Raw genomic sequence first — 72089 nt, 5'->3', positions numbered from 1 at the left:
CACTACTGGCCCTTTCAGCATCAATTTGCAGAGCACGGACTGAAGTCTCACCCGAAGCAGTATGGGGGGATGTTGGAACCAATTTTCCGCACCCAGAGATGGTAGTGATGTCGTTTTGTGCCCTAACTCTTACTTCGTGCAGATCGATAAGCCTTTTAGGGTTTATCAATATACTTTCTTAATCAGCCTCTACACCTTCGCGAAGGTCTACAACTGTCGTTCATGGATCCTAACCATGCGAATCAACCACTTATGCACTTCTGTAATTATTCTTACTTTCGTATTTACCTAGATTATCTCAAGTATCGGATAACTTCAATATGTGTTAATGTGTCCTACACGTAAACAGATATTATCATTTTCATATAGATAACAATGTAAAACATATAAATTCGCTCATCAATACAGCATTAAATCATGAAACCATTATTCAGCATAACATAACAACATTTATTCATAACAGAAGTAAATAGATCAAAAACACAGATAATTCCAGAGTAATCTTATTTTATTAGTACTTCAGATCTTCTTACTAACGTTAACTACCATGTGCACTCAGCTACAGGGGTTCGCGCACTCAGTTGCAGACTTCTACCCTAAGCCTCTGCACACATTGTTGTAGAGTCTTCCTTCTATTCTAAGACTCTTTGCTCTTAGATCTTACTAACCCCTCAATGAGTTCTCTTTAAAAACTACCTTAGACTCTCATTTTTATACAATCCCATGGTCCGCGAACCATGGGTGGATCTTCTAAAGCCGACACAACTTACATAAAAGAAGGGCGGAAACCCTTTATGACGCTTTACATATACGTGCATAGTGACCTCAAATTGCGGAGACTTTACACTTTACATACAAAAACTTGGGCTTTCTACCCCAAAACTTGGGCTTTTAACCCCAAAATCGACCCTATGGGACCCTGTCCCAACAAGAAGACTACCATTACTTTCAAATTCCATGGTGAACTTTATGGAACTAGATTGATTGTTAAGATGGAGGAAAATTAGGTGGACGCATGTTTTTATGTATTCAATCATAGTTGCAAAGTGACAATTTACAAGCAAGATAATTAATAAATTATTGTGGTAATTAAAACAACCATAAGGTAATGTTAGATATTCATAGTAAAGTAACACAATGCCATCTAATGCAGTGTTATTGTGGTAGTTAAAACAACTATAAAGTAATGTTAGATATTCATAATAAAGTAACACAATGTCGTGGTGTGCCAATCCATTCAAACAAACATTTACGAATAAAATTATAACTGTAAATAGTTAGTTAGTTGTTTGTAATAGAGAGCTGGTAGTTAAGTTTCTTCGTCTAGACATTACGAGATTATAACATTAGTTTACTTTCACCAAAAAGGCATAATATATATTCCTCATCTTTGTGTCACCTTATACATACCCAACTCACTTACTCATAATATTAATTATGAAACATGCCAACTTACTCTAGTTGATGGCATTTAAGAGGTTCATGGTTCCCGTTGATGAGTTACATAGTCACATGGGCTGTTATATTTTATTTTGCACTATTTTATATTGTACACACACATATACTTCTAAGCTTCTTCCTTATAGAAAAATCTTTGTAATTATTTCTTCTCGTAGAAGTTTTCTTCCTCTAGAAACCTTTTTTACTGTATTATATTAGAGACATGGTCAAACGTGATCACTTTCCCACAACTGTGTACTGTATATATAGTGATACAAATGATTATATAGAATGTGTATAGTTATAGTGATCTTTTTTTGTGCATTTTATCATTTGTTACAATTGTGCATTATGTTCATATTAATTGGTGTCATAGCCTAGTGATATTGGCATTTAGATATAGTCTCCTTAAGGGTTTCCATCCTTTACCTTTGTTGTATTTATTGTGATTATGGTTATTACAATCAAGGCCACCTCTATAGTGTCCTTAAGGGTTTCTGTTGCTTTCCATGATCCATTACATCTCCTCTCCCCATAAAATTTTTGTAGTTAGTCACTTGGATAAATTGATACACTCACTCACTTGTATGGATCACTTTAGTGTTGCCATTCTTAATCAATGTCTCACTATTGCCTCCACTAACTAGGTAGTGTCTTGATATTATTAGTGTATTATAGTAATTTATACTAAGTCCTTTATTCTTATAGTATCCCCCAAAAAATCTTTGCAATAATTAGTGCACTTTCAGCGTCCTTTAGGCTATAGCACAAGGGTCAAGGGGGTGGAACCCCCAAGTCAAAAAATCCTAAACAACATCTCCATCATTTTTTTCTTTTCTGAAAAAAATAAAAAATAAATAAATAATATTTTGTGATGTGACAAAAGGAAGATAGATCGTAGGTGTATTATAGATATTTCAATATTTAATCTAAAATGCTTAAGATTCATGTGAGATGTTAATCTAATGCATGAGTTATACAATACCAATTTCTTTGAAAAGATTCTCGCCTATTAAGCTCCAAACTAGACTAAGATGATATAATAAATTATGAGATAATTCCAATAATTCTCTTAAAAAGCAACCTCAAGCGAACTCAATACCAAACCCAATATAGATGATAACTTTACATCTAAAATAGAATTATCAATATCCTTAAGTTCAATGGAAGGTTCAATGGATAGAAGCTTAACTCTTGGTTACAAAGTTTATAGGAATATTTCAAGCCTCGAGCTAACATTATGCACAAGATCATAACTACTTAGGTCTTCATTGAAGAAAGCACTCTACGTTGGCAGAAAAATCATCAGAGTTTGTTGGCTATTGAGAAGGAATATCACCCAATGGGATTTATTTCAAATCAACCATGAATATGTTGGCATGATGAATTCAACCTTGGTAACTTTTAGGGACTCAATTAATGTAAAGATACATATAGTTATTCAACAACATTTAGGTTACTTTGGGAGTTTCAAATCCATAAAATTACTTAATATTGTTTATTTTTTACTTACTTCCTAGTATTAGGAAACAAATAACAAATAGCCATATTTGTTTGAAGAAAATATTGGGTGTAAGTTTGTGAATGTGAATTTCAACAATACTAATACTTATTCATCAAACCCTTCCACCTCCAGGACTCCAACCAACCTTAATGGATATTTGAAGGGTTCATACCAACCTTCTCCATAAGACGGGAAATGGAAAAAGAAGTACTACAATTATCATAAGAAACCTAGTGGCATTCCAACAACAATGTGAAACTCTTTAAGCCAAGAAAGATTCTGATTATGCTCTCCTTACAAAGAAATAACATGAACCAAGGTATGAAAATATTTTGATTGACAACCCAATTGCTCCAAATCTATAATTTATCTTAATGAATAAAGATTATTCGTATAATCCAAGGGAAACACTCTTCACTCAAAATTCTTGGCAAAAGATTGCATAGTTTCTCTTTATTATTAATTATGGAATCATAAAATCCTATTATTGTAGAAGCTCATTTTATATCTATGACTTCCTACTACAACCCACACTCCTCCTTATCACTTTGGTTGGGTCAACAATGTTGGAAATAAAACCTTGGGAACAAGGTAATGTGCCATGGATTTTTCCATCAAAACCTTTAAGGGTATAGTTTTATTAGGATGTCACTCCATTTTATTTTTCTAAGTTAATTCTTATTCATCCATAATAATCACAATGGGATATTACAAATAAATATAGAAGTGTGTATTATCATATTGGATAGCTAGTAATTATTTAATGTTAGGTTTATAATGACTCTTGTGATGATATTATATATATAACTAAATACATGAGTGTGTACTGGCATATTGAATAGTTATTAGTTATTGAATCTTGGGTTTACAATGACTTTTGTTATAGATATATATATATATATATATATATATATATATATATATATATATATATATATATGAAGGGGTATAACTTAAGCTTCATAATGTTTCAAATATGCTTCATACTGGAATCATTCCTTCGGAAAATTGTCTTGGGTGATTCCCTATTGTTGATGTTTCCTACTTAGTATTTTTGGAATAGATCATGGAGGGTCCTTAAAGTTCTCAGTTTGAGTTTGAAAGTTTGAAAGGATTTTGTGTAATGTGATTATAATGATTTTGATCTTTTCTATTCATCTCTTAATGTAATGTCTTAATATCAAAATTAGTTTTTTTTTTTTTTTTTTTTTTTTACTTTCCTTGTTCACCAGTGACAATGGATCTAACTTGTGGTATAAGGTTCATAACCCGTATAGATTATAATTACTTCCTTAGCACTAAAATTATATAATTTATCTTGATCCTATAACCATTTTTCTCCTAACACCGTATCCATCCCTCTAAGTGGTAGGTAGTAAAATCCTATTTGCAATTCCAAATTTTGTATTCATATACAAACTTTATAGCATCTTCCTATGCCTTTGACTCATTGTCCATATGAAATTATAACTGTGAGATTTTTTGTAGGAGTATACATGAATGTTTATTATTTTGGTTATATTGGCATCTACAAAAGGGTAGCTACTTTGAAGTCTACTAGTATTATGGCATTTCTATTTTTTATGATTCCTTTGAGTTTCAAGGTCTCAAGTTCTATAAGATGCATGTAAGGGTACCATGTCGATTACTATTACGGAGTTTCGATTATAGGTTTAGTTAGGGTTTCAACTATCAGTTTTTCTTTGTTTCTCTTTGTTTCCTTGCTCTAAGATAATCCTTCTTGTAGTGATGCAGGGGCATCGGAACCCTCAATGAAAAAAATTAGAGAAAGAGGACACGTAGACAACCACATGGACAGCCAGGCCAACCTTGAACAAGATTTGGTTAATGAACTAATTTTAGTTTTAAAAAATTAGTTAAAACTGAATGTATGTGTAATAAGAATTGAAGGATTCATGAGTAAAACAAGAAGAAGAAAGAGAGGAAAAAGAAAAATTGTGTGTGTGAGAGAGGGCAAAATGTAGTTGCTAGAGAAATCTTGATTAAGGCCGAGATGCCTTAAAACTGTAAACTGAGTTTGTAAACAATGAAAATTCTTTTTTGTGAATTTGTGTCTTTGTGTGTTTTTTGGTTTTCTTTTCAGTTGAAAATGAAAATATTAATGCCACAAAATAGGCATGTCAGTGTGCATGATTTTAGGTTTGATTTAACTACAGTCGCTATTGGTTGAAATTCTGTCGTAGTTATATGGCTGCGAGTCATGGATCTCTCGCATGACTACTATTAAGAGCCAAGCTCTCTGGAATATAGATCATACTTTTTCCTGGATGATGAGCCAAGCTCTTTGGAATACAGATCATACTTTTGCCTGGACGATGAGCCAAGCTCTCTGGAATACAGAGCATACTTTTGCCTGGATGATTTGGAAGGCAAACGGGGAAGCGGATTAAGAGTTAAATTACTTGCAGTCACAGAGGAAGAGGACGTGAGGAGAGTCGCCTCCAAACCGTGTTAAAGCTTTGATACGTTCAGAGTGCAAGTGATCTGAATGCCCAGGAAGAGACAGGGCAAAGAATGAGTGAATACACAGTAAAGGTTGCAGGATTGAAGACCCCGATGGACCATTTGTTCCATAGTGGCACGGTAGCAGCCCTGGCCTACGAAGTTTCCCATATATTGGCAATGAATATGGGCTTCCTCAAGCCCGAACCGAAGAAGGGCTGCAATTTTAAATCAGCGTCCGAAGAATTTTCTGTAATACTTGGTGGATACACAAACTGTAAAGACAGAGATCGAGTCCTCGTGGTAGTCAAGAGAGTGGGCGGATGAAGAACGATGACAATGTCATCATGCATTGTCGCCTAGTCTGTTTCGGGTTTGTCCTGGTGTGGGCCTTCCTTATTTCAAGTAAAGCAAGTGAGATCAGAGTAGCATTGCAGATAGGCTTTGTGGGCCCATAACCCACAGGCCTGAATAACAATTTTATTGGTGAAATGGGATTTTGGTTCACCCCGAAATCTCGTCACCATCATGTAGGAATCAAGAATGAGTGTTTTTATGGGAGGATTTGTTAACCCTCCAAACATGTGGTAGTAGGTCAATCAACTTTTGGTATGGTAAAGGAGGGAAAGATGTTGGGTTTGGAACCTCATCATCATTACCCATATTAGGTGGAAGATGGAAAGTTGGATTCAAAGGAAAATGTCTTCCTAAAGCCTCCCAAAACCCCAATTCCATTATCCCTCCAAAATGCCTAGAGGACCACCACCAAAGAATGAAAGACCATGCTTTCATTTGCAAGTTCATCGGGTGATGGCTTATGGAAAATAAATTATAACAATGGATACTGCAAAAATGGCAACCTAAGGCAGAAGTCAACCTGGTATTTGGTCCCAAAGGTTTATTTATTGTGATATTTTCAAATATAGAAGACAAAGAATGAGTCTTTGAAGGTGGTACCTACTTCTACAAAAACGTTGGATTATATATTCATCACTGGGAAGAATATTTCAACTCAAACAAAGAGGAATTTTTGTCTGCCCTGGTATGGGTCTAGTTTTATTCTTTCCCTATATATTTTTGCCTCCCACAAATTCTAGAGGGTATTGGTAATATTTTGGGTCGTTTTGTCAACATTTCAGAAGTAAGTTGGAGAGATCAGAATATATATTATGCCGTCCTTTATGTGTACATGAATATTTCCCAACCTTCTCCCAAGTCCATAGATCTTGATTATCAAGGCGAAATTCGGTCAGAACCACTAGACTATGAACGCATCCCCTTTCGTTGTCACCTTTTCCATGAGCATGATCATCTCTTTCATGACTGCCCCAGTAGGAATAATTATATGTAAAATGATGGTCCTTCAGGGACTGGGGTTTTTTCCAACATATCTTCACAAAGATAGCATAACAGAGGTAAAACCACACTACCTCCGCCTAACTTGGATATGACCAATGATTTTCAACCTCTTGTGTCTATGGAGGAAGACTTGATTATAGATGTGGCCAATGATGATCCCATGATGGAGACCTTACCAAATCAGAACCTGAGGAAGTAGAACAAGAAAAGGAAATTGAAAGATGATTATTTAGAAGGGAACCCATTTGATTTTATTTTTGAATTACCAGGCATTAAGGAGGTGGTGCAACTCTCCAAGTAACCCTTTGAATTTTTTTACCAAAGAGGAAATAATGTTGGTAGGAATTCTGACGGACTGGGACATAAGATATCCAATGGATTTAAACCAGAAACAAATGGAGGAGTATGCTAAGGCATACTTATATTGGATAATGCTTCAAAGGCATTCCTCTCAAGGTGGACAGGGCCCTCATTCATTGCAAGAGTTTAAACAAGAAATTTCAGGACATTTTGATAAAAGATCTTGCTAAAGACCCTAAAAGGAAGGGACGACGGTCCAAGTGTGATCTTATTTAGGAGACTGGAGAGAATATGGTTAATTTACAGCAAGCGTCTTCAATCAGGGAATTTTTCCCACCATCCCAAAAATATCAATGATGAATATCCTTACATGGAACATGTGTGGCCTCAATGGAAAGGGTAAACAAAGATACTAATGAGATTGAATTGGGAAAGAGATGCATGTGATGATTATTTTGCAAGAGACAAAACTTGATTGGAAAAAATTGGTTGTAATAAGTGTTTTTTGTTGGAAGAACTGTCATTTTATGGTAATTGATATTCAAGGTTCTTTTGGGGATTTGGTTGTTTTATGGAACCCATCTAAATTTGTTTTCAGTAGTTAGATACGTTCATCATGAGTGTTTTCAAGGCATTTTAGATATGTGGGTACAAAGGATTCCATAATTTTTACGGTGGTATATGGGCCACCGTTTGCAGGAAATAAATCCCAATTTTTTAGACAAATCTAGGTTGTTGGCTTATTGGGGCTTGACCCAAGTTCAGAGTTAATTTAGCCAAACAAATCTTGGTACTACTGGACCTATCTGCGGAGCATAGACTGAGGTCTCACCCGAAGTAGTATGGGAGGGTGCTAGAACCAGGTTTCCGCACCCTGGACATGTCTGATGAGTTCAAGTGGTCCGTAGTTTGACCCTGTGCACAAGTCGCTACGCGCACTTTCCCGTACCTCATAGCCTGATATACTACCTTCGTGTAGCCCTACTGAGGGGATGAACATCACGCCATGCATTATTACCCAAGACCTTACTAGTATTCCAGTGTTAGTTGATTAACTTTTCCTACTTGAGTGCTTTAAGTATAATTAACAATATAAACCATTCATACAGGTGTGCGAAGTAAATAAATAGTATATGTGCAAATTATATCAAACATGCATTGACCCAAGAACAGATACACAGAATTATAACAAAGCTTCTCTTTATTAATTCCTTCCTCGGTTACAAACTCGACTCCGCCCTACGCACTCAACTGCAGGGGTCCGCGCACTCAGTTATGAACTACTAGGCCTCTACGCACTCAACTACAGAGCCTTCTCCTACTCTACGACACAAAGACACACTTTACACTTGTGACTCAATCACTTAGATTTGTTACTCTTCTCTATGATTATCTTCCTTTACACTTAGAGCCTCGCTCTATTTATACAATCCCATGGTCCACGGACCATGGATAGGTCTATCCAGCCAACATTACATTAAAAAACTAGGGCGGACAACCCTATGACTCTATTATACTTTCGCGCCCCACACCACAACAAAATTCGGTCAAAACTTGGGCTTTGAGCCCCAAAAGATGCCTTGGGGGGACTCCATGCCCAAAAGGCCCCCCAAACAAACATCATGACTTGCCCTCAAGTCACTCTGTCGATGCGGCGATCTTTGCGCAGAGTCCCTCCAACTGTTCTCGAACCACGCGAAGGTCAACATCGCACTGAATTGCTACTTGTTGGATCTGTTGCATACGCTATTCCGAGACCTCTATGTCCGAAGTTCTTCTCTACATCAATGTGTGCATCCCCTATATGTGTACGAGCTTGCCTTCAATGTTTGCCGTGATGGTGAAGACCTCGTCGATCCAAGGTTGGACGCACGCTTTGAGGATTGCTTCCTTATGTCATGCCACGTCCACCTGCTCCTTCAGTGCTTTAGCCTGCTGCATCCGTTCAAGCCTCTACGTGAAGACAACTGTCTGTGAAGTTCCTCGGATACTGTCATACTGCTGTTGGAGTTCTTGCGCCTCTGTCTCTAAGCGCTGGATGTTGGGGTCCTCCTGCAAAGTTGTGAGGACCTCAAGTGATTCTTCCAACATACTAATGTAGTCTCACACTGCACCTCCGATTTCCTCTATTCCCATTGTGATAGTGCTAGCAAGTTGTTCTCTGACTTCCGGGGGAGTGGATGGTTGTGCCTTTAACCGCAGTTCAGCGATCTGAAGATTCATCTCCAGCTGAACCTTTGTCATTTCCTCCCTGGCCTCGCAAACCCCTACTGCTAACCTGTGGATCCACGCCTCTGCTAGCATATCCTCTGGGATGGCCAGCTCTAGGATGCTTCAGCAAGCGTCGTCTATCACCTGCACCAGCTGTTGATTTTGCGACACCAATTTGTCGCGCTGCAAGCTTAGTTGTTCCATATTTATCTTCTTCTCACTGAGGACTTGGAGCACGCGGGTCTCCCTAGTTCACAACTCTACAGTTATCCCATCATGCAACACATATAATGTCTCGCATGGGACGGCAGCGTGATTAACACCGAGACCTTTCAGCATGCTACCCAAAGGCCTATCGGCCTCATTTTATGTCACCAGTGCCCCTTCCGGCAGCACTATTGTGTTCGTCATCCGCGCGTGCAACATCTTCTCTGCTGCCATGGATCCGACTGCGCGGTTGGTCAAAAGGGTACCAACCTGAGGGGGGCGCACCTATAATTCCTACAACTATGCCAATCTAGTTCTCCTGCATGAAATCTTGGAGAGCCTCATTAGTGACATCGCGCACCATCTCACCGATTTCATGTAGATCACCCTCAGTTAGGGTTATTGGGTCAATGGACAACTTCGAGGCCTTGACCTTCTTCTGCAACCCTAACCACTCTACTGGATGTTGGCACTTCATCTGTGTGGACACGGTTCGTGGGTCCACACCTCCTTCTTCTATTTTTGCTTCCTCTGCTTCCCGCCCCTGCGAAGCCGTTGTTTGGCCCTTGCCCGCCTTCGTAGCTACTGCCTATGTTGTTGCTGCTGTTGTGGCCTTTTCCTGCTTGGTTACTTTCTGTGTTGCGTCCCGCGCTACCCGCACTTCTGCTGCTATTGTTTCCTTCCTGCATTTTTCAGCCTACTATGCGATGCGCAGCTTGGCATCGTCTTTCTTCTTTTGAGCTGCTGACTTCTCGATTTCTGCAATGTCTGGGGTGCACCATTCCAAGGCCATGCCTCTAAGACATTAAAAATGGTGTCGTCGGTGGCTACAAATGGGAGCTTTGTCCACTACTTCGTCGGGTCCTTGCGCGCCCTGATATATACAATATGCATTTCTGCCTAAAATTCTGAAAAACTCTGCAGACTGTTGTAAACCGCGGGTGACAACCGCGGCTTACGGTTGATCCACATTCGAATGTTCATCTCCATGAGCACCTAGAAGATCTTTCTGTTGTGTATCCTTGTAGCATCCTTCGTGGCCCAGAGCGAAGCATACTTTGCGGCCTCTTGTAAATCTTTATCAATTATGGGGAATTTACTATCCTCCGGTAATTCCCCAGCTACAAGCATTATGGACAGCAACAGCCATGCATAATGGAACGTTTTGCCCTGTTCATGGGCTTCACGAAAATTCTCTAAGAATTATGTGCAGAGGAATTTGAACCAGTTAAAATGGACCCCCTCCATGCACTTCTTGGCCAGTGCAACCACTTTCTCAGGTACCTCGTCTGCACGGCACTTGCGCATAACTTTACCAGCGAGGATTTGGGTTGCTACGTGTACTACTTTATCCTTGATGTTGGAGATGGCGTAGCCCCTCTTCTTCTTTTCCAGCTTGTACTTCTTCTTCATGGCCTCCGTGATGGCCAAATCACTGCCCTTTCCTTCCAATATGTCCACAGGGTCTTCTCCTTTTAATGGAAGCCGGGAGACGCGATGAATCAAGTCTATCGTAATGGTGATGGGTTCCTCCAGCCATAAGCACCCATCGTACACTAGGAAGACCAATTTCCTGATGACAAAAATGGTTATTGGGGCGCGGTGGAAATGCAGCATCCAATGTAGGTTTAGCAGCCCGGCCTTCTCCACTCCACACAACCACTTCCGTGGCTCTAACGTTGTCACAACCCCTGCGGTGTTTTGCTTCATGAGGTTTTCAGTCTTAAGGTGAGGGAACTTCTCGTGGTCAGCGAGGTCCCAATCTTTGAATTTCATGGTCGGCACACGGCCCAGGTGCGTGCCTTCAAACCTAATTCCATCTGGTAGGAGCGAGGTTTGGAGCGAGCTCTTGGTCTCGTCTAGGTCTTTGGGCACTTTGGCCTTCCCTTTTCGCAGGGGGACATAGTCGGGAAATTTTTTCGTAGAGTGCATAGGCTGAGTATCCACGTCCATGGATTCATCTTCTTCTTCTACGATGATAAGCTCCTGCAAATATTCTTCTTCTTCATCTGTTTCTATAGTGACAACTTTCCCCTTCTCCTCCATCGACAGTTTGTTGCGCAGCGAGTTCCGCGGGGACACGCGTACGGGAGCCATTCCTTGTTTGTCCTTCTTGGGTCTTGGCATGCGTGATGATTTTGGTATTTCTGCCACAATCCTAGTGCCTTCTAGAACATCCCCCACAGTTAGGGCTTGCGCGGCCTCCTCGGCGGTCACTTCTGCTATCTCCATACCATCCTTAGTTGTTGTCATTGTATATGTGCTACACTCTATCACTCGTGAACTCAAGGGCTCAATCAATGCTATGCTCACAATGCTTAGGGCTCTTCTCAATCGCTCAATTCGCAAATGACCAAGTGTTGTTTGTTGGGCAGCCCTTTGTATTTTATAGCACTTTTTGAATTTGAATTTGACCGTTCCCCTCAATTCTGGTTCATTAATTATTTCTTGGCGGTAGATTTTCCCAAATCTTGCCCATAAATCATGTCTTAAATACCTGTCGCCTACTCCATTTGGCCTCAAGTCGAGCATCCCATCATGAATAGTGACTTCAATGGTCACTTTCTAGCCAACCCACGTGGCAGCACAGCCCCCCGTGCGCAATCGCAGACCTTGTGACTCTTTTCTTCTGCACACATCTCCAATATCGCACAACTCCCGGGCAGAATAGTTTATAGTCCCGCACCCCCTTCCAACTGCTGGAGTGCTAAGACTGTCCTTCCCTTGGCTAGTCAGGTGGCTGCACCACCCGTGTGGAGTTCCATCCTGTCCTCCGTCATGGTTCCTGGAGAATCCCTGCCTTTTATTGTTATGGTCGGCATCGCGCACTTCACCATTTGCAATGCGCTACCTTGATCACTATGCTTAGCAATATGAGGTCCAAGCCAAGGCATCAGACTAATCAATTCACGGCAATAGTTCTCAAACTTTTCAGAATTATCATACGCACCTTGCCTTACCATCTTAGTTTTTCAGTGAGAAAATCTTCCTTTATCTCATCCTCCATCATCTTAACTTCCGCGTCCACCAAAGCTCTTTTCCTTCGTAACCGTACCCTCTCTTCTTCAAGTTCTTGGAGGCTAAGGTTTCCCTGTTTTATTTCGACTTCAAAGGTTCTACGAACCGTCATCCCTACCAGTGTTGGCTTAGGCTTTTCAAGTACTAGAGAGCTTACAGCATTCATCTCATATTCGAGCCTTAGCGGTGCCTGCGCGGTCAGGTTCTTGCACGTGGTCCTATACGCCCATAGAACTGTTGATACGTGCAGGTCCCAGTCAGTCTATTTCACAATGTGGACCCTGTTCAGTACTTCGCATACTTTGTCAAAGGCTTCCACGTGAATAATCTTCTGCGCACTTGGTCTTATCATGCCTCCTGGTCCCAAACGGAGGGGTTGTTCGCACCATTTTCTTGCCTGCTCCTACTTGTCGATCGTGTTTCCTATCATGAGGAAGGTGTGCGTTCTTGCAGGTTGCACACCATACACCTATACCCATCTAGAAAAGTGGGCGTGTGGGCTATTTCATCCATCATACTTGGCTTTCCTCCACATATGAGGCTTTCCAAACCACATGCACATCATTCTTCTGCAGTCGCGCCAGTCCTCAAAACTTCTTTGGTGCATACCCCACCATCTTACGGGCGTAGCATGCAGTACCCATTTCAGAGCTACGAAACAATAATGTTCCAGTACTTCTCTTTAAAATTTGTTCAAGAAATCATCCACCTCACTCAAACCATCATACATGGGCAGATCTCTTACCTCTGTTTCCATGCAGCGTAGCAACCTTGTCATCATGTTACAGTTGAGCGTGGTTACCTCGTGTAACCGGTTCTGCCATCATTCTATTTCCTCATCCGAATCTGAGGTGCAGGATATTTCACGCTCCCATGAGAGTCTGCCATCCGCTGTTGGATTCACCCAGTCCTGCTCCCGCACGGTTATCTTGTAGATACAGTCTAGATCATTGTCGCTATCATAGTCGCGCACTGGCTCTGTGTAGCGCAATCATGCCGCAGGGTCTAAAGGTACCACTACGCGTAGTGACTTTTTCTCAAAAATCATCTTGTGTTTCTTTAGATTTATTACTCCATTCATCTCAGTGGCCCATTCTATTCCCAGTAGCGCGGGATAGGGATTGTTGTCATCAAAAATCTCTATCACTTCAAAATCTGCAAGCGCGCTTGCACCTTCGATATCTACCATTATTCCCTGCAATCTTCCCATAGGTAGGATATTTTGTTGATTCACCATTCGCAATTGAATAGGAGACCATTACAATGCAAGCCTGCCCATGAGCTCCCATGTCTACTTTGGCAGGACATTCGCATCCGATCCTAGATCCAAAATTACTTGATCCATTTCATATTCCCCAATCTGTGCGATCAATCTCATCTCTCTTCATGTTTGCATTTTGTTCTTCCCGAGCTTCCGGACTATGCGCGGTCCCAGCACATCTAGTGATGAGTTCTTGTCATTCCTTCACAACTTTTCTGTCGTGCAGCAGCTTCATGCATGTCTCCAAAAATGTTGTGAGCATTGATGCATCCATTTCTTGTTCTAGTTTGTCTTTACTTCCTAAAGTGGAGGCCTCTACTAAGCTCTTCTTAGCTTCCATGAATGTCTCCTTATCTCGTTCTAAATCAAATTCTGGTTCCTTTGTTGGAGCGTTGTGAACCCAGGCACTCTCCTCAGGCTTCTTACCTTTGTCATCTCCTATCATAATACCACTTCGAAGCATGATATTTACATTCGGGTCTTCTTCGCGCGGCTCAAACCTCATCATTTGCAGGTTCTGAGTCGGGGGAGGTTGGAGTGCTCCTTTATCGCACAACCTCGCTATCAGTGTGGGATAGTCCTCTGTCTCATGATCAAAATGGGTACAATATAAGCATGATGGTCTCGTGGGATTTGTACAATCATGGGCATAATGCCCCAGTCCTCCGCAATTGTAGCATATCAGTTGTCCGTGACCTCTTCCTAGTCTCATTCCACCTTGACCTCATCTGTGCCCCTGAAATCTAGTGCACGCCATCCCTGCATTTTGGTTAAGAGCTCATGTTTCGGTCTGAACTCTATAGGTAGGAGTTCGGTCCATCATCAGTTCATAACTTCTATAGGTGCGCTCATCGTGGCCTACTGACCTGCAGAAATTACAGAACAACTACTGGGAACTCTGTTTATACTTCTGTAATAGATGGCAGTTATCTGTAGCATGCTTCCCTCCTATCTGACAAATTGCGCACCATAATGCAAGCACTGCACTCGGTCCTACTTGTGACTCTGGTCTCAATGGGATTGGTCCTCCTCCCACTAGGTAGTTCGCGAAGACTGGACAATAGTACTTGTCATGTCCCTGGCCCTTGCACTTTACACACCATACCTCCTCATGCGCTTCTAGGTGAGATGTCATGTCTTGTTTCAAACTCTACATCTCAAGACTCAAGTTTTCCAACTACGCGTGGATCTGTTGAACTCCTAGGTTAGTAACTTGTATCGGGGTCTCATGCAATCTCATTGCGATCTCCAAGGCCTTGGCCTGAGTGGATAGCTTTTGCTATGATAACGCATTCCTTAGATGCGGTGTTAGCGATGCTACAAACCATGCGTGGTGTTTCCCATCTGTCAAGGTCATGTTGGCTTCACGAATCATACCCTTTAGTCTCTGATCCAGCTCCCAGGGGATATCACCTAGAAGCATCGTGATTTCCTTAAATCCGATGATCAACTATGTCTCTGCTAAATTTCTTTTTTAGCGCAGCTTGGATATCTATGATCCCTGCGTTTGGATTGTCATTGGAATGCTTAATGTACCAAGTTAGTGCGCAATCCTGCAGAGCACTGACAGCATTACTTTCTTTATATCTTCATCCATGACTCCCTGCGCTTCCCATACAGCCCTTACAACAAACCAAAACTAGTCCATGTCTTCATTCCCTACTCCTTTGAACACCGAAAACTTTATCGGACTTGCCATATTGAACTGTGGTGGTGGAAGAGGTGGTGTGGACGAAGATGGGGGTGAAGATGGTGAAACTGGTGGTGGTGTAGGTGGGAGTGGTATGCACGGAATTCGCTACTTTATCAAATTGATCACACTTCTTGGTAAAACCTTCACGAGCTCTTCCTCACTTTCTCATGGAGGTGAAATCAAGGGGCTAGTTTCTAGTTATGTGCTACCTTCGTTTCTGTAGATCCTCCCACTTCACCTAGCCCCAAACATCAATTCATTCACATAACCCACTTTTCACATAGTATCATTTTAATCCAAGTGTTCAAAGATTTAATGTACTTAACTCGCAGTCCTTTGAGGAAGCATTGTTCCGCCTTACTATAGCTAACTGAAGTATCTACCGCAAACTCGGTGATAAACCCTCCTATAATTCGATCGAGCCAGTGATCCACAGCATGCACTATCTTATCTTACGATGCTTCCAGTCTGTGCACCAACTCTGGAGTCCACATAGTAGTTTTGTCGAGCCTACACCTTCCTTGACTGTCTACTATCTTTGCAATCCACTCATACAACTCAGAGGGGAAGGAAGCAAAGAAAATTGTGTGGACTTCCGTATATAAGTAGCAATCTAACCACTCTTCCTTCGACAATCGCAAATTCTTATTTTCCTGCACCACAAACTCTTGAGTTTTTCTATGCAACCACTCTTTAATTCCTTTCTTTGTCAGATTCCAGTGATACGACATTAGACATCTCTATGCAGATCCCGGTCCCGACAATGGAACCATTTGTTGGCTTATTGGGGCCTAACCCAGGTTCAGATTTAATTTAGCCAAAGAAATCCCGGTACTACTAGCCCTTTCGGCAACAATCCATGGAGCGCGGACTGAGGTCTCACCCAAAGTAGTATGGGAGGGTGCTAGAACCAGGTTTCTGCACCCTAGAGATGTCTAATGAGTTCAAGTGGTCCGCAGTTTGACCCTATGTGCAAGTCGCTATGTGCACTTTCCCGTACCTCACAGCTTGATATATTGCCTTCGTGCAGCCCTACCAAGGAGCTGAACGTTGCGCTATGCATTATTACCCAAGACCTTACTAGTATTCTAATGTTAGTTGATTAACTTTTCCTACTTTAGTGCTTTAAGTATACTTAACAATATAAACCATTCATACAGGTGCACGTAGTAAATAAACAATATATGTGCAAATTATATCAAACATGCATTGACCCAAGAACAGGTACACAGAATTATAACAAAGCTTCTCTTTATTAATTCCTTCTTCGATTACAGAATCAACTTCGCCCTGCGTACTCAGCTGCATGGGTCTGTGCACTTAGCTATGGACTACTAGGCCTCTCTGCACTCAGCTGCAGAGCCTTATCCTACTCTACGACCCAAAGACACACTTTACACTTGTGACTCAATCACTTAGATTTATTACTCTTCTCTATCATTATCTTCTTTTACACTTAGAGCCTTGCTCTATTTATACAATCCCATGGTCTGCGGACCTTGGGTAGGTCTATCCAGCTAACATTACATTACAAAACTAGGGCGAACAACCCTATGACTCTATTATACTTTCACACCTCGCGCCCGCAATTCGCGGAGATTTACAACAAAATTCGGTCAAAACTTGGGCTTTGAGCCCCAAAACATGCCTTGGGGAGATTCCATGCCCAACACAGGCTCATCGAGAAGTCTTGGCAGACCCCTTATGGATTATGGCTAGATATTTTAACATAACTTGTTCTTTGCCAGAGAAAAAAGGAGGCATAAGGTGCCAGGACTCACTTTATTGGGTATTTGATTATATTATTGAAAAGATCCAAATAGTTGACATATGTACTATCAAAAATTTATTTACATGGAATAACAAGAGAGGTATTCATCACCATATTGCTAGTCGCTTGGATCATTTTTTTGTCTCGGAACAACTGCTACATAAGGATATCTTTGCAGAGGTAGTCATTTTACCCTGTTTGGGTTCAAACCATTGGTCAGTCTATTTGGAAATTAATCTCAAAGAGGCCCATAATGATAAAACTTACCCTATTTGGGTTTGGACCCCATCCCCCTGCCAACTTCAACTTAACAAGCTTGTTCCAACTCACTAGAGACCGTTGTTTTGCATGATTAGTTCCCTTCCAAATAAGCTCTCTCCATACTGACCTCAATTTACATGACACTATTTTTGGAATCGACATAGCCACCATTTGGTAAATTAGGATTTCTTGCAAGATAGACTTAGTTAAGACCAACCTACTGGCCAAATTGAGGGCACGAAAGTACCAACTATTCATCTAGTCAGAGAAATTTATAAGGACATCATTCCAACGAGCAATACCTACATTATCATCAATTATAATGTAATTTCTAGTTTTTTTATGGTCAAAGAACCACTTTACCATCTTTCAACACAGGGAAATGGTTGGTCTTGCAACTATGGAGTGGAGACAATATTTTTTGTGTTTTCATAGGTGGCACTATCCATTTCATCTTTGTGAGGACCCTCTTCCTCATAATTTCCCTCCAAATCAACAATCTTGATGGGACCCTTACTCTTGGGATGTTCAAATTGTTGGATAATTGTGTAGGTGACTGACTAATCTGGAAAATTCATGTCCCTTGTGGATGGGGACATATCTAAGAGGAAACTTGTGTTGGAGTTCTTGTTATCATTGAGCACTAAGCTTTCATCTAGTCACCCACAACAAGCCTTTCTTTCTTGGTAGAATACTTCAACATGGTACTTCTTGAGTTCTTGCAAGCATAGTGAGCAAGAACTAATTATGAAAAAACTAACCATTAATGTGAAATTGGGGACAAAATGCACTTAAAAGTTGAACAATTAAGACTTATCAATGGAAATGGAAGGTAAAATAAACTTACTGGACTTGAGAGAAAGATTTCCAATGATTATCTATGCATGAGAATTGACTTTTATTGACTTTTATTGACTTTGATTGCTTAAGTGTTAATGTGACATACTTCAAGAATAGAAGTATTTTAAAATAACTCTTGTTGGGGCTTTATTTCCAAAATTGGAGCAAGAGTAAAATATATAGAATTAATGACCTACTAGCTACTACAAATTGTATGCAAGTTAAGGTAGAGTGCATCTTGAGCTAGATCCTAAATGACTATACTTAATATTGATGGAAAAATTTAAATATTATGATAGTGTGATTTGAATGTGAACCATCTAATGTTGAGTATAAGTGAAAATTGATGAATGGGAAAGTATGCAAACACATGTCAAGGGCGGAAAACTATAGGGTGTATCTACAAGTGTGAAGAAGCTTAAGAAGCTTATATTGGCTACAATTTGGTTCTACTCAAGGGTTCATTGATACAATGACTTGGGTTTCTTATATATTTGTTTGTGTTGATACTCAAGCTAAGAATTCATGAGAGCTTCGTTCTCCCTTTTTTGATCACTTCTGAAGTTGACCAAGTACATTTTCTGAGAAGCTAGTTAGTTATTACAGTGGTGAATTCAACCCTCCTTGACAATGTCTTCAATAATTAAATTCAGCCCTCCTGTTCATATTGTTCGTGGTGGACAAAAGTGACATCTCGACCATTGAATATGAAGTCACCAACAAATACTAAATTTTGCTGGAGAGGTCTAGTTAATCCCTTGGAAGACTATATAAAGAGGAAGACTTCAACCTCCTAGAAGATGGTCACAAAGCTTAGAGAGTGAACCTTAGAAATAGAGCTACATAGTGCCAGCCTCAAATCATAAGTGTGAACCATATTATTCATGAGCTACAAGACATGAGAGAAAGAGATAGATATAAGTGTGAACCATACTATAAATGCGAATTATTACTAAATAATAGATAAACGTTATGCAAAATGGAAATTAGAGAATAAACACTTCAATAAAACCATGAATCGATAAAGAGGTCCCTAGGAGCTTGTATTTTATGATTGAGTCAACAAGGATCAAACAGAGCTATAAATGACTTCGCATAGATAAGTTGATTCATTCAAGTGAAATGGATACAATTCTTGGACATCAAATGATCATAAATGTTTGAATACCATGTGAAATGCAACACATAAAGGTACCAGGAATGCAACACATAGACTAACCTTATATTTAATTATTAGGGTATTTTACCATTAGCATGGGGATCTTTCGCTAACTGGTGGGCTTATGTTCTTTTACTCTCTCTTTCCTATCAGAACCAAGGGACTAACCAATGGCTTGGTTTTGTGTAAAATCTAATAGGTTCTATGTCTATAGTTATCCATAGGTTTTCCCCTACATCACCCTTAGGAGCATGTGCTTATTCCAGATACCTATTTTGAGATCATTTCTTCACATTTCATTCATGGTACACCAAGGGTGGTTTTGATTAATCCAATAAGCATCAATTCATGCAAAGTACTTCGACATGATAACATTCTAAGACATATATGGTCGCCATCTAAATATCTATATTACTTTACAACTTTCCAAGATTTTTTTCATCTTTAAGTTTATTCTGAATTTCTTCTATAACATTGATTACAAGCTTAATAAGGAAATATTTTGGAACCTCTCCATAAGTAAGCAATTTGATCAAACGTCTTGAAAGGGATTTTTTTCTCGACTTATAGCTCGTTCCATAAATTTCCAAGGATTTGATACTTGGGTAACGAATATAATTTTCATCTCTTTCAACTTTATCATCAACTCTTGAAAATGGATCGTTTTACATGGAAGTATTTTGTTCACAAGAAATGTTCCTTTAACTGCATATCCATTATAGAAAAGACAACACTGAATGAACATGAGGTAGGCCTCTAAAATCTAATTTCTTAAATTTTTGCCTTAAAATACATTTTTTGGGCATCTTGAGGCCAATTTTTTGTTGTGTCAAAGTCAAAGTCATTCTTGTAAGAGACCCTTCTTGGGCTCCTTAAGGTCAAGAAAGGAAAAATTCTTTGTGTATAAATATCTCCTCCACCGAATCAGTTCCTTCTCCCAAAAGGATTACCATCCGTCCTTCAAATTTGACCTCCAAAAAAAAGATAATGAAGTCAACCTTCATTACAAGCCTACAAGGTAGGTTCAAGTCAAATTTTTCATGTCAGCGCAAATGCACAGTGACCAATAAGTATAAATATCCTACTATTTCAACATTTGAAGGAGAGAAGTAAATCATTCATTCAAAAAGTAAGAGAAACTACTATAGGAGCAAGAAATAGAGTGGAACTTGTGAATATTCGAAGACTATTATAGAGAGGAAGCCAAAAATGTGAATTGCAGAAACAATTATAGGTGGGTCGAAGTTCCTTGTTGCACAGATGATTACTAAAAGGGATAAAACTATTGCACAAGGAATTCCAAGATGTCGGAAGTAGGAAGGTTCATATTTTTGAAGTAGGAGGGTTGAGATTATTGTAGAAAGAGGCTCAAAATTCTGAAGTTGAAACAGAAGGAGCCAAAACCATGATTACATATACAACTACAAGAGGAACAAGTATGGTGGTTGGAGTAATTCTAAGGGTCAAGTGTCTCAACCTTATTTAATCAACTAGAGAAAGAGTTGACTGGGTTTTCTCCTTCATAGGGGTTTTTCCCTAGATGTGCACCTACATATTTTATTCCTATCTTTGTGATCTTCATGTTGGAATTTATTTAATGAAAGGAACACTAACATAATAAGTATATAATTTCACAAGTAAATGTCAAGATAAGAGAAATCAAATTGAAAAATCTAACTCACATAATGCCCTATATTTCTCAACAACGGAGAGGTATTGGACCTCATTTGATTCACACAAGTAATTTGGTCTCTTCAAGATGTTTGAAGCAAATTCAGAGTGAGAAAGAGGTGAATAATAGTGAGCAAAGAAAGAAGGTATATGTGTTTGGATTATGCATCGATTCTTTGTTTGGAAATCTCACATGTATGGGAATAAATCTATCCTTGTTCAGATTTCGAGCTACAAAAGAGCAACAGACTAAGTTATAGAGAAAATAACTTTTGTGTGGGTGGCTGGCCTATCACTTGGTGAGTTGTATTGATAAAAGGGATTGGAAGTCTTCCTTGAATTTCTATAAGAAAAGAAGTTTTTTGGTTTTTCCCCTGTGGAGTGGTTTTGCCCTGGCTTGGAGCCTATTTCTAGTGTTCTTATTTTCATTGTGATCTTCTTTATTTCCATTGTCTTGATGATGAACACAAAAAAATAATGATTATGATGAACTAACATTATATCACAAGAATTGTCAAAATAAATAGAGAAAACATTAGAAAAGAAACCCTAATTCTGTTTTCCCTAGTTTTTCTCAACATCTATGGCCTTGGAAGATTTGCAATGTAGAAATAAAAAAATTCTTGAAATCAAATGCAATACAAAACTAAATCACCATCTGGTAGCCAAGCGCTTGGTGGGCTAAAGTTGAGCAGTACTTCGATGAGCTTTTTTCACATATATGACTCTAGCTGTAATTAGTCTTTCAAATCCATATAAGCGAATGAAAGTACCTACAAAACAAAGGAAGGAGGAGAATTTAGATGCAATAAATAATTAATAAATAGAAGAAAAATAATACCAGTACCTTATGCCCAATTAATAGAGTAAGATTTTATCCTACTTCCCTACATGAAAAATGACAGTTTATGGTCTTTCATCAAATACAAGCACAATTGTCAAAGAAAGACAAATACAACATGAATTTTTTTCATTGAAAAGTTTGTTATTTCTTCTAAAATTTTATGTAACTCCCACTTGGCCAATACATACAACACAAATATCAAACAAATTTTGTTGTCTCACCTAAACCCTTACCATTTTTAGCTATCTTCTTCAGATAGTGGTTCCACTTCAACATTCGTATTGAAACTAGTTTTCCTACACATTCATGAGTCGAATGAGGAAAACTTAGATTAAATTTGACCAACTATTAAATTTAATTGCATGAGTAAATAATAATTAAAAATATTTGTGTGCATGAATACTTGAATGAGCTCCCCTTGGTTTCAAAGATAAATTGTTGGAGTAGTTTAATATTGGAGAAAACCTCCCTCCACTCGATGAAGTAGTAGCTAATTCAACATTGAATTTGTTGTTTCTCTATTGGATTGAGGGTGTTTTTATCCAAGATTATCTGAACCATAATCTATTCTCTCTAAACACTGCCAGCCACGAAAGTGGAAGCTCTCATGGCCCCTACACCCCCCCCCCCCCCCCCCCCCCCCCCCCCCCTCACATCACTCTCAATTACCCGGTACCTAATCTATCTACTATATAGGAAATAGTTGAAAGCAAGACATTAAGATACATAAAAAAAATAAATAGCAAACATTCATTCATTTATTCATTCGTAAATCCACAAAATATTTCATCTCAATAATTTTTATCATAAAAAATGTGTTTACATAATATGAAACAACGTCATGTACAAAAAGAGACATATAGCAATTATCCATTAACATATAACATTCATTCATTCATTCATTCATCATATATACAAAATACTTCATCTCAAAAACTTTTATCATCAAAAATATGTTTTCATAATATGGTATGTGATGTTTCTAATGATATAACTATTACAATCATTTCTTTTTATTTATTTTTTATGGCCTGGTTGTGTACTCGTGATGTTGTCGAGGTTGCTGCAAGAGGGGTGGATCATCAATTGTAACAAAAAAAAAAATGTTACATTGATATTTTTTGTTACTATTCATAAATAAAAATAGTGATAGAGTTTTCTTTACCTCGTGCACTATTCGACACTATAATTTTAAAAAGGAAACAATTACCACAATATCAAAACATTATGTGTAATTTTGTATATACTTCTCAAACAGAGTGTCGATACTGGTCAAGAAAACCAATATTGTCTCCCATCTTCACCAATAGTGTGTATGGAATCTATGCATGAGTATGTTTGGAATTCATGGATGCCCGAAACGCTACTGGTGAAGATAGGAAGCAATATTTTTTTCTTGATCAATGTTGATGCTTTGTTTTAGAAGTATTTGTAGAATTGTACTTTTCCATTTTGATATATTGGTAATTGTTTCCTTTTTTAAAGTTTTGAAGATCAGTTCTAGATTTTGTTAATGTATGTTATTTTGTTTTTAAACATGAATCATTAATGGATTGTGGAGATGCTACTATGGCTTAATGTTTTATTTTCCAAGAAGAGGACAACAAATGAAATATAGAGATTATTTGTGCTTGATCTACCATTTTGAAGGTACATGGTTTAGGGGAATAGATAAGAGGGGTTTGTATAAAATATTTGGGGAAGAATGTAGTTGATGATATTTTTAGATGCTTAAAATGAGAAAATTAATAGTATTTGAAAATTAATAATTGCACATTTATCCTTCAATAGATTAGGTCTCATCCAAACGACATGCATGAGCATTGTTTTTGAAACTAGGCATCTAAATTGTTGCACCATTTCAAAAATCTAGAAATAAATACTAATAATGATTAAAGACTGAAATTCACTTTCTGAATAGGTTATCCAAATTAAGTTTTAAAACACATTGTTAAAAGATCACACCTAGTCCAAAAACTACAGTCACCATACTTGAATAGGAAAAAGTAGTCTTGCATATACATATATAAGATCTGAAGTCTAAACAGGAGTACAGAAGTCAAGAGATATGTTTGATGCATAGATATTAATGATTAATATTGGATAAATATGTTCATGTTTATGTGGGTGCGTTATGAGCATGAGACTTCTAATATCAATAAAACTAAGAAAATAGAGAATATGAATAACTTACAAGAGCCCATACCTATGACAGAATGTTTGCAACATATTATGAATATGGATTGAGGACAATAAACTACCTTCATTAAACCTATACTAATTAACATATACTTAGTGTGCCACTTGAAGCTAGAGATTCATGCAAATAATGGAAGGATACAAGTGATATAAATTACCAAAATCTGAATAGAACATCAAAGAAATATTATGACATTAAATCATTATTGGGATAAAGCATGAGATGAGTTGATACACCATCCCATGAAGCATCAATATTAGTCTCAATATAGACTAGGCGACATTGTTGGAATGGCTACTATATCTTCTACTATATTTATTGTAACTAATCTATATATTGGTTGCATTTTCTAATCTATATTAGTCTAAACAAATTCTAACATATATTAGTTATCAATTCACAACAGTTTTTTATTATGATGACAATTTAAGTACACATGAGTGTAATGTCCATGATCGGATGTATGAACTGTCCTCCACACATTGACCATCAATGATTATAACCTTGAATGGGCTAGCACTGGATTTTCGTCACCATCTCAAAATTTCTCGACAGATGAAAATTTACCATGTCTATCATCATCACTTCACATCATCTCATAGATTGCCCCTACTACAAATTATATGCATGAATTTATTGTAGCCTATCCCCTCTACCTAGCCTATGATTTATTGTGAGAATAGGTGAACAAAGTACAATTTATAAGTAGGGGATCTTGTCAACAAAGATCTGTCAATTGTCCTTTATTCACTTGTTGTCACAATCAATCATAAGATAGGTAGAGGGGATGGCCTTCCATAAATTCATGCATATAATTTGTATAAAGGGTCATTCATGAGATAGTGGGTCATTCATGATATAGTGTGAAGTGATGATGACAAAAATTGTAAATTTCCATCTATCAAGTCATTTTGAGATGATTAGATAGACCAGTGCTAGCCCATTTAAGGTTATAATCATTCACGGGAAATTTTGGGACGACAATTCATACATCCCATCATGGACATTACACACATATGTACTTAAATTGTCATCATAGTCAAAAATTGTTGTGGTTTGGAATTTAAGCATGAGTAGATAGCACCAAAATTAGGAGTGTGGTTGTGTATGGTGTAGTGGGATAGGTATAAAAATTAGTAGATGGTTGACTTATCATGTGCACAGATTGTGTAAAAGTATTAGTTTGACATTGGGATCTGATTATACGCTCTTGGTGTTTGTAACGGAGTTAATTTAATTATACCACAAATTTATCAAATATATGGTATTTTATACCCTCCTTATATCACAAAAAATATGTTTACAAAATACAAAACAAAATCATGCTAATTTTTTGCAATGGAAAAATCACAAATTTTTATTAAGATGTCTAAAATTACATGTGCACATGACATGAGGCATTCAACCTCTAAGTAAAAAATTTGGTACTCAAAAAAACGGGCTCTAAATAAACAAGTTTGGTCATTTTTTATTAAATATATTGACAGATGTGAGCCAAAAGATAACATGCACGCGTGTGCAAGAATATGTGTGGAAGTAGATCTCGGAAAAGGCCTCCCAGAAGCAATAAAGATCAAGGTCGACTAGTGGACACACATTCAGCAACTGGACTACAAGAAAATACCATTTAAATGCAAGGTATGTCACGAGTATGGTCATTTTGCAAATAGGTGTCTTAAAAAAGTAGAGCATGAAAATGTAGAAGAGCAAGAACCTACATGGGAAGAAGTGAAAAGGAAAAAACCTACCAATAAGCAAACAACATCAAATATGTGTCAGTCCCAAGAAGTAAATGAAACAACCTCTCAGCCTCTAGCGAATATTACTCCTCCTAATCACACAACTCTGAATCCTTTTGAGCCATTAGAAGACTCCTTTGATCCACCCTCTCCCAGATCCCCTCCTTCAACCCCTACCTCTTTAGCTCTCATATCCACCCCCAATCCTATATCCTCCCCTCCTCCTCCCTCAGTGGACCGCATTCTAACTAGAAACAAAGCCAAAGAAATCCCCCAAGCGTGGGATCAACAAAAAAAATTGGGAAGGAAATCCAATAAAGAAATCAGAGATGAGGCAGCAACCAAAGAAATGGCCCTAAGAACGCAACAGCCAATGGATTCATTCCTTGGGAAACAAACAAGAAGTCATGAAAAAACTCAGCAAAGAGGAAATGGAGGATCACACCAACACAACAGTAAATAATGATAGTGGTCTTAAAATTGTTGCAGCCTTGGCACCTCCTTTAAAGTCAATGCAGCTAGAGACATTTTAGCCAAGGAACAACCAAACATATATATGATCCAAGAGACCAAACCAAATAAGCAAGAAAATCAAAAAATGATTCAAAAACTAAAAATTTATGAAGAAGTAGTGTTAGAAGCCACAAGAGCATCAAGAGGAATCAGCACCATTTGGGATAAAAGAAAATGGGAACTAATGACCCAAAAAATCAGCAGACACTGGATTCGAATAGAGTTGAGGAATCTCAAAACAAAAGAACAGTATAGCATTTTAAATGTGTATTGTCCAAATCACTATAGAGAGAAAGAGCAATGTTGGAAATTAGTTAAAGAAGAAATAGTAGAGAGACAAAGTGGGCACTTAATCCTGGGAGGAGACTTAAATCTGATAAGGAATACGGAAGAAAAATTTGGTGGAACCTTCCACAACGATCTGTCAAGAGAAACTCTTGAAGGAATAAGAGAAGAACACAAATTAATATACATTCCGCCAAGCAATGGAAAATACACTTGGAACAACAAAAGAATTGGAAAAAACAACATAAAGAAAGTTTGGAAAGAATTCTTATTCATGAAACTATAGCAGCTGCTTACACTCTCGAGAAAAGTAAAATTGTTTACAGCTCAGCTTCAAATCACAAGACAGTGGTGCTAACCTTGGGGAAATTGGAAAATCAAGGACCCCTTCCCTTCAGATATAATTCAATTTGGGGCCATAAGGAATATTTTGACAAAAAATAAAGGACAGCTGGAAACAAAGTGTCACAGGATCTCCCCAGCATGTTTGGGAAACTAAGCTAAAGAACCTAAGATACACCTAAAAATTTGGGCAAGAGAAAATGATCTCAGGGACAAAGCCAGGAAAATCGAATTGCAAAAAAAAATGGATAACCTTTGCAAGGAAAAAGAGAACAAGGAAGAAAGTAAGCAAGATCATGTTGGAAATAATACTGAGAGGTGGGGGTGAATCAGTATTATCAAATCAATAAAACTTTTCATTTCCATATTAAGATTCATATACACTACTATAATTAATGGAACCCGTGTGTATATGCCACTGTGTCTAATGCAACTAGCGTATATCCAGAATACTTATGATTCAGTTAATCCATTAAATGTTGATCTTTAGTTAGTGCATCAGAACTTCATTAACCATACGAACAGTAAGCAGGTGCAGTAAAACAGAACAGATCATCACACACAAGAAGCACACATGAACACCATGATATAAGGTGGAAACCCAATGTGGGTGAAAACCACCTGCTGCAAGTTTTCTCTATCTTCTTTTAATAAGAAACTTCATTTTACAATAGTTCTGTACTGGTGCAGTCTTATACCAGTACACAGGCTTCTACCTGCAGAGGGCTACAACCCTTTCTCGTTTTCCAGACTCTCCTGGATGGGAGCTACAACCCCCTTAGCTCTTGTACTAGCCGATCCATTTACTAGTACGTAGGTGCCTACCTACTAAATGCTCCAATCTTCACTCACTCCCCAGCTGCTATTAGAAGGGAGCTACCACCCCCTTTGCTCTTGTACTAGCTGATGTACTAGTACGTAGGCACCGGCCTACAATCTCCTTTCATCCTCTAGGGACCACATTTCATACATTTTCAGACTGGATACTCCTAAAGCACAACACTATAATCTGAAGGCCACATTTCATCCAATTTTCACACTGGACCCATCAATATCATTGAAGCACAAAAACAATCAATACTAGCATCATTAATCTCTGAATCACCCAATACTAAATCACTGAGACCCTGTCAACAAAATGCAGTCACCAGAACACACAGAGCAGAACACTGAACTCTGCAACAACATTCAAACCCAACTGTATCATCAAAATCATGCATCAAAGTGCATATGCTACTTGGAAGTGCTGAACCAACATGTATACGCAACTTCACCAAAGTGAACCAGCGTATATATCCTCAATTACTTACTTATAACTTGATGCACTTCTTGACTTCATATATATCCAGATTATTACATATACAAGGATAATATGTGTGTTAGCAACCAGATCTAGTCCATCAGATCACATAAATATGAGTCATTATGATCTTGATCCATTATTAGAACTCATCCATCAACACTGAGGCTAAACACAATCAACCAAACTGAATATACGAAACACTGACACCATTAACAGTCATCAGAACTCATCAACAACCAGAACCATCTATAACTTCAAACATCATAGCTCAAATGGTATACGCTACTACAATGAGCCAAACCCACGTTCATACGTGCTTTCACCAAAGCCAACCCGCGTACAGATCTATAAATATTCAATCATGACTTGCAGCTATTTCAAACTTAAGTTATACCCAGTTCAGAACATTACATGCGTCAGTATACAGATCTAGAACAAGCATAATCAACCATATAGTGATAGTTCATTTCAAGCCATTTGATCTCCATCTGTCCTTAGATCTTGTTCTCCATCAACCAGTGAGATTCCTCCTTAGCTCAGATCAAGGAATGCATCATAAACCCTTTACCTTCATACTAGATCTCATACTTCATCAGATATTCAAGTCTTTTCCATACCCTTGCCTAATGATCTTCTTCTCCTTTTATAGTCTTAGGCCTTACTCAATACCATGGTCTAAAACCATAACAAACCAATACCATGGACCCAATACTTGGGATCAGCACATCTGACGAGATACTATGGTCCAAAACGATAGATTCAAATACCAAGGACTAACTACCATGGACCAAAACCCAATGTACGCGCCTTCTCTTGCATGAAAGTGCGTGTATACGCATACGCACCTTTTCAACGACTAACCCGCGTGTATATGTGGCTTGGTCATGATGAACCTGTGTATATATATTTTCTCTTCATTCTTGTATTATGATCATCAATTCCTTGCTATTGACCTGCTGCACTGTGATCTATCATTTGTGTGATTTGCCATCAAGGACAACACTTGTCTCATAATGCCAACAATCTCCCCCTTTGGACTTGATGGCAAAGTTAACTTGTCATACTAAGAACTGTCATCTGATTCCTTTGAGTCGTCCTGCATCCCATGAATTCTGTCACATCTGATATCTCTTCTGTAGATTCATCTATTTATATGTAAGTGAGTTGTTCTTCTACGAGAGGGTTGCCATCAAGTACAACACATGCATCATAATGCCACACCCTTTGGACTTGATGGCAACAACATCAAATCACTCTCCCCCTTTGACATCAAGGGCAAAGGGCGAACCAAGATATTCTCTTTCATAGATAAACATTCCGCTGTCCATACTCCCCCCGAGTACTTGCCGAAATCTCTGAATGAGCTCCCCCTTTGTATATGCCAAGTTGTACCAATCTGTCCATGCTCCTTCTGAGTACATGCTGAAAGCTCTGCTCTTGCTGAAATGTATTGTTCATGCTCCCCCTGACTGTAAGCAAGGTCTACAAAGGGACGTTCTACAAGAAAGAACATGACTCTATACATCATTAGTGACCTTCCTAGCACCAAAGACTCATACATACATCCATCTCCCAACCAGGTGGAGATATACTAGAATTGACTCATCTACCCAACCAAGTGGGGATACACATAAGTACATTACATTGTTCATCCCAGGCATAGTGGGAAAACCAAAATAGGTCGTTACATAACCTTAATATGACTGAAGTATTTCATCATCCTTCTTATGCATAAAGGGGTTACAAATTACATCATGTGACAAGAAGAGATTTCATCAAATGACTACAATAGATAGAGACACATTATTACATCATGAGTCTTGATATGACCTTTACGTGAGACCAAACATCTAAATAAGACTACAATGTATGATCTGCTCCATAAGCATCTGTCAACAACATCTAGACTAGCAATCATGTTCTCCCTCTGTACATGTTCCATCTGTGCCAGATGGTTTCTATCAGGCCCATATCATACTCTTCTCATTCTGAGTTTGGCCCACTGATTTCCTTCAAATTAACATATACGCGATTGTATCCATAGAAAAAAGCGTATATACGCGGATACGCCTTATGAAACTCACGTACAACCATTTCCAGATCGGCAACTTGTAAATGTCCTATGACAAGGTATGTCTGCATATAGATATCAACTCATCATCATATGTGTAAAACACCATAGCCATCTTATCAACAAGATCATCCATGTATCATCACTTGGGAATATTTGCATTAATCAACATATGTAAGTATCAACCTATCAACATATAGGTAAGAACTCATCATCATTATGTCTCCACCAATGCAACTTTGAGTAATCATTCATGTATCCAGCACTATGTATCTTGAGCTCAAGATCATTTGTCAAGGCTTCTTTATATCATCAACATCAACAATCCTCATCCATATGAGCACCAAGAACTACAGGAATCCTGCATCATAACTGTATTATATGATCTTTATGCATATGACGACAGTAGCATATGAGTGACTCATCATCAAGTAATGAAGTTGTGTATTCAAGCTTTGTACTTCTCCTTATCCTTATGAAGATCACTATGTAAGCATCATATATGCACCATCTAAGAATCAATCCATAAATATGATCTTAACATAAACTATGTAACCCCAAGAATGAGATTTTATCATGGACAACTCATAACCACACCATAGCAAGATATATCATTTAGCCATATAAGCATCATCACCAAGGACTATTAACCATAATGCCAACAATCCATTATTAAAGGCATATGCTCCCCCTTAACCAGTGCCAGATGTTTACTGTTAGATCTGATCATGCATATATCAGCAATAAGCATCAAGACATCATCATCATCAAGTTAGGATCAAAAAACTTCTAAACATATTACAAGTATCAAGACATTTCCACACATCCTCAGCAGACTGTAACTAATAGAGCAAATAATGGACTGAATCATATCAGACCCTTTTTCTGAGCATGTCCCCACTGCTTTTCCTCAGACTGACATATACATGACTTTGCAGTGTCTAACTCGCGTATATACATGACTTCCCTTTATGAAACTTGCGTATGAGATTTAGGACATTGAAGCATTACACTTTCAGCTCCCCCTAAGTCTGTGATGTCTGTGTTGTGTTGTGTCTGAGTATATTGTGCGGTGCCACATTTTTCTGACTGAACTTCCTTCTTCTTCCATATCTTCAAGCGTGATGATGTTATCTCCTTTTGGTATGGTGCCCATACTTTGTTCCTGCATTAATTTGCTATATGTCCAAGCTTGTTACAGGCATAACATCTTACCTGTTTCATACTTCTTCTGTAGCAATCAACAGCTTTGTGACCAAACATATTGCAAGAGAAACAATATCCCCTAAAGTACTTGGAACGTGATGATCTTTCTGTGCGATGGTCTTGAACCATTCTTCTTCTGCATCTGGCTGCAACATGTCCATGAAATTCAACATTATTCATTGGAGGAGTAAAAGATTTTCTTTGAAGAATTTCTTTCCTTGGTTGTTGATGGGCTCGACCTTTCATCTCCTTGTTGAGCATTTCAGATATTGCATTAGAGTTCCTTGTCTTATTTTCTGAACTAGATTCATGAAAACCAAGACCAGTTTTGATAGCAGGAGATCTTTGACTACTAAGAATATCATCCAAGATCTTAGTACTATCATGAAATCGTAAGAGCTTATCCTTTTCTTCTAATTTATCATTTAGAATATTTACCTCAACTTGAAGTTGCTTTTCTTTTCAAGATACTACTTCTTCATGTATTCTTCAATATTTCTTCCTTGTTCCAACTGATGTCTTAGATCAAGAACTTCGTTTTCTTGTTTTTCAAGAGCTTGGAGTGGTTCTTTATTCTGCTTCTTTGATTCTTCAAGATCTTCCTTTAGTGAAGGATCGTAGCTTCAAGCCCTTCATAGTAACTGGATCTATCTTTGAGTTTCTTGATAGTTATGCTTCTTTGATATACTTCATTTCTTAATGATGTTACTTCATCCTGCAACTTTTGACATTGATTTTCCTTGTCCTTGAGTAACTTCCTTACCTTGTTTCCTTCCTCTAGTTGAGATTTTAGTTTGGTAACTTCTTCTTTGAAATCACATTCCCTTTTGTTCAATAGATCTTGTTGTTCTCTAATTTTGTTTGTAAGCCTTCTAAATACTGTCTCTATTTGATATCTTTCTTGCTCACCCATAAGAGCAAATTCAGTTGCTTCACTATCACTTTCATTATCTTCACATGGATAGATACCAGAGGATAACAAATTCATACCTGATAGATCTTGTTCATATTCATTCTGAAGTGATTCTGAACCTGAAGTGCTTCTTCCACATAATCCCCAATCGATGCTCCCACTGTCATAGACTTTCTGAGATGTCTTCTTCTTCTGAGGTGCTTTCTTCTTAAGCTTCTTTCCCATTGTTCCACGGATCTCCTTCAAGCGATCAAGCTTCTACCAAAGGACCTGCTCTGATACCAATTGTTGGAAATAATACTGAGAGGGGGGGGTGAATCAGTATTATCAAATCAATAAAACTTTTCATTTCCATATTAAGATTCATATACGCTACTTTAGTTAATGGAACCCGCGTGTATACGCAACTGTATCTAATGCAACTAGCATATATCCAGAATACTTATGATTCAGTTAATCCATTAAATGTTGATCTTTAGTTAGTGCATCAGAACTTCATTAACCATATGAACAGTAAGCAGGTGTAGTAAAATAGAACATATCATCACACACAAGAAGCACACATGAACACCATGATATAAGGTGGAAACCCAATGTGGGTGAAAACCACTTGCTGCAAGTTGTCTCTATCTTCTTTTAATAAGAAACTTCATTTTAGAATAGTTTTGTACTGGTGCAGTCTTATACCAGTATACAGGCTTCTACCTGCAGAGGGCTACAACCCTTTCTCATTTTCCAGACTCTCCTGGATGGGAGATACAACCCCCTTAGCTCTTGTACTAGCTGATCCATTTACTGTTGGCATTTTGGCTCAGGTGTGGCGCTATGATACAGGTGTTGTCCTTGATGGCAACTCTCTTTGATGACAGATCTCCATTCAGACTACAAGAATGAAGAGAAATCTCATATACGCAGGTTAATTAAGTCAAAGTTGCGTATACACGCTTGTGATATGCATACTAAGTCGCGTATACGCAGGAGAGCTATATACTAAGGCGCGTATACACGCAGATGCATGAACAGAAAAGGGCGTATATGTCGGGAAGTTTCCTTTTGGTCCATGGTAGTTAGTCCTCGGTACTTGTGCCCATGTCTTTGGACCAAAGTACCTCGACAGACGTGTAGATCTCTAGTTTTTAAGTTGATGGTATTGGATCTCTATGGTTTTGGCTCTTGGTATTGAGCAAGGCCTAAGGCTATATAAGGAGAAGAAGATCATTAGGCAAAAATCATCTTTTGAAAAGGCTTGAATATCTGAAAAAGAAAGAGATCTGATATGCAGGTTCTGGGTTGCTTGATCTAAGCTAAGGAGAGATCACATCGGTTGATGGAAGACTAGATCTAAGGATAGATCGGGATCTAATGGTTTGAAATGCACTATTATGATATGGTTGATTATGCGTATTTCTAGATCTGCATACTGTCGCAATGTTATGTTCTGGGTCTAACTGATGTCTGGTACAGCTGCAAGTTGAGAGAATTTATTTTTTTAGATCTGTACGCAGGTTGGCTTCGGTAAAAGCGCGTGTATACGCGGGTTTCGCTCACTGAAGTAGCGTATATCTTTTGAAGCTTGATTTTTGGGTTTACAGTTGGGTCTGACTGTTATTGCAGAGTTTTGTAGTCTGCTCTGTGTTCTGGTAACTGGTGATTGTCAGGGTTCAGTGGTTCAGTGATCCAAAGTTTGATGATGCTAGTATTGGTTGTTTTATGCTCCAATGATCTGTTGTGAAAGTTGAATGAATTGTGGTCTTCAGATTGTAATGTTGTGCTTCAGGAATATCCAGTCTGAAAATGTATGAAAGGTTGTTCCTGAAAGAAAGAAGATTGTAGGTCAGCACCTACGTACTAGTATCTTAGCTAGTACAAGAGCAAAGGGGGTTGGAGCTCCCTTCCAAGGAAGTTTGGAGAACGAGAGAAGGTTGTAGCCTTCTGCAGGTTGTAGCCTACGTACTGGTATAAGGCTGCACCAGTACAAAAAGATTGTAAACTGAAGTTTCATATTAAAGAAAGATAGAGACAACTTGCAGCAGGTGGTTTTCACCCATATTGGGTTTCCACCTTATATATTGGTGTTCATGTGTGTGGTTTCTGTGTGATCTGTTCTACTGCATCTGTTTACTCTTAATATGGTGAATAATGTCCTCATGCACTTAACTGAAGATAAACTGACTGAATTATAAGATTTCTAGTTATACGTTGTTTTCTTTATACACAGTTGCGTGTACACGCTGGTTCACTTAACGAAAGTAGCGTATATGTTTCTGAGCATTGAAAAAGTTTTATAGTTCTGATAATACTGATTCAACCCCCCCTCTCAGTATTATTTCCAACAATTGGTATCAGAGCGGGTCCTTCAGAGAAGCTTGACCGCTTGAAGGTAGATCGTTCATCATGAGCAACTACGAGAAAGAAGCATCAATCAGGCCACCGGTTTTTGATGGGACAAACTTCAATTATTGGAAGGTAAGAGTTACTGCCTATCTTCAATCTCTGGGTACAGAAGTTTGGGACATCGTAGAAACAGGCTACGCCTTCCCTTCAGCTACTCCTACAGATGCAGCTGAGAAAAAGAAGTATGAAACAAATGCGAAAACAGTCAGTACCCTATTAGGATGTATATCCCAAACGGAATTCATGAAGGTAATGCACTACAAATCCGCAAAAGAGATATGGGACAAAATTGTCACGAGCTATGAAGGAGATGAACAGGTAAAGCGTGCTAAACTTCAAACTCTCAGGATTCAGTATGAGACTCTCAAGATGTATAATGATGAAAGTGTGGCTAACTATTTTCTTCGGGTAGATGAGATTGTTAATTGTATGAAAAATTTGGGTGAAGAAATAAAAGAGGCTATAGTGGTTGAAAAGGTTCTAAGATCATTGTCCCCCAAGTTTGAATCTAAGGTATCTGCAATAGAAGAAAAGGAAAATCTACGAATTCTTACTATGTCTCAGCTACATGGAATTCTAACTGCTTATGAAATGAGAAAGGGAGGTCCATCAGACAGAAGAGAAGCTGCTTTCAAGGCATTAGGGAAAGGAGATTATTATGAAGCAAGCCACGTCCCAGAAGAAGAAGAAGAATCAAACTTTGTCAGAAATCTTCAAAGGGGTTCTGGAAGGTTCAGAGGTAAGTTGCCCTTTAAATGCTTTGCTTGTGGAAGAGTAGGTCATTATGCTGCAAAATGTCCTTATAAGGATAAAGGAAAGGAACCTGCTAGATGGAACAAGAAACAAAGTGCAAATAAGAAAAGCTACTACACTCATGAAGATAGTGATGGTCTATCAAACAGTGATGAAGATGAACGAGGTAATGAATATAAATTGTTAATGGCATTTGAAGATGATGAATATATGGATGCTATAGATGTGGATTATTTTCATGAAGAAATTACTAGACTTAAGAGATGTATAGAAGAGAAGAATATGATCATTGATACTCTACAATTTCAAATTGATGAAAAGGAAAGACATCTTGAAAAATTAGAAGGTGAAATTGTTGGTCTTAGAAAAGAGATTGAGAAAACAAAAGCTATTAATCTCAAATTTGTTAAAGGATCTGAAACCTTGGATGAGATTATCAATGTGCAGCGATCTCCTCTGATCAAGATAGGTCTGGGATATAATGGAGAAACATCTCAAGCCTCTACCTCTAAAAGTTATCTTGATGCAGCAAGAAGAAATGAGCAAAAGAACAATGAAGACCATCAGGTAAAGTAGGGACGAATTGCAAACAGAAACTATCATGGGCAATCCATCTTAAGTACAAACAGAAGCTACAATCAGCCACAGGTAAAATCTTCCCAATTTGCTCCAAGAATGAATGTGAATAGAAGCTACAATCGGTTGGATGATAGATCTGATTATCGCAGAAGTTTCTTTAATGGCCAATGCTTTTCTTTCCATAACTTCGGTCACAAAGCAGCTCAATGTGTTGCCTACAAGACAATCATGACTAGGGAAGCTCAAAAGCAAGGGAGAATGACTGAAACCATGAAGAGAACTTATAACAACTTTTCGGTTCTTGAAAATGAAGTTGAATGCTCTATTTGTAATAACTTTGGTCATGAAGACTCTGAATGCAGGAGCAGGTTCCGGAAGACAACTCAGAAGGAACAAACTTCAAATGTCAGAACATGGAGAATAAAAGAACCGCAACCAGAAAGATGTGGGATAGCCTTTTATGCAGAAGGTCAAGAAAGTATATGGTACATTGACAGCGGTTGTTCGAAGCATATGACAGGGGACAAAGAAAAGCTTGAGTCATATACCGCATTAGAAAAGGGGAAGAAAGTTTCTTTTGGAAACGATATCTCTGCAGCCATAAAAGGAAAAGGTGTTGCTCCATTGAAAGAGAAGGTCAAAGCAGGAAATGTTTTATATGTTGATGGATTGAAGCATAATCTTCTGAGTGTCAGTCAAATGTGCGATCAAGGAACAGAGGTAATATTTAGATCAAATGGATGTTGTGTTCGCGATCTTGATACAGGTGAAACAGTGCTCAAGGGAAGAAGGACTCCAAATAATCTATATACCTTTGAGGAAAGACAACAATGCTATTTGAGCAAGGATGATGAACACTGGCTATGGCATCGAAGGTTGGGGCATCTAAGCTTTTCACAAATAAGGAAAGCATGCAAATATCAGGCAGTTCGTGGTTTTCTAGATATCAAAATTCCAGACAACACTATATGCAAATCTTGTCAGTTTGGAAAGCAAACCAGAACTAACTTTCCAGAGAAGGAAGGATCAGCTAGCATGCCTCTTGAGCTAGTACATACAGATACATGTGGTCCATTCAGAAAAAGAACACCTCGAGGAGAAGAATACTTGATATTATTCATTGACGATTTCTCCAGGTTTGTCTGGATAGGACTTATGAAGCACAAAGATGAAGCATTCGAAAAATTCAAATCCTTCAAAGCCTTGGTTGAAAATGAATCAGGACACAAAATTAAGTGCCTCAGATCTGACAGAGGTGGGGAGTTTACCTCAAACGAATTTTTCGATTTCTATGAAGAACATGGGATAAGAAGAGAATTCTCTACAGCTAGAACTCCTCAACAAAATGGGGTGGTGGAAAGAATGAACAGAACAATCCAACAAATGGCTCGTGCTATGCTTGATGAATCAGGTACTCCCGCAACTTTCTGGGGTGAGGCTGCACATGCTGTTGTTATTATTCTTAACAAAACAAATGTCCGGGTAAACAGCACTCAAACACCTAATGAGCTCTGGAGTGGTGAGACTCCTTCAGTGAAGCACTTCAAAATCTTTGGGAGCAAATGTTATATTAAGAATACTGATGAGCAACTTGGAAAACTTGAACCAAGAGCAGATGAAGGTATTCTTCTTGGTTATTCTCCATATAGCAAAGCATACAAATGCTACAATAAAAGACTTGGGAGAATTGTGGATAGTATTGATGTAGTGGTTGATGAGAAGGGATACATTCCTAGGCAAATTCATCGTGAAGACATTGAAGAAGATGAAGACTATCCTCAAAGGCAGAATGATGAAGAAGAAGAACCTCAAGAAGAGGAAGAACCTCAAGAAGAACCAGAGGAGCAGACAAGAATAGAAGAGAAGACTCCATCCAGATATGTTCAAAAGAATCATCCAGAATCTCAGATTGTGGGGCAGAAAGAAGCAAGAATACAAACAAGAAGAAGAATTGCAGAAGCTTCAAGCTATTTGGCGTTACTATCTTCCACTGAACCACAAAATGTGAAAGAAGCATGCAAAGATGAATGTTGGGTCAAGGCAATGGATGAAGAACTTGAGCAGATAGAAAAGAACAACACTTGGGAACTGGTTCCTAGACCAAAAGATAAGAATGTCATAGGAACAAAATGGGTCTTCAAGAATAAATTGAATGAAAATGGAGAAGTAATTAGAAACAAGGCCAGACTTGTTTGTTAAGGGTATGCGCAGCAAGAAGGAATAGATTTTGAAGAGACCTTTGCTCCTGTGGCAAGACTTGAGGCCATCCGAATGTTCCTTGCTCTCTCAAGCTTTCAAAACTTCAAGGTATTTCAAATGGACGTGAAATCAGCCTTCCTGAATGGAGACTTAGAAGAAGAAGTATATATTGAGCAGCCAGATGGTTTCATTCTTGGGAATGATCCAAACCTTGTATGCAGATTGAAAAAGGCTCTCTATGGACTCAAACAAGCTCCAAGGGCTTGGTACTATCGGTTGGACAAATATCTTCACCAACAAGGCTTTTCAAAAGGATCAGCAGATAGCAATCTCTATATAAAAGTTGAAAATAACAAATTGCTAATTCTTGTTGTTTATGTAGATGATATTATCTTTGGCAGCAATGAAGAGACTATGAGTCAAAACTTTGCCTTGGTTATGCAGAAAGAATTCGAAATGTCACTACTTGGAGAATTGACATATTTTCTTGGATTGCAAATCCAACAAAATGAAGGAGGTATCTTCCTGTCTCAAACCAAATACCTCAAGCAGATCTTGAAGAAGTATGGCATGGAAGAGTCAAAGCCAGTATGTACACCCATGGTTACAGGATGCAGCCTCAGTGCAAATGATGAATCAGCAGCAGTTCACCAACCCACTTATAGATCCATGATTGGAAGTTTTCTTTATTTGACAGGTACCCGACCAGATATTACACATGCAGTAGGAATTGTTGGAAGATTTCAAGCCAACCCAAAGGAAACTCATCTTCAGGCAGTCAAAAGAATCTTCAAGTATCTTCAAGGGACCCAAAACTATAGCTTATGGTATCCTAGAAATACAGATCTCACTCTTCATGCTTACACAGATGCAGATTGGGCTGGACGTGTGGATGATAGGAAAAGCACAAGTGGTGGTGCTTTCTTCATGGGTTCCAGATTAGTATCTTGGTTCAGCAAGAAACAGAGTTCGATTGCCTTATCTACAGCTGAAGCAGAATATGTGGCTACGGCATCTTGTTGCACACAACTTCTTTGGATGATGCAGACCTTGCAGGACTTTCAAATCACTTGCACTCCACCAGTCTCTATCTTATGTGATAATACAAGTGCAATCAGCATTTCAAAGAATCCAGTCATGCACTCAAAGACCAAGCACATTCCAATCAAGTACCATTTTCTTCGGGAACAAGTACTTGAGCAGAAGGTCAAGTTGGAGTATGTTCCTTCTAAGGAACAAGTTGCTGATATTCTCACAAAACCACTGCCCAGGGAAATTTTTGAATATCTCAGACAAAAGCTGGGAGTAGTTGATGCTTCATCCTGCTGTTAAAGCTTGTCTGTTCTACAGAAAAGTTGGTATACGCAAGTTACGTAAGGGATATCAGCGTATATACGCGGATTTATGCGGGGTAAGTCGCGTGTATGTTGTAGTGTATGTTTTACGCATGTTGCAGAAAGTATATCCGCGTACATACGCTGGTTTATGCAGGTGAAATCGCGTATATGGAGTTCTGAACAGCAAGGGAAATCTCTGGTTTGAAAAGGTCTGAGATGGGTATGTCAGAATTCTTCAGGCACAGTTTCAAGGGGTGCAGCAGGCACAGGTTCAGGGGGAGCAACTTAAAAGTCTCATAAAGCATTGTTGGCATTTAGATGTTTTGGTTGTTGGTTTCAGGAGAAGGAGCTCAGAAAGAAATCCTGGTTGCTGATCTAAAAGAGGTTTATCAGATGCTGCTGGTGACTTTCATAAGCCTTGGTCTAGATCTGTTGTCTCTATGTCATGTATTTTTTTGTGATATCTCTTTTATGGTGTCAAGGTCATGTAACGGCCTATGTTGGTTTCCCCACTATGCCTGGGATGAATGATGTAATATAATTGGTTGTTTCTGATATGTCCCCTCTTGGTAGGGAGTATGAATGTATGTATTAAGTCTTTTGGTGATAGGAAGGTCCCTTATGGTGTATAAGTCTTGGTTCTTGTTGAAGAACATCTTTTGCAGATCTTGCCTACAGTCAGGGGGAGCATGATTCAGCACAGCCAAGCAGAGGTATCAGCATGTCCTCAGGGGGAGCACAGCCCTTTGCCCTTGATGACAAAGGGGGAGAATGATTCTAAGGATCTGAAGGTTGCCATGAAGTCCAAAGGGGGAGATTGTTGGCATTTTGGCTCAGGTGTGGCGCTATGATACAGGTGTTGTCCTTGATGGCAACTCTCTTTGATGACAGATCTCCGTTCAGACTACAAGAATGAAAAGAAATCTCATATACGCAGGTTAATTAAGTCAAAGTTGCGTATACACGCTTGTGATATGCATACTAAGTCGCGTATACGCAGGAGAGCTATATACTAAGGCGCGTATACACGCAGATGCATGAACAGAAAAGGGCGTATATGTCGGGAAGTTTCCTTTTGGTCCATGGTAGTTAGTCCTCGGTACTTGTGCCCATGTCTTTGGACCAAAGTACCTCGACAGACGTGTAGATCTCTAGTTTTTAAGTTGATGGTATTGGATCTCTATGGTTTTGGCTCTTGGTATTGAGCAAGGCCTAAGGCTATATAAGGAGAAGAAGGTCATTAGGCAAAAATCATCTTTTGAAAAGGCTTGAATATCTGAAAAAGAAAGAGATCTGATATGCAGGTTCTGGGTTGCTTGATCTAAGCTAAGGAGAGATCACATCGGTTGATGGAAGACTAGATCTAAGGATAGATCGGGATCTAATGGTTTGAAATGCACTATTATGATATGGTTGATTATGCGTATTTCTAGATCTGCATACTGTCGCAATGTTATGTTCTGGGTCTAACTGATGTCTGGTACAGCTGCAAGTTGAGAGAATTTATTTTTTAGATCTGTACGCAGGTTGGCTTCGGTAAAAGCACGGGTTTCGCTCATTGAAGTAGCGTATATCTTTTGAAGCTTGATTTTTGGGTTTACAGTTGGGTCTGACTGTTATTGCAGAGTTCTGTAGTGTGCTCTGTGTTCTGGTAACTAGTGATTGTCAGGGTTCAGTGGTTCAGTGATTCAAAGTTTGATGATGCTAGTATTGGTTGTTTTATGCTCCAATGATCTGTTGTGAAAGTTGAATGAATTGTGGTCTTCAGATTGTAATGTTGTGCTTCAGGAATATCCAGTCTGAAAATGTATGAAAGGTTGTACCTGAAAGAAAGAAGATTGTAGGTCAGCACCTACGTACTAGTATCTTAGCTAGTACAAGAGCAAACGGGGTTGGAGCTCCCTTCCAAGTAAGTTTGGAGAACGAGAGAAGGTTGTAGCCTTCTGCAGGTTGTAGCCTGCGTACTGGTATAAGGCTGCACCAGTACAAAAAGATTGTAAACTGAAGTTTCATATTAAAGAAAGATAGAGACAACTTGCAGCAGGTGGTTTTCACCCATATTGGGTTTCCACCTTATATCTTGGTGTTCATGTGTGTGGTTTCTGTGTGATCTGTTCTACTGCATCTGTTTACTCTTAATATGGTGAATAATGTCCTCATGCACTTAACTGAAGATAAACTGACTGAATTATAAGATTTCTAGTTATACGTTGTTTTCTTTATACGCAGTTGCGTGTACACGCTGGTTCACTTAACGAAAGTAGCGTATATGTTTCTGAGCATTGAAAAAGTTTTATAGTTCTGATAATACTGATTCACCCCCCCCCCCCTCTCAGTATTATTTCCAACATTTACTAGTACGTAGGTGCCTGCCTACTTAATGCTCCAATCTTCACTCGTTCCCCAGCTGCTATTAGAAGGGAGCTACCACCCCCTTTTCTCTTGTACTAGCTGATGTACTAGTACGTAGGCACCGGCCTACAATCTCCTTTCATCCTCCAGGGACCACATTTCATACATTTTCAGACTGGATACTCTTGAAGCACAACACTATAATCTGAAGGCCATGTTTCATCCAATTTTCACACTGGACCCATCAATATCATTGAAGCACAAAAACAATCAATACTAGCATCATTAATCTCTGAATCACCCAATACTAAATCACTGAGACCCTGTCAACAAAATGCAGTCACCAGAATACACAGAGCAGAACACTGAACTTTGCAACAACATTCAGACCCAACGGTATCATCAAAATCATGCATCAAAGTGCATACGCTACTTGGAAGTGTTGAACCAGCGTGTATACGCAACTTCACCAAAGTGAACCAGCGTATATATCATCAATTACTTACTTATAACTTGATGCACTTCCTGACTTCAGACATATCCAGATTATTACATATACAAGGATAATATGTGTGTTAGCAACCAGATCTAGTCCATCAATTCACATAAATATGAGTCATTATGATCCTGATCCATTATTAGAACTCATCCATCAACACTGAGGCTAAACACAATCAACCAAACTAAATATGCAGAATACTGACACCATTAACAGTCATCAGAACTCATCAACAACCAGAACCATCTGTAACTTCAAACATCATAGCTCAAATGGTATACGCTACTACAATGAACCAAACCCACGTACATACATGCTTTCACCAAAGCCAACCCACGTACAGATCTATAAATATTCAATCATCACTTGCAGCTATTTCAAACTTAAGTTATACCCAGTTCAGAACATTACATGCGTCAGTATATAGATCTAGAACAAGTATAATCAACCATATAGAGATAGTTCATTTCAAACCATTTGATCCCGATCTATTCTTAGATCTTATTCTCCATCAACCGGTGAGATTCCTCCTTAGGTCAGATCAAGCAATGCATCATAAACCCTTTACCTACATACTAGATCTCATACTTCATCAGATATTCAAGTCTTTTCCATACCCTTGCCTAATGATCTTTTTCTCCTTTTATAGTCTTAGGCCTTACTCAATACCATGGTCTAAAACCATGACAAACCAATACCATGGACCCAATACTTGGGATCAGCACATCTGACGAGATACTATGGTCCAAAACCATAGGTTCAAATACCAAGGACTAACTACCATGGACCAAAACCCAATGTACGTGCCTTCTCTTGCATGAAAGTGTGTGTATACGCATACGCGCCTTTTCAATGACTAACCCGCGTGTATACGCAGCTTGGTCACGATGAACCTGCGTATATATATATTCTCTTCATTCTTGTATTCTGATCATCAATTCCTTGCTATTGACATGCTGCACTGTGATCTATCATTTTTGTGATTTGCCATCAAGGACAAAACTTGTCTCATAATGCAAACAGATCATATACAAGAAAAGGAAATATATTTGGAAATATATAAGCAAAATAGGCAAGAAGAAGAGGAAAGCAGACGGAAATCAAGATGCCTCTGGCTAAAATCGAAGACAAAAATATAGCCTTCTTTCATAATACAATGAAAATAAGGAGGTCAAAAACTCAAATTGAACAGATTCAAGTAAATGTTCAAGAAATAAAAGGAGTTGAAGCAGTAAAAAATGCAGCCCATAAACACTTTAAAGAACTCCTCTCAACAAGTGACTAGCAGGCAGCTAATGAAGAAATTTTGCAGCATATAACAAAAAAAATAAGCGACCAGCAAAACAAGGAATTAGACAAAGAAATTACTGAGGAAGAAGTCAGAGAAGCTGCGTGGAATCTCCACCCTAACAAGGCACCAGGTCCAGATGGGTTTACAATGGCCTTTTACAGACAACATTGGGAAATTATCAAAAAAGACCTAATGAGAATGCTCAAAAATGCTAAAAGAAAAAAAAAAAAAAAAAAAATGGAGGAAATACTAAATCCTCCTTCCTAGCCCTCATTCCCAAAGAAACCAATCCTACAAATTTTAACAAATATAGGCCAATCTCTGTTTGCAAATCGTCTCATAAGATACTTACCAAAATCCTAGCAAACAGAAAGAAAAAATTACTTCCGAAGATAAATTCAGAAAACCAAGGAGGATTTGTCCCCAAGAGGAAAATCACAGAAAATGTGATAATTGTACAGGAGGTTATCCACATAAGTATCCAAATAAAGGAGAGAGGAATGATTGTTAAGTTAGATATGGCTAATGCTTTTGATAGAGTTAACCATAACTTTCTTGCAGCAGCTCTCAAAGGGTTTGGCTTTTCAAAAAAATTCATAGTGATTATCCAGGCATGTATATCAAATCCTTGGATAGCCCCTTTAATCAATGGTAGGCCTAGTAAATTTTTCCAAAGCACATGAGGTCTGAGGCAAGGCTATCCACTTTCTCCATTCTTGTACATCATCATGGCTGAGTCACTGAGTGCTATGCTAGAAAATCATAGAAAAGAGAAAAAAATATCAGGGATCCAAATATCGAGAGGAGTGTTATCGGGAAAACTAGTGTCTATGCATTGTTGGCATTTTGGCACAGGTGTGGCGCTCCAGTACAAGTGTTGTCCTTGATGGAAACTCTCTTTGATGACAGATCTCAGTCCAGACTACAAGAATGAAGATAAATTTCATATACGCAGGTTTATTAAGCCCAAGTTGCGTATACACGCTGGTACGCTGTATACTAAGTCGCGGATACACAGGTTTGCTATGTACGAAGTCGCGTATACACGTTGTTTCATAAACAGAAAAGAGCGTACATATCGAGAAGCTTCCCTTTGGTTCGTGGTAGTTAGTCCTCGGTACTTGAGCCTATGTCTTTGGACCAAGGTATCTCGACAGAAGTGTTGATCCCTAGTTTTGAAGTTGATGGTATTGGATTTCTATGGTTTTGGCCCGTGGTATTGAGCAAGGCCTAAGGCTATATAAGGAGAAGAAGATCATTAGGCAAGAGCATTGAAAATGTCTTGAATATCTAATGAAGAAAGAGATCTAGTATGCAGGTTCTGGGTTGATGATACATTGCTTGATCTGAGCTAAGGAGAGATCACATCGGTTTATGGAAGGATAGATCGGGATCAAATTGTTTGAAATGAACTATCGGTATATGGTTGATTACGCATATTTTTAGATCTGCATACTGACGCAATGTTATGTTCTGAGTATGACTGATGACTGGTACAGCTGCAAGTTATGAGAAATTATTTTTAGATCTGTACGCAGGTTGGCTTCGGTAAAAGCGCATGTATACGCGGGTTTGTTTGCTTGAAGTAGCGTATATCTTTTGAGGCTTAATTTTTGGGTTGCAGTTGGGTCTGTCTGTTATTGCAGGGTTCTGTAGTCTGCTCTGTGTTCTGGTGACTAGGTGTTGACAGGGTTTCAGTGGTTCAGTGATTCAAAGTTTGATGATGCTAGTATTGGTTGTTCTGTACTTCTATGATTTGCTATGAAAAGTGAATGAATCGTGGTCTTCAGATTGAAATGTTGTGCTTCAAGAGTATCCAGTCTGAAAATTGATGAAAAGTGGTACCTGAAGGAAAGAAGATTGTAGGCCAGCACCTACGTACTAGTATCTTAGCCAATACAAGAGCAAAGGGGGTTGGAGCTCCCTTCCAGGAGAGTTTGGAAAATGAGAGAAGGTTGTAGCCTTCTACAAGTTGTAGCCTGCGTACTGGTATAAGGCTGCACCAGTATAAAAGATTGTAAACTGAAGTTTCTTATTAAAAAAAAAGATAGAGACGACTTGCAGCAGGTGGTTTTCACCCACATTGGGTTTCCACCTTATATCATGGTGTTCATGTGTGTGGCTTCTGTGTGATGATCTGTTCTATTATACTGCACCTGTTTACTTTTAATATGGTTAATAATGTCATGATGCATTTACTGAAGATAAACTAACTGAATCATAAGATTTTTGGTTATACGCTGGTTGCTTTAGACACAGTAGCGTGTACACGCTGGTTCACTTAACTGAAGTAGCATATATGTTTCTGAGTATTGAAAAAGTTTTATTGATCTGATAATACTGATTCACCCCCCCTCTCAGTATTATTTCCAACAATTGGTATCAGAGCAGGTCCTTCAGAGAAGCTTGATCGCTTGAAGGTAGATCGTTCATCATGATCAACTACGAGAGAGAAGCATCAATTAGGCCACCGGTTTTTGATGGGACAAACTTCAATTATTGGAAGGTAAGAGTTACTGCCTATCTTCAATCTCTTGGTACAGAAGTTTGGGACACTGTAGAGACAGGCTACGCTTTTCTTTCAGCTACTCCTACAGATGCAGCCGAGAAAAAGAAGTATGAAACAAATGCAAAAGCAGTCAGTACCCTATTAGGATGTATATCCCAATCGGAATTCATGAAGGTAATGCACTATAAATCCGCAAAAGAAATATGGGACAAAATTGTCACGAGCTATGAAGGAGACGAACAGGTAAAGCGTGCTAAACTTCAAACTCTCAAGATTAAGTATGAGACTCTCAGAATGTATAATGATGAAAGTGTGGCTAACTATTTCCTTAGGGTAGATGATATTGTTAATTGCATGAAAAACTTGGGTGAAGAAATAAAAGAGGCTATTGTGGTTGAAAAGGTTCTAAGATCATTGTCCCCCAAATTTGAATCTAAAGTGTCTGCAATAGAAGAAAAAGAAAATCTACGAATTCTTACTATGTCTCAGCTTCACGGAATTCTAACTGCTTATGAAATGAGAAAAGGAGGTCCATCAGACAGAAGAGAAGCTGCTTTCAAGGCTTCGGGAAAAGAAGATTATTATGAAGCAAGTCACGTGCCAGAAGATGAAGAAGAAGAATCAAATTTTGTCAGAAATCTTCAAAGGGGTTCTGGAAGGTTCAGAGGTAAGTTACCTTTTAAATGCTTTGCTTGTGGAAGAGTAGGTCATTATGCTGCCAAATGTCCTCACAAAGATAAGAATGAAAAGGGAAAGGAACCTGTTAAATGGAACAAGAAACAGAATGAAAAGAAGAAAAACTATTACACTCATGAAGATAGTGATGGTCTTTCAAATAGTGATGAAGATGAACAAGGTTATAGATATAAACTTTTAATGGCTTTTGAAGATGATGACTACATGGATGCTATAGATATAGAAGGCTTTTATGAAGAAATGAATAATCTAAAAGTTTGCTTAGAAGAGAAAAGTGCTCTTATTGATTCTCTACAATGTCAACTGGAAGAAAAGGAAAAACATCTTGAAAAATTGGAATGTGAGATTGTTTGTCTTAGAAAGGAGATTGAGAAAACAAAAGCAATTAATCTTAAATTTGTTAAAGGATCTGAAACCTTGGATGAGATTATCAATGTGCAACGTTCTCCTCTGATCAAGACAGGTCTGGGATATAATGGAGAAACATCTCAAGCTTCTACCTCTAAAAGTTATCTTGATGCAGCAAGGAGGAGAGAACAAAGATCAAATAAAAGTCATCAGGTGAATCAGGGACAGTTTACCTCAAGAAAAAATAAAGACTATCAAGAAGTTTGGGGACAAGCAGCCTTAAGGACAAACAGAAGCTACAATCAGCCACAGGTAAAATCTTCCCAATTTGCCCCAAGAATGGATGTCAATAGAAGCTACAATCAGTTGGATGATAGATCTGATTATCGGAGAAATTTATTTAATGGCCAATGCTTTTCTTGCCATAACTTTGGTCACAAAGCAGCTCAATGTGTTGCCTACAAGACAATCATGACTAGAGAAGCTCAAAAGCAAAGAAGTATGACTGGAACCATGAAAAGGACTTATAACAACTTTTCGGTTCTTGAAAATGAAGTTGAATGCTCTATTTGTAATAACTTTGGTCATGAAGACTCTGAATGCAGGAGCAGGTTCTGGAAGACAACTCAGAAGGAACAAACCTCAAATGTCAGAACATGGAGAATAAAGGAACCGCAACCAGAAAGATGTGGGATAGCCTTTTATGCAGAAGGTCAAGAAAGTCTATGGTACATTGACAGCGGATGTTCGAAGCATATGACAGGGGACAAAGATAAACTTGAATCATATCCCGCATTAGAAAAGGGAAAGACATTCTTTTGGAAACGATATCTCTACAACCATAAAAGGAAAAGGCGTTGCTCCGTTGAAAGAGAAGGTCAAAGTTGGAAATGTTTTGTATGTTGATGGATTGAAGCATAACCTTCTAAGTGTCAGTCAGATGTGCGATCAAGGAACAGAGGTAATATTTAGATCAAATGGATGTTGTGTTCGTGATCTTGATACAGGTGAAACAGTGATCAAAGGAAGAAGGACTCCAAATAATCTATACATAATTGAAGAAAGACAACAACAATGTTATTTGAGCAAGAATGATGAACACTGGCTATGGCATCGGAGGTTGGGGCATCTAATCTTTCCACAAATAAGGAAAGCATGCAAATATCAGGCAGTTCGTGATCTTCCAGATATCAAAATTCCAGACAACACCATATGTAAATCATGTCAGTTTGGAAAGCAAACCAGAACTAATTTTCCTGAGAAGGAAGGATCAGCTAGCATGCCTCTTGAGCTAGTACATATAGATACATGCGGTCCATTCAGAAAAAGAACACCTCGAGGAGAAGAATATTTGATATTATTCGTTGACAATTTCTCCAGGTTTGTCTGGTTAGGACTTATGAAGCACAAAGATGAAGCATTCGAAAAATTCAAATCCTTCAAAGCCTTAGCTGAAAATGAATCAGGACACAAGATTAAGTGCCTCAGATCTGACAGAGGTGGGGAGTTTACCTCAAATGAATTTTTCGATTTCTGTGAAGAACATGGGATAAGAAGAGAATTCTCTACAGCTAGAACTCCGCAGCAAAATGGAGTTGTGGAAAGAATGAACAGAACAATCCAACAAATGGCTCGTGCTATGCTTGATGAATCAGGTACTCCCGCAACTTTATGGGGTGAAGCTGCACATGCTGCGGTTATTATTCTCAACAAAACAAATGTCCGAGTAAACAACACTCAAACTCCTCATGAGCTCTGGTGTGGTAAGACTCCTTCGGTGAAGCACTTCAAAATCTTTGGGAGCAAATGTTATATTAAGAATACTGATGAGCAACTTGGCAAACTTGAACCAAGAGCAGACGAAGGCATTCTTCTTGGTTATTCTCCACATAGCAAAGCATACAAGTGTTACAATAAAAGACTTGGCAGAATTGTTGACAGCATTGATGTTGTGGTTGATGAGAAGGGATACATTCCTAGGCAAGTTCATCATGAAGACATCGAAGAAGATGAAGGCTACCCTCAAAGACAGAATGATGAAGAAGAACCTCAAGAAGAATAGAGGAGCAGACAAGAATAGAAGAGAAGACTCCATCTAGATATGTCCAGAAGAATCATCCAGAATCTCAGATTGTGGGACAGAAAGAAGCAGGAGTACAAACAAGAAGAACAATTGCAGAAGCTTCAAGCTATTTGGCATTACTCTCCTCCACTGAACCACAAAATGTGAAAGAGGCATGCAAATATGAATGTTGGGTCAAAGCAATGGATGAAGAACTTGAGCAGATCGAAAAGAACAACACTTGGGAATTGGTTCCTAGACCAAAAGATAAGAATGTCATAGGGACAAAATGGGTCTTCAAAAATAAATTGAATGAAAATGGAGAAGTAATTAGAAACAAGGCCAGACTTGTTTGTAAAGGGTATTCACAGCAAGAAGGAATAGATTTTGAAGAGACCTTTGCTCCTGTTGCAAGACTTGAGGCCATCCGAATGTTCCTTGCTCTCTCAAGTTTTCAAAACTTCAAGGTATTTCAAATGGACGTGAAATCAGCCTTTCTGAATGGAGACTTAGAAGAAGAAGTATACATTGAGCAGCCAGATGGTTTCATTCTTGGGAATGATCCAAACCTTGTGTGCAGATTGAAAAAGGCTCTCTATGGTCTCAAACAAGCTCCAAGGGCATGGTACTATCGGTTGGACAAATATCTTCACCAACAAGGCTTTTCAAAAGGATCAGCAGATAGCAATCTCTATATGAAAGCTGAAAATAACAAATTGCTAATACTTGTTGTGTATGTAGATGATATTATCTTTGGCAGCAATGAAGAGGCTATGAGTCAAAACTTTGCCTTGGTTATGCAGAAAGAATTTGAAATGTCATTACTTGGAGAATTGACATACTTTCATGGATTGCAAGTCCAACAAAATGAAGGAGGTATTTTCTTGTCTCAAACCAAGTACCTCAAGCAGATCTTGAAGAAGTATGGCATGGAAGATTCAAAGCCAGTATGTACCCCCATGGTTACAGGATGCAGCCTCAGTACAAATGATGAATCAGCAGCAGTTCATCAACCAACTTATAGATCCATGATTGGGAGTTTGCTTTATTTGACAGGTACCCGACCAGACATTATGCATGCAGTAGGAATTGTTGGAAGATTTCAAGCCAACCCAAAGGAAACTCATCTTCAGGCAGTCAAAAGAATCTTCAATTATCTTCAAGGGACTCAAAACTATGGCCTATGGTATCCTAGAGATACAGATCTCACTCTTCATGCTTACACAGATGCAGATTGGGCCGGAAGTGTGGATGACAGGAAAAGCACAAGTGGTGGTGCATTCTTCATGGGTTCCAGATTAGTATCTTGGTTCAGCAAGAAACAGAGTTCGATTGCCTTATCTACAGCTGAAGCAGAATATGTGGCCGCGGCATCTTGTTGCACACAACTTCTTTGGATGATGCAGACCTTGCAAGATTTTCAAATCACTTGCACTCCACCAGTCTCTATCTTATGTGATAATACAAGTGCAATCAGCATTTCAAAGAATCCAGTCATGCATTCAAAGACCAAACACATACCAATCAAGTATCACTTCCTCCGGGAACAAGTGCTTGAGCAGAAGGTCAAGTTGGAGTATGTTCCTTCTAAGGAACAAGTTGCTGATATTCTCACAAAACCACTGCCCAGGGAAACTTTTGAATATCTCAGACAAAAGTTGGGAGTAGTTGATGCTTCATCTTGCTGTTGAAGCTTGTATGTTCTAAAGAAAAGTTGGTGTACGTGCGTTGTATAAAGGATATCCGCGTACATACGTTGTTTTATGCGGGAAAGTCTCATATATGGTGTACGCGTGTTGTATAAAGGATATCCGCGTACATACGCTGTCTTATGCAGGTGACGTCGCGTATATGGAGTTCTGAACAGCAAGGGCAGACTCTGGTTGGAGAAGGTCTGAGATGGGTATGCCAGAATCCTTCAGGCACAGTTTCAGGGGGTGCAGCAGGCACAGTTTCAGGGGGAGCAGCTTAAAGTCTAATAAAGCATTGTTGGCATTTAGATGTTTTTGGTTCTAGTTCACAACTGTTGTTGGTTTCAGGAGAAGGAGCACAGAAGGAAATCTTGGTTTCTGATCTAAAAGATGATTATCAGATGTTGCTGATGACTTTCATAAGTCTTGATCTAGATCTTTCGTCTCTATGTCATGTATCTCTTTTGTGATATCTCTTTTATGGTGTCAAGGTCATGTAACGACCTATGTTGGTTTCCCCACTATGCCTGGGATGAATGATGTAATATAATTGGTTGTTATATGTAAATTTCTGATGTATCCCCTCTTGGTTGGGAGTATGGATGTATGTATTGAGTCTTTTGGTGATAGGAAGGTCCTTTATGGTGTATAAGTCTTGGTTCTTTTTTAAGAACACCTTTTGCAGATCTTGCCTACAGTCAGGGGGAGCATGTTCAGCACAGCAGAGCAGAGATATCAGCATGTACTCAGGGGGAGCACAGCCCTTTGCCCTTGATGACAAAGGGGGAGAATGATTCTAAGGATCTTGGGGCTGCCATCAAGTCCAAATGGGGAGATTGTTGGGCATTTGGCACAGGTGTGGCACTCCGGTACAGGTGTTGTCCTTGATGGCAACTCTCTTTGATGACAGATCTCAGTCCAAACTACAAGAATGAAGAGAAATTTCATATACGCAGGTTTATTAAGCCCAAGTTGCGTATACACGCTGGTACGCTGTATACTAAGTCGTGGATACGCAGGTTTGCTATGTACGAAGTCGCGTATACACGTTGTTTCATAAACAGAAAAGAGCGTACATATCGAGAAGCTTCCCTTTGGTCCATGGTAGTTAGTCCTCGGTACTTGAGCCTATGTCTTTGGACCAAGGTATCTCGACAGACGTGTTGATCCCTAGTTTTGAAGTTGATGGTATTGGATTTCTATGGTTTTGGCCCGTGGTATTGAGCAAGGCCTAAGGCTATATAAGGAGAAGAAGATCATTAGGCAAGAGCATTGAAAATGTCTTGAATATCTAATGAAGAAAGAGATCTAGTATGCAGGTTCTGGGTTGATGATACATTGCTTGATCTGAGCTAAGGAGAGATCACATCGGTTGATGGAAGGATAGATCGGGATCAAATTGTTTGAAATGAACTATCGGTATATGGTTGATTACGCATATTTTTAGATCTGCATACTGACGCAATGTTATGTTCTGAGTATGACTGATGACTGGTACAGCTACAAGTTATGAGAAATTATTTTTAGATCTGTACGCAGGTTGGCTTCGGTAAAAGCGCGTGTATACGTGGGTTTGTTTCATTGAAGTAGCGTATATCTTTTGAGGCTTAATTTTTGGGTTGCAGTTGGGTCTGTCTGTTATTGCAGGGTTCTGTAGTCTGCTGTGTGTTCTGGTGACTGGGTGTTGACAGGGTTTCAGTGGTTCAGTGATTCAAAGTTTGATGATGCTAGTATTGGTTGTTCTGTACTTCTATGATTTGCTATGAAAAGTGAATGAATCGTGGTCTTCAGATTGAAATGTTGTGCTTCAGGAGTATCCAGTCTGAAAATTGATGAAAAGTGGTACCTGAAGGAAAGAATATTGCAGGCCAGCACCTACATACTAGTATCTTAGCTAGTACAAGAGCAAAGGGGGTTGGAGCTCCCTTCCAGGAGAGTTTGGAAAACGAGAGAAGGTTGTAGCCTGCGTACTGGTATAAGGCTACACCAGTACAAAAGATTGTAAACTGAAGTTTCTTATTAAAAAAAAAGATAGAGACGACTTGCAGCAGGTGGTTTTCACCCACATTGGGTTTCCACCTTATATCATGGTGTTCATGTGTGTGGCTTCTGTGTGATGATCTGTTCTGTTATACTGCACCTGTTTACTTTTAATATGGTTAATAATGTCATGATGTATTTACTGAAGATAAATTAACTGAATCATAAGATTTCTGGTTATACGCTGGTTGCTTTAGACACAGTAGCGTGTACACGCTGGTTCACTTAACTGAAGTAGCGTATATGTTTATGAGTATTGAAAAAGTTTTATTTATCTGATAATACTGATTCACCCCCCCCTCAGTATTATTTCCAACATGCAGAGCTACTAGTCCCACTAAGGCTGGTAGATACCTTAGAAACAAGCACACTAAAAACTACTTTCGTTTTCCTTTATGAGAAATAGATAAGAGAAGAATAAGGAGACCAACCTCTGTCTTGCGCTTGGTTCCTTGCTTGATTCCTCTCTCTTCTGGTAGGTCTTTGCCACTCGCTTCCTTGTCTACCCAGCTTCAAAGAGTACCTGTAGAATCAAAGCAGCATAACACTATCCAAGAACATAGATCTATTATCATAAACAATATAGGATCAGATGTACATTGACCACACAAATGCATAAATCATCAATCATACAAGAATGTAGAGGAAAACTTGAATAGCTTTATTGATAATAAAGAAAGAGCAAAGAGGATTACAACCAATTGTTCTGACCCAGCATCATCCTCTCAGCAAGAAAGCCCTTCTTCACCTCATGAAAAGCTTAGATCACCCAACACTATGATATTGCACCAAGAAACCAACAGCACTTCCTTACAAGATACAAAATTCCAGCCTCCGGATCTCGGGGATGAGGGATCCATATATAGATGTCTGCAAGGGAGGTGAGTCAGCTTTTGAGATTTGATTAGTGTCTTCTCTCTAATAGTTCTTGATTCCACTTGGAGATTGATGATATCTTACTCATACCTGGTCGAATTCAGAGAGGCAAGTGTCACAGGAGAAGTTTCTGGAAGATTCCATGCTCCTCCACCTTGCGGATTGACCCTGCCATTTGTCCACTCTCGCCCATTGCACCCCATAGAAGGGCTTTTTGACATGCATCGCACCTACTTTGTGTATTCAGGTGGGATGCAACGCACTTTGCCTATGGAGCAGGTGAAATGGTCCAGTTTTGACCAGTTCTGAGTAGTTTTTCATGGAGAACTTCTGGGAGATGCTATAATCAGTTGACCTTGTTCTTTTAGGGGTTGGAACAACACCTTTAGGGACTTAGGAGCCCTTGTTTTATGGACATTTATGCTTAGGGTTGCAGTGCCCAAAAATGTCTATAACAGTTGCCCCTTAAAGCATGAGGTCGTTAATCTTTTGATGTCGGGTGAAATGCTTTATCATGAGGATCCAAAGTTTTTTCGAGCTGGAAGGCAACCTATAATAAGATACAATACAATACATTATCATCATATTATTTTCATGATCTAGCTGAGGCAGGCATTCCCATGCTCAGCTTTATAAATCCATTTTCATGTACATAGGACAGACAATCGTCTGAGTGTAGACTGATGATTCTGGTAGAGCCATCATCCCTTAGATTGGATGATTATCTGTGCAGCAATGATGTACATTTGATGTCTTTATTTTCCTGAATATATATCATAGCCCAGATGGATGAAACTAGATCCGGGGTCTTCAATCTCATTCAATCTTCACTCAAGTACAAGTCGATCCATGTGAGAGATGTTCTGGAGTCGAACATGGAAAGACATCGCCTGATTACCAGCCAATGATGTAAGTTGTTAACAGACGCGAGAGGAATCATCGATAATGATAATGATCCTCAAGGTACTGCAGTACAATTCACGTGGTGTGAATAAGGGACTTGGCGTCGAACACCACGCAAAATCTTTCGGTCGAAGGCCATTGATGTAAACCTGTCACCGGAAGTGAGAAACTTGCCATTGAGGCATGCAAGCTTCAAAGTACTAAAAGGGTTGTTCCTAGATCGACTTCTTGGATAATGAGCTGATGTCGACAAGAAGCGATCTGTCATAGGAGGGCCTTAGTGAATCCCAAATCAATGACACAGAATGGAGCAAATGATTTTAATGGAGGTGAAAATGATCTAGTGATATACGGTTCAGGGTGGTGGTCATGAAAGAATGGAGCGAAAATGTATTATAGTGGGTGAGACACAGGTGAATTCTCTGAGCGACTTCTCTTGAACATATCGGCGACACTGACATAATGCATTGGTATCATTAACCCCATATGTGGATGGTGTGATGGAACCATGGTGATGTGACCAGTGAATGGAACAACCCAACCCGACTCGGATGCAGAGTGAAAGTGTCATGTTCAAGAGCGACTTGCTACCAACAAATTTTCTTCAAGTTTTCTTCCCAATTTTTCCCCAGTCATTGCTGACCAGTACCTCTTTATATTTGTCAAGCTTGAGGAGGATAACATATGCTTGTTCTATAATTTTCCCTTCAGGCAAACCCATCGCTATGTTTTAACGAGCCTAGCAATAGTGAAACTCGTTCTTGTCTCTTATGGACAAGTTTGTCGCTATTAGGTTTTAACGAGTTTAATGACAAAGATAACTCGGTCCTTTTCAATTTTAGAGAGTCTGAAAAGAGACGTAAAGGAAACTCCAAAAATCCTTTTTCGTCATCTAATCCCTTAAGTCCGAAAAAGTATAAAATAATACAAAAGGGATGAATTTCGGTAATTTTAACGAGCCGAACAAAACAAGCGCTCGATCTTTTTGTGTAATAATCCCTCAGGTCCAAAAAGATTAAAATCTAAAGGAGGGATAGCACTTCCGGTCACTTTAACGAGCTGGAGAGGCCAATGGCTTGGAAATTTTTTCATATTTTACGATTCAGTTGAAAAGAGCTTAAAGAAGACTCGTTTTTTGAGGAACGAGGGATAGATTCGGGTAGTAGCTGATTCCAGGTAAGGTTTGGAATTTTCCAATCACGGCAGTGTCACAAGGATGGCTAACAAGATCACTCTTCGCAGTTGTTCCTCAAAAGGGGTAAACAATCAAATGGAGGTGAATGATCAGCCAATACAGAGTGGAGGTGATGATGAGAACACGACCAAGGCTTCAAAGGCTGAATTAATACATTCACGATGGTTATTTACCGAAAATTGGTTCATTTTTTAATGAGCTTAAACGCTAGGGGAAACACTTGCTCATTGCTTACGTTTATTTTTTAACGAGCTTGAATTCAGCGTTAAAACTGCTCAATTAATCCAGTCGCATAATAAGGATGTCTCATATATAAAAACGACATTATTTCAAAGCTTTGTCCCACATCCTTTCTTTATGCAAGTTAGGAAATGACCAATCCTACGAGTTTAAAGGGTTAGAGGGCCTATAAATTTAAAAAATAAATGGTCGCTCTTCGCTTGCATGCCAAAAGGTTTGCATGCCCCCAGGTATAGTGAAATAGAGTTTCGAGGTTACCCCTCAATTTGCAGACAAAACATTTGTTTTATCGGGAAAGGCCTACCTTTTCAGGTTACCCCTCAATTTGCAGACAAAACATTTGTTTTATTGGGAAAGGCCTACCTTTTTCAGGTTACCAAAGATTGCTCTATCTGTACCACAAACAAAACACTTCTTCGGCGATGTCTACCGAAATAGACAAAGGTGAGTGGCGCAGACGCCTCCACTCACATAACTTTGACGAGGGAATCTTATTCTAGCCTAATCCCATTTTCCTAAATGGACGGGTGTGTCAGACTAGTCATATATCCTTCACGGAAACCTACCCTATACCTGAAGTTTTCCTGCCGAAGCAGACCAGGGTGCATGCCCCCTGGGTTTCAGTCATGCCCTCCGAATCACTCGCGCTCATCAGGAGGACGGACTGGGGATTGATGAGACATTCCTTGCGTGAAAAGACCATTCAAGGTTGGTATATGACTATTTGCTATGTGTGAACCGGGAAATGAAAGCTGGTCTACGAGCTTGACCACTCTTCCTTCGTGCGGAAAACACATTACTCTAAAGAGTGAAGAGACAATGGCTCCCATGCAATAAATATAGTCTCGTCCAAGGACTAGATTATAATCTAGGGGTCCTTGGACTACCATTACGTTCATGTGAACGGTTTTCCTTCTCAATGTTATTGGCACATCGGGAAGGATCCCTAATGGTCGACTGGTTCCTTTGTCAAAGCCTGTTAGATTTCTCATCTCAGGCAAAAGCGATGGCGAACCAAGTGCTTTCCAAGTAGTTGAGGAAAGGATACTCACAGAAGCCCCTTCATCTATGATGGTACCGGCCATGACCATTCTATATATTTGAGTAATGATTCGAAATGGTACACTAGCCGGTAAATGGGGTCTGCCTAGTAGATTCCAGTCGAAGGAAACAACTAGGTTGCTTGGAGGTGGGACCAAATAGACGACCGGATACGACTCTGACGAACTTCCTTCCTACAGTAAAGGAACAGGTCGACTGCCCCCATGTTCATCGGACTCTGTGCTTACGAAGAGAATTTGAACGGTGTCGTTTTTGTTCTCTTCGGTGACTGTATCATCTGAATATGGACCTTCTGAAGGCAAGACCAGGTCAACTGCCACCTCGACCTTTTGACTTTCGTCTGGTATGGATTCAGATGGTTTATCTTCAATGATAGACGCTTCGGCCGACCACAAGGGCGTGTCAGCTGGATTTTCAACTAGTGACGGACTCGGCAAGAGTTTCTTGTATCTAGGAGGAAGCCGTAACGGTGAAATCGGACGGTCGTCCAAAACTCTTTTAGCTTCGTCTAAGAAGGGACAACGGTGGACGGCGTGATCGCCTTCACACAATTTACAAGGAAATTTATATTTTCCTTTTTGTCCAGGGGCTTCACTTTCACTAGTTGACAGTGTATGCTCAACATGATCGTCAGAGGTTGATGACACCGGATTGTGAAAATGAGGAGACCAGTCCCTTAAGATCCGAGGGATGCAAGGACAATCTCGATGATAGTGGTCTCCTTTGCAAATGACACATGGCGATTTAGGCCTGGTCAGTGCAGTGTGTGGATTTTCGCTAGACGATGCTTGGTTGCCCCTTTTCGCCTTTGGCTCCTTCTTCTTCTTCTCTTTCTTCTTCTCAGTTACTTGATTTTGGGCTTTACCAGCTTCATCAAGTGAAGAGGAAGGAGTAGAGGAAGAATTGGATGAAGTAGAGGGTTGGGGGGTAACTCTAATATCGTTTAGTTGCTGACTTGACTATTTAGGAATCACGGTATTCTGAACGACAGAAGTTGAGAAGAGCCATACGGGCAAGCCGATTGTCAATCCTGGAAGAGACAATGTGGCCATATGGGGTGCACCAACATCTCCCCAAGAGGAGAAGGGACTAGGATTTCCTCCAAGGGGGACTCCTTGGTTGGCGGAATCCATTTTTCTCAACTTAAGATCAACGTAGGAAAGGTGATGATTATTCTGTTTAAAATAAATTTTAGACACTTTGACACAACTTGTTTTTTCAATTTTTAAGAGTCGAGAAAAAACAAAAGATGACTCTAGTCGCCTTCGATTTTTAATGAGCCTGAAGTGACAAGTGCTCAGATGGACCTTTTCCGTTAAGGAGTCTGAAAAGGAACGAAAGGGACTGCTCTGGAAATCTAGACAGAGGGATTACCAAACCAATCACAAAACTGCAGAATACTTTTTACGGTACGGCAGTCAATCTTCCCAAATGCAGTGTTTAGTGCATTGCGATCGATAGGGTGGCAGACATGGCTTCCTATGGATAAAGGATAAAGCATATTGTGGTCTCCCAAAATATACTCGATGGTACGTGGGAGCACAAGTCCGTATTGGCACTTATCGTCTCAAAGTGGAGGAATCACCCAACCAACAGTGAAAACAACAGTCACCAGGCTTTACGACGCCAGAATACGTCTCTAGCCTAGACTTCTAGATGTTGTGCGTTAGGTTCCAAAGCGTTTTTATATTCATTAAATTTATTTTATGGTTGATCTTGCTTAAGAAACTTTCCTTTCAGGTTCACTGCATGATGTAGATGTACAATTCCTAAAATGCAATCTAAGATGATAAATAGTCATTTAATCTTCTTTTTGCAATGAAAATCCTAGCTACTAAGGAAAGAGAGATGGCGTTCTTTCAACAAAGAGCACAGAGCACACACTATATGCACTATCCTAAATCAAGCCAACAAACAGTCTAAATGCAAATGCAAATGCATGTATTTGTTTTCAGCCTTCTTAATGTGTGAATGATAAAAAGAAAGCTAAGCGCAACTCTGAATTATTTTCCAAAGCGACACTTACTAACAAGTTTCTTTTCAGAACAAAATGAGGACAATGACGACACTTTGTTATTTGGAATTGAAAACTTGCTTTGGATACTTGAAAAACTACTAACTCAAATCAAATACAAGAGTAACAGTGTAATCGACTATCAAGAACAATCAGATTCTCTTCTATGACTGAAAACGACACTTGCGACACTTTCAAATCAAGAAACGACAGTACAATTACGCTACTTCTTTGTAAAGGAGAACTAAAAATGACTCAAAAATACATAAAAACATTTACAGTTCTTTGCACAATGGAGGCAGAATAACAACAAGGAAATGGGTTTCAAACAGAGGTGTACTGACTACAGGCAGCAAAACTCCTGAATAGAGCTAAAAAGAGTGAACACAGAAACCAAAATTTAGGAACAAGGCCTTTTCTGATCAGCGCACCTGTAACACAGTGAAACTGAAATGAAACGCACCTACTACACTCGGGAAGTGCGATGCATTTGAAGTTCACAGAACAAACAGTGCGCTGGACCATGGATGAGACTTTGATTAGGTTCGGGGTCACAATTTGCAATTCAGTTCAGGGATTTAGGCCGAGCAAGTGGTAATGAGTAAATCAATCACAGGGGTAGATCTAAGGAGGTTACTAGAGCCACCACGAGGGCAATTAGAGAGCTTGTAAATCAATCGTTTAATTCATAAACAAAACCCGGAGATAGACTGAAGCAGCGTTGATCTACTTTGCACTTGCATAGAAAATGTAGTTCGAAGGCTAGCTGGCTTGACTTCAGGCTCCGTCTGTAAGTTTATAAAGTAAACAAATGTAGATGAACAAACAATCTACTTGCTCCCCAGCGGAGTCGCCATTTTGTTATCGGGAAAACTAGTGTCTATGCAGAGCTACTAGTCCCACTAAGGCTGGTAGCTACCTTAGAAACAAACACACTAAAAACTACTTTCGTTTTCCTTTATGAGAAATAGATAAGAGAAGAATAAGGAGACCAACCTCTGTCTTGCGCTTGGTTCCTTGCTTGATTCCTCTCTCTTCTGGTAGGTCTTTGCCACTCGCTTCCTTGTCTACCCAGCTTCAAAGAGTACCTGTAGAATCAAAGCAGCATAACACTATCCAAGAACATAGATCTATTATCATAAACAATATAGGATCAGATGTACATTGACCACACAAATGCATAAATCATCAATCATACAAGAATGTAGAGGAAAACTTGAATAGCTTTATTGATAATCAAGAAAGAGCAAAGAGGATTACAACCAATTGTTCTGACCCAGCATCATCCTCTCAGCAAGAAAGCCCTTCTTCACCTCATGAAAAGCTTAGATCACCCAACACTATGATATTGCACCAAGAAACCAACAGCACTTCCTTACAAGATACAAAATTCTAGCCTCTGGATCTCTGGGATGAGGGATCCATATATAGATGTCTACAAGGGAGGTGAGTCATATTTTGAGATTTGATTTGTGTCTTCTCTCTGATAGTTCTTGATTCCACTTGGAGATTGATGATCTCTTACTCATCCCTGGTCGAATTCAGAGAGGCAAGTGTCACAGGAGAAGTTTCTGGAATATTCCATGCTCCTCCACCTTGCGGATTGACCCTGCCATTTGTCCACTCTCGCCCATCGCACCCCATAGAAGGGATTTTTGACATGCATCGCACCTACTGTGTGTATTCAGGTGGGATGCAACGCACTTTGCCTATGGAGCAGGTGAAATGGTCTAGTTTTGACCAGTTCTGAGTAGTTTTTCATGGAGAACTTCTGGGAGATGCTGTAATCAGTTGACCTTGTTCTTTTAGGGGTTGGAACAATACCTTTAGGGACTTAGGAGCCCTTGGTTTATGGACATTTATGCTTAGGGTTGCAGTGCCCAAAAATGTCTATAACAAGGTGTCAAAGATATAAACCACTCTCTGTTTGCAGATGATACCCTTCTCATAGGCGAGGCATCTTGCATCATTGCAAAATGATTCAAAAAAGTCTTGGATGAATTTCTCCTAGCTTCAGGAGGAATTTTAAACTACTCCAAATGCAGAATTTATTGTTGGAATACCCCAACAAAAACAATGCAACGTATCTCACAAATTTTGGAAATACCTCTACAAATAAATTGGAGCCACTTACTTATCTTGGGCTGCCCTTAACAAAGGAAGTGGTAAAATCAGAAGTCTGGAACAGGCAAGTGGAGAGAATGAGGGAAAAATTCAAAATTGGGGAGTGATGTGGCTCAACCTGGTTGGAAGAGTGACAATGATTAAAGCACTTCCCTCGGCCTTGCCTATATATCAGTATGCAATCATTATGGCTCCAGTAAGCGCCCACAAGCAAATGGAACTGATAATTAGAAGCTTCCTCTGGCAAGGAGGAAATCAAGATAATAAAAAACTTAGCCTTGTTAAATGGGAGCAAGTTACTCTTCCCTATGAAAAAGGAGGTATAGCAATAAGACTGCCAGGACTATGAACATTGCTCTAGGGACAAAAATTATCTGGAGAATGATAAATGGGAACGGCCTCTGGTGGGAAAAAGTACTAACAATGAAATACTTGAATTGTCATAGAAAAAAGCTGCTCACTGATACTATTCCAGACAAGCCATGCACCCAAATCTAGAAATTGGTTAAAAGGATAATTTCGCTTATTAGAGATCAAATATCCAAAAATCTAGGGAATGGCAAAACAATTTCTATCTGGGAGGATAGAATAATGGGGAAAAACCCCTTAAATCAGCAACAAAATTTAATGGGCCTTCAAAGATGGATGGAAGAGAAAAGTTTTAACACACTTTATTCTATTTCAGATTGGGATCAGAATAACTGGGTTAGATGGAAAAAGTTGGCTACTCCACCAAGACTAAAAAGTCAGTGGGAAATTCTAAAAGTCCATTTGGCTGGGGCCACACCCATCAACATAGAAGAGCAGGATGACTTTGTTTGGGACCCAAATGGAGGGGATTACACAGTGAAATCGGGGTACAACCTCCTCCAAAAACCTCACAATCAAAATGACTGGAATCTTTGGAAGGCAGCTTGGAAATTAGAGAGTCTACCCAAAATTAAATTCTTCACCTGGACCCTTCTCAAAGGTAAAATTCTTACCTCTGAAAATTTAAAAAAAAAAGAATACAAGGGCCCTCAAAATGTGTCATGTGTCAAAACGAGGAAGAAACTATCCAACACCTCTTCGTTAACTATATGGTGGTGACAGAGTGCTGGAAACAGGCAACAAGTCCTTTGGAAATAAACATAAATCCAATAATTCAGTTGACAATTCTTCATAAAAACTAGGATAAAAGCTACCCATATACAAAGAAAAAAAGGCAACAATAAAAAGGAAATGGTAATGTCTCCCTCCAATCCTATGTTGGAAAATATGGTTAGCCCGAAACAAATGCATTTTCAAAGAACAAAAGCCAAATCTAGGCAAGATCTTGGCAAAAACTTGGAGCCAAGTTGTAGAGATAATCAATACAAATGGAATCTCAAAAATGGATTAGAATAATTTACAACAAGAAGAGAAAGACTGGTACAGTAAAGAAATCTTAGAAAACAAATCAAAAGCAGCAGCTACAGCAAATAATAAATAATTCCACACAAACAAGAATTGGAAATTAAGATTGGAGGACAAAGAATTTGCTGAATGGATAAAAGAACAAAAGAGACACATTCTCTTTTTTGACGGAGCTGAAAAAAATAACCCAGGCAAAGAAGGGGCAGGAGGAGTTATACTAGACCCAAATGGACAAAAAATAATAACCTATGAATGGAGCCTAGGAGAAATGACAAACAACAGGGCTGAAGCATACAACCTTCTCCTAGGCACAAGGCTTTTAAACAAAAACGCATTCAAGAACCCTATAATAATAGGGGACTCTGCTATCATAATAGCCGCTCTGGATGCCAATAGGGACTTCAAAAGCATAGCCATCAATAAAATCTATCAAAGGATCAGAGAAAGTTTTGAAAGTCTGGGAAATATAACCTTAAAGCACATCCTGAGAAACCAAAATAAGGACATTGATAGCCATGCCAACAAAGCAATTGACAGACCAATTGGGATAGTCAAAGAGAACAATGAAGTTTATGAAGAAAGTATCCCTTGACCCCCTCACCTAGTATGTCTAACGAGAATGTATACCATGATCCACATGTATCTGTGCAGGCTCCTAGGCAACCCGAGAGAGTTTGGAAATCAACAGCAACAGGTTTCTTCACAACAGAGACCAATAATTCAGGACCAGAAACCACAAATCAATGAAGAAATGTTGCAAAGTAAGAGTGAGGATACAGATGAAGAATCATTGCACAGGTACCGTGGGATTCTAGAGATCAATGGCAGACGATTGAATTTAGTTGTAGCAGAAGAGGATCTCATAAATTCCATCGCATCCGTCGATGGTGGCAGATCAACGGTCGTTGGGAACTTTCTTACACGAGAGTTAGACAAAAAGAAAAGGTGGGATTTTAAGCCGGAATGGTATTTCGGGCAGAGTTTCAGTGGTAAGTGGTTTTAGGAGGGAACCACCCGATTCCACTCATTGATGGACACGTACCATGAGGGCGGAGTGAGAATACCACCTTTTCAAGCGGGTACTCTCCGCGCGATTTTCCCTCCCGAAATACTTGCTAGCTGTTGGATCTATCGTATGTGGATCAACGGAGGTGGTGTGTCATGCAAGTTGTTTGACCGGTCAGATCTGACGGAGGATTTTCTACAGTGGAGATTGAGTTTTATAAAGGTAAGCTTTGAAAATCGTGCCAAGGCTTCGGATAAGCTGAAATCATTATTTACCATGTGTTGTGTATATTCTGACTTTTCGAGGATAATGGTTTTTGGATTTATCCGCCTTTTCAAAATTTAAGTGCGAGTTTGGTCTCCCCACTAGGCTTTTGGAGTTCAAGTCATTTTTTGGAAAGTTAACCCACATCTCAGAACCACGATACAAGCTCTTTAGTTTGAAGTTTATGGATTCAGGGCGGAAAATGTAGTTGTGGGGACTGCGCTCCCATTTGCGCACTACTTTTGAACCTGACCTCCTTTGATTGTACAAGGAACTAGCTTCCTTTCGCTCTTTTTTGCAATATATAAAAAGTAACCAACTGTGTTTAAAAAAAAAAAAACAACAACAACAACATGTAATTATCTAGGATGTCTTGATCTTAGCCACCTTCAGTTGTTGTGGTCTCTAGTGTAACATGTCTTGTTGTTGACCTAGCCCTACGAATATGTTGTTGCAAGTGGGGTGGAGCATCAACTGCAATAAGAAAGAAATGTTAAATTCATATTTATAGTTATTATTATTACAAATTTTTTATTAATAAAGAGCAGTATAGTCTTCTTTACCTGCTTTGTTAGTGGAGGGAAGTGGAATTCTTTCGAATGTGGCAATACGTTCCTCCTCTTCTTTGGCCACATCTTGTACATCCTCTGGTGTAGAAACAAGAAAGGTTATAATTAATACACCATTTTCATTTAAATATTTTTAATTGTATTCCATACTAAAAAAAATTATAACATATGAAATGCCTCCAGTACCGAGTTGAACATCAGTCTCAAGATCAAGCACTCCACCGTCATTAGGATCATGTGTTGTATCTACATTGCTTTCTTTTTTATTATAATCAAGCACATTACTTTATGGAAAAAAATAATAACCAATAGATTGTACAAGTAATGATTTATAAATTATATTCATTTCTTTTATTTTCCCGAGTGTTATGATGGGTGCTATGATCCGGATTTAAACAGGAACGCAACCAATTACAGAGATAACCATATACACAAAGATGCAGCGGAAATAATACTTCATTTCATTAATGGAAAATACTGAAATATGCTTACAAATAGTAATGGAAATAAACCAGCTAGGGCGATGGTGGCTTATCTCTGAGAAGAGATGTGGTGGCTACATGCCTCTGAACTGTTCTAAAACTCAGTTACAATGAGGCTCGAAGGCCTATTTATTGTTGAGAAACAATGGAAAACCCTTAACATTCCAAAACCTAACCCTAGAAGATGAAACGCCAGATTGTGGGCCCCGTTTGGGTAAATTGGTACATCAATTTCCCGGGGTCGTAACTTTGGCATACGATCTCCGTTTGACGCATACAGTAGCTCGTTAGAAAGATCTATCCGAGTAATACCACTTTTGGAGACAACATGGGTGGACCCATGTTGCCCCATATTTCCCAAAAAACGTCGTTTAGGGCCTCAAAACGGCTCCGGAAGTTCAGGACCCGAAAAACTGCTAAAAATAGTAAATTGTGCTACAATTTAGGAAACTGAAAAAGCTGAAAGAGACAGTTGTGGGGGTCCAAATGGGATAGGTGGGTGGCCACCAACATCCACCTGGATCATTCCTCCCCCCTTAGGAAGAAATGGACCCCATTGTGTTGAGTTCCTCCATCTGCTGAACTTGGTCCCTGGTGAGCTGTTCTGCAATCTCTGATGTGTTCAGAAATGGTGGGAAGCATGGTCGACGACGGTCCACATTGATCACTTGGTGCAAGCGAAGGAATGGAGGAATGCTATGCTTCAAAGCATTGTTACCCGTAGCCTTGGTACTGGTGTAAGGACCATGTCGGAGTGGTCTGAGTTTCTGATGGGTTCTGGTAAGGCGTTCTCTCTACAGATGCAACCAAACTTTGTCGCCCACCTGAAACTTGTGTGGTACCCCTGTGGGTGAGGAGAAGTTGTTCCTGTGTCTTGTCATGATTGTATCCCTTTGCTGCTGCTGCTGCATGGAGGAACCCTTCGCGGGGGTCATGGATGTGATGACAATCTTCCCCTTACTTTGGGAGTGAGCCAGACAGATGAATTTCCTGGTCTGGGAGATGAGCTTGCTGCCTTTCTTAGCAGTGATCAAGGAGGTGGCGGTAGGTGGGGCTACCTCCGGTATCCTGTATAATGAATCACCCAAAGAAATAATGACAGCACGAGGCCTTGACTCATACACAGCATGTCGCCTCCACAAGTATGGCTGGCCTAATAGTACATCGCAAACATCCAGAGGTGTAACATCACACAATACCCCGTCTATGAAGGGCTTGATGTTGTAGGGAAGGCGGCACTTTTGGCGAACTTTGAGATCTCGTCCTTCATGAAGCCACCTGATAATGTACGGCTGCGGGTGTGGTGTAGTCGGTAGGCCCAACCGCTTCACGCCCTCTGTTGAAACAAGGTTCTTTTGGCTGCCACTGTCGACAATGAATTGTAGTGGAGAACCCTTCACCCACATCTGTGAGTGGAAAAGACTCTCCCCTTTCTCTGGATTTTCGAGCTCATCTTTCTGGATCTTGGCAGTGGCAACAGTGGCACTGGGATCCGCATCAATGATCTGCTTCCCTTTGCCATTCCTCTTGTCGGGTTCTGGCTCAGGGTCGGAACATGCATCTGATTCGGAAGCCTTCAACTCGGCCACCAGTGACTGCTTGGTCCGACACTCACTTGTGTTATGAGTGGGACTCTTGTGGAACTCACACCACTTTCCTGTGTCCTTCTTTGGCTTCGTGGTATTGTTCTTTTCTTGCGGCTTCGACAGGTTGTCTTCGGTCACCCCACCTTGGCTTTGTCCTTTGGGCTTCGGATTTGCAGATCCAAAGTCTCGCTTTTTCTGTTTGAACTTTTGCTCGATTTTGACAGCGTATCGGTATGTTGTGCCGAGTGAGGAGATGTTCAAGAACCCCATCTCTTCCTAGATGTATCTGTGTAGGCAGCCGCGGTATTTGAGTACCAGATGCAGCTCAGAATCTTTGATACCCAACTGTGTGCGAAGGGTATGAAAAATGTTTGTGAACTCCGACACATCTTGTTCTCGTCCCTGCCGCAGTGTGGTCCATTTGATGTATTTGTCCTCATAGCTTCTGACAGGGTAGTACTACTCCTTGATGGCATCCCAGAAGTCATTCCAAGTGGGTGCGGCTGAAAATAGTGAGCTTGTACTTTCATCCTTCTGCTCGCAGTAGGTTTCCCACCAGTCCTTGACGTGGGGGGCTACTTTGGGAAGAGCGAAAACAATCTTTTCCCGACTTGAAAATTCGTGAACAGAAAAATACCCATCTAGCAGATTTAACCATTTATCTACGGCATCTGCGTCTATTTGACCCTCGAATATGGGGATTTCAAAATTAACTTGTACCTTGAAGGGTGTGGCATTTCCAGAGTCGCTGTTGGAAGCCGATGCGTCGCCTCTGGGTAGCCGCTGAAGGATCTGCGCAAAGATATCCATCATCACGTTCCTTTGCCGCTCGAGGGCTTCTTCGAGCAATATTTTGATAGGATCTCCTGCCCCCCCGTCTTTCTTCTCATCCGCCATGGGAGGCCATCGGGATTTGCGAGGCTAGTCTTGCAAAGGTTCGACCAGTTCAAGCCCTAACTCCTTATACCTCGTTGGGGACATGCAAAGAAAAATAGAGAAAAAGCAGACCACTCTGATACCACTAATCCAGATTTAAAAAGGAATGCAACAAAATACAGAGATAACCATAGACACAAAGATGCAACGGAAATAATACTTCATTTCATTAATGGAAAATACTGAAATATGCATCAACTTCCTGGGGTCGTAACTTTGGCATACGATCTCCGTTTGACGCGTACAATAGCTCGTTAGAAAGATCTATCCGAGTACTACCACTTTGGGAGGCAACATCGGTCCATGGACCCATGTTGCCCTAGATTTCCCAAAAAACGTCGTTTAGGGCCTCAAAACAGCTTCGGAAGTTCAGGACCCGAAAACTGCTAAAAATAGTAAATTGTGCTACAATTTAGGAAACTGAAAAAGCTGAAAGAGACAGTTGTGGGGGTCCAAATGGGATAGGTGGGTGGCCACCAACATCCAGCTGGATCATGCTAACACTGTGAAGACGCCAAGCTTGTCCTCCATTCAACCACAGATTGATAGCCATAATTGAAAGAAAGATTTAGTTATTCCTCAATGGTACCCTCTTTGAATTTCGTCCCCTACAATTTTGCATTAGAACATGATTTTTTCTTCTTCTTTGATATTAAATTAAAATTGTTAACAATTTATAATTTGGATGAAAATTATTTTTTTATATACTTACAATTTTTGTGGCCAGTTTCGAGTAACCGCCCAGACCAAGATGATGCTACCCATGTTTAGTTATTTTAGCCTATGTGGCTTTGAAAGTATTTGGTATCCTATATTTGAAACATTGAAAAAATTAATTAGACTTTTGCAATGATGATAAAGCATCATAATTAGATTATTAAAAGTGCCTCAAACCTTCCTGGTCTGGGTGGAGTCTTCCCTTCTTTTCGAAGTGCCTTCTCGTGTGCATCTGCCATAAGCGCTCTCCACTCCATATTTGGAATCGATGGAGGTCGCTCATGTGACTTGGCCCTTTCCAATTGAGACTTATACTGGTCCCACAAGTATTTTAAATGTAGGTATGCCTTTGGGTAACTCTAGATTTGTTGAAGGTACCATCACCGAACACGTGAACTATCATGTTAATAAGTTCCTCTTTTAACTTAGAACTTTGTGATTTCCAGTTTGTGTGAATGGTTGGCCCAAATATTTCCAAGGTTTTGTCATACAAACACCTATAAAATACATCATTTACTACAAAATGATATTATCATTAGTTTAAAATAATCACAGAATATACATTAATTTCATTTAGGTTGTACTTAATATTTAAAACACTTCTTAAATACCTTGAAGTTTCTATATTTTCATAGGTACATTTTCATCATCTACCAAAAATGTGATCAATAGTGATATCATGCTAGTAACACAAGAAGATATAGGAAATCTCATTTCAAATTGTGCAAGTTTATCATGCTCGGCATCCACTGCATCATGTGTAGATCCTGATGTATGTTGTTCAATGGGTGCAGATATTGTTGTGGGTGGTTGAGAAGTTTTACTGGTCTCAATTATCAATGACTCACTCATAGGTGAAGCATCGACACTACTACCAATGTTGGCCCAGCCCATATTCATAGCATGAGGATCGAACTCCGCCAAAAACACCTATAAAATAAAGAGTTTTTTCTTTATAAAGGATGAGTTAACTAAATCATAAAAAATTAATTGGGGTAATTAAATGAGTTGTTCACCCCATACCGACGAACTTTTTGAAGCAAGGTTTTGATTTCTCCTTTTAACTCATTTGTCTGAGGCTCAATCAAAACTAAAGAATTAAGTTTCTTGTTTGCTTTGTATTTAAGATCCATTATTGCTTGCATTGGATCAGCCGACATAAAAATTGCATCATTAGTAACATCTTCCTCACGAGGATCTATGGACTACTCTAAGGTTGGTGCCTTCCCCTTATCACCCTATTTATCAAATAAGAGTAATTTGCAACTCATTCACAATTAATCATCATTATATTAATAAGAAAAACACTATTTACATATGTTTAAATTTATATAGAAATCACTTCATGTAGTAAATGACAATCATAATATACAATAGACATTGCTTACAAGTTGGGTAAAAATGAATACATACTGCCCCCATAATAGCAATATTTGTATTTATTTTATTCAAATTGTAATCAATGAGCAAATCTTCCCCTACGGATATTGATTTAATGGCACATATGAGTACATGGTTTCCTTCACGTCTCTCAAATATGCAATTGGGTTTCTTATTTGTGGTGATGGGTCGTGTACTATTTATAAACCCTGGAATATTACATGATGATTTTGGCCTTCTATCAATATACATACTTGCACTTTTATTTTCATCATTGTCTTTTAGTTGTATATAATTTTTGGCCACTCCATATCTTCGCATAATTTTGGCATATTGGACTAGTCGTACCCAATCATTGTAGTTGTAACAGGGTCTAACATACTCCATCAATTCAGTTAATCCTCTGTAACATACCCTTATGCCATCCATGAAAAATAGCCCCAAACCATGTAATGACGATGGGGAAATGTGGTATATCCTTTCATTAACAAAAACATTAGTATTTCATTCAGGAAGATCCTTGAGTGCCCATTTTTTCACTAGATGTTTGTACCTAAAGGGCACCTCAATGTCATCTATTCTCTCATTATCATAAGAAAATCACTCCCCTTTAGCGAGAAAAATTTCCATGCGACTATGGAATTTTCTTCTAATCTTTTCACCTCCAGTTGATCTTCGCCTACTAGATGACATAGCATATGTTTGGTAAATTTATTCTATCCTACCTAAACTTACATCACTCGAGAAAGATATATATGACAAATACCTATTTGTTTGAATGTCCTATAACACTCCATCAAATGAGATAAACTATTAGCAAATGTCATAAGGGATGTTGAGAAACGTCTTGACGAAACCACAAGAACATTATATTAGTACAAATGAGTTATAAGGAAGTTCTTTGCATTTAAAATATTCAAGCAGTATTTAAAAACTTGAGAACTTGATAACCTATTCATCCTAACTAATGAAATCACTCGATAAATTGAGAAATCAACATAATATGATAGGCATTTAATCTTCCATTACAAAAAAATTACTCACATACTTCGATATGTTGAAGAATATAACTAGTTTCGGTCTTCATAATTGTCATTTGATTCATATCGTGATGTAATTCTTATGTATCTATCAAAATAAGAAAGAAAATATTTTTGTAAAGAATGGGTTTCATGCTCAAGTCACTTTTTCATTAGGTCAAGCATCCATTGAATGCTCCTAGGGTTTTTCATGAGTCAAGAGTCCTTGTCATATTGTAAAAGACCCTTTCGGGAATTTGTATCAAGGAAAGAAAAATTATTTTGAAATTAGAAATGTCTAGAAGGCTCCCAAGACCAAGTTGGCTAGCCAAGGAAAAGTCGACCTAGAGAGGGCTAATGGAGCCTCTTGGAAAGGCTATATAAAGATGGATCTTCAACCTATTGAGAGACACATCAATATTTCAAAAGTTTGTAATTTGTCTTCTAATGTTCACACGTGTGAATACCCTAGGGTTTATATGGTTTCCTTAGGTCCAAAATTGTTGGAGGTGTTCCAAGTTAACTTGGTGAGCTCGAAAGGCTAGAAGAGCCATCATCTTGAAGAGATCTTGTTTCATTACACTTGGAGGACTAGACAATCTCATCATGAAACATATATCATGAACCATAGTTTTATTGTTGGCATCGTGTATCAAATGAAACTTTGTCCCAAAATGACTGAGAAACTCAAAATGGAAACATAATTGATGTTTCTCCTATGGCTTAGTTGAATCAACATGTTCCTATCTGTTGGGAAATGTAACTAGTTTCGTTATTCATAATTGTCTTGTCTCATGTCATGATGTACTTATCATATATTGATTAAAAGAAGAAAGAAAATTTTATAAAGTATGGTTTTCATGCCTGAGTCTATTAGGGTCCATTAAATATAGTAGTCCAGTATGGTCATTTAGTTATGTATCCCACTGGGAGATTGTAAAAATTATCTTTTATTTTAAATACTCTAGATAATAATAAAAAAAATAGATAAAGAAAT

The sequence above is a fragment of the Pinus tabuliformis genome, chromosome 4_2 (genome assembly GCF_031772625.1).
Source record: "Pinus tabuliformis cultivar Carrire ecotype Pingquan chromosome 4_2, CPIR1, whole genome shotgun sequence".
Lineage (NCBI taxonomy): Eukaryota > Viridiplantae > Streptophyta > Pinopsida > Pinales > Pinaceae > Pinus > Pinus tabuliformis.
Note: the sequence above shows the minus strand (reverse complement) of the source record.